The 72089-nt window shown below is 44.3% G+C and overlaps 1 protein-coding gene, 1 long non-coding RNA gene and 1 pseudogene across 2 annotated transcripts; 2 read left to right on the forward strand and 1 right to left on the reverse strand.

Annotated features, from left to right (window-relative positions):
- Nucleotides 1–6265: 6265 nt before the first annotated feature.
- On the reverse strand, nucleotides 6266–58231 carry GYPC (glycophorin C (Gerbich blood group)). The gene is made up of 3 exons (XM_075529393.1): nucleotides 57765–58231; nucleotides 8083–8133; nucleotides 6266–6889 (listed from the first exon to the last, which is right to left on the reverse strand). The coding sequence occupies exons 1-3, from the start codon at nucleotides 57799–57801 to the stop codon at nucleotides 6693–6695; spliced, it is 285 nt and encodes a 94-aa protein (XP_075385508.1). The 5' UTR covers nucleotides 57802–58231; the 3' UTR covers nucleotides 6266–6692.
- On the forward strand, nucleotides 23812–37095 carry LOC142424565 (uncharacterized). Its single transcript, XR_012779373.1, has 4 exons — nucleotides 23812–24049; nucleotides 24906–25074; nucleotides 27431–27628; nucleotides 30347–37095. It is a non-coding gene; the product is annotated as an uncharacterized LOC142424565 (long non-coding RNA).
- Nucleotides 58232–66431: 8200 nt separating the features above from the next.
- Nucleotides 66432–67142, forward strand: LOC142424048 (dnaJ homolog subfamily B member 6 pseudogene; annotated as a pseudogene).
- Nucleotides 67143–72089: the final 4947 nt, after the last annotated feature.

The following is a 72089-nucleotide window of genomic DNA, read 5'->3' on the forward strand; positions in this document are numbered from 1 at the left end:
ACTTAGAGTATGTTCTTAGTAATAGAAAATGAAATCACGGGGGCGCAAATGACTCTACCTCCCGGAACCTGCCAGCACCTGCAGGCAGGGGAGTGGAAATGGGCTCTGTATCTCATCCTTAGCTGTAATCTTTTCCATTGAATGCTCCAGAAGACAGACGTCTCCAATGGAACCTTTAAATGAACACAGTAATAAAATCATCTTTGAATGGACATGTTGGTGGGCCCTCGTGTTTACAATCCAAGTTGGAAAAAAAAAACCCAAAAACCCTGCCTGTTTGCATTTACATCGGAAGGCTGAGCACGGGGAAAGCACTATTGTGGTATTTTTTCTTTTCATTTTTTCAGATTCTGAGTCAGGACCAACATTATGTCTCTGAAGTTCTCTGCATAAGCTTCTCACGTGCTTATGCTTTTTAAAATATGAAACACTTTCTTTCTTTTCTAATTTATCAAAATGTTTCCCTTCTCAGGAAATATTGGTGTTGGTTGCCCAACAAAAGGTTATTAAATTGTACAAATGAAAAACATTACATTAAAAAATATTATGTATTTTTAACAACCATTAAAACAATAAGCCTTTCTGTTAAAAAAAAAAAGATAATGGAATTTTCCCATGGATTTTTTGAGGTCCTCATGTGTAGTCATCTCTGGGTTAATGAGAAAAATGTTTTCCTAAATTTTTTTCATTACTGAGGTTTCATATTGATAACTGCGGTGGTTACATAATGTCATGTCAGCTTGATAAATAAGTATAGGGGCGGAGTCTTATCTGTCAATCAGGTCACAGCCCGATGATGCCTCCTTGTGGCATGGCCTTCTACTGAGGATTCTGGGAACTTCCTGTCCACACGCTCTCTCTGCTTCACATTCCTGTTAAGAAGTCACACTCAGAGAACTGGAGGAGCCGTAGAAACCGGCACAGGTGCTGAGATGCTTCAACCAGCATTGGATCCACAGACTTTTCACCCACCAGCCTGTGATCATCCTGCATTTTGCATCAGTGCATGTGCTGTGTGAGTCTGAAGAGGACTTTATGAACTAGTATCAGACATATGGGCTAATATAGGACTTATGAACTTGATCAGGACTGGGCTGGGATGTTTTCTCAATATATAGTTGCTCTTTGATATAAAGCTCTCTCTTACACACATTTAAATGTCCCTGGATTTGTTTCTCTAGTCAACCCAGACTAACACAGTAACTATTAATTGATCATTATATTATATTAATTATTATTATATTGTATTAATTATTTGATTATATTTATGTATGTGTGTTTATAGTTTATTATATTATGTTAATTATAATAATTGTGATATTTTCATTAGAAAATTAAATATAAACTAAAGCTTGGTGTTATGGTAATACTGATCATGGGTTACAAACTTTCGGTAGCTATAAACTTTTATTTTCTGACTAAAGGGTAAAAAACTTTCGTTTTTTGATCTGATCAAAGAAATAATGTTCCTATGTCTATTTTAAGAGGACAATTCCAACTGGCCTTTGACATTGAGGGAATGTTTCTTTGAGCCCAGTATTAATTAGCAACTGGTGTGGTCTGGGTGCTTCCAGAAGAGGGACTGTAGGGGACTGGCGGATGGAGATGGCCTCCCGACATGGACATCTGGTTGGTGGGCTGCATCGTGGCAGAGCTGCTGCAGGAAGAGACCTTGTTCACTAGGAATGACTATATCCTTTACACGGTGGAAAGCAGTCAGGTGGTTTTTTTTAATGGAGGTGCCGACTTCCTTAATGATTTCTTCATATCTCTTCTGACTGTAGGTGGCTCAGTGAAATCCATTTTGTTAACACCAACAATTAGTTGTCTCACACCCAGTAAAGCAACCAGGGCAGTGGTTCTCTAATGCTGTGACCCTTTAATATATTTCCTCATGTTGCGGTGACCCCAACCATAAAATTATTTTCGTTGCTGCTTCATAACTGTCATTTTGCTACTGTTTTGAATCGGGCAACCCCTGTTAAAGGGTCCTTTGACCCCCCAAAGGGGTTGCAACCCACAGGGTGAGAACCGCTGAACTAGGGTATGCTTGTGGGTCTGCCCATTCTTGGAGATACCTGCTTCAAATTCACAAACACCAACTGAAACAATCAGGACAACACAGGCAGCCAGTGCTGTTTCTATAATCATGCTTTTGATAAAGTGACTATGTCTGGGAACATTGATAATGGTCGCTTGGTATTGCTGGCCTCCAATTTCCACACTCATACTCAGCTTTCAGCTTATACTGAAACCCAGGTATGATAGGAGTCCTTCCCCCACTCAGCGGCTTTTTTCTCAAATTTTTCAGTAATTCTTTTGTGGATCCCACCACATTTATAGATCATGTGACCAGTATTGGTGGCCTTGCAGTGATCAAAGTGTCCAATGATGATGACATTGATATAGGTCTTTTAATTTCCATTCTGGCTTAGATTTGTGTGATGCTTTACACCCACACCTGTATTCTGCTGGAAACCCCTTTGGAAAAGCAGTCCAGCTTTGATTCCAGACAATTCTGTTTATGTAACACACATTCACATGTTAAATTGGGACCATTAAAATGCCTTTTGTTCTACTGGTGGTACTGTGTACAGTTAAAATCCTTTGGTTCTTCAATCATGCTCATAAAATGCTTGGGTGAGGAAAGGAAAACAATTCAGTAGCTTCTCCTTTAAGGGAGCACAACTATGATAAAATTATGTGGATTTCCTGACAAAAGAAAGAGAAGAAATTTTCATAATAGTTACACAACAATTGCTTTGGACCCCTGATTCACTCCCCTTTCTCCTAGTGAGTTAATGAGATCTATTTCCCACCATAAAGATGTGTTGAAGGTATGTCGAAACGTTTTGCATAGTATCAACATGCAAGCCTCCACTGACAGCACATTAAGTGCACAGAAGGTGTAGTGGCTGGGAATTGAACGGGCATCCCTCATGGAAGATGAGAATTCTACCACCAAACCACCACTGCCCCAAGGCCACTAGCAGAACGCTTGTAAAAGTCCATCCTGTATATTCCTTTTGTATCCTGTCTAATGTTCTCATTGCCACCCCCTTGTGATGGAGAACGCTGATGCCTCCTACTGCCCATGGAATAAAGACAGAATTTATTCGCATGAGTATAAGACTCTACAAAAATCACGCAGAGACAGCCTCTGAGTTCGTCTGACTTTCTAAGTAGGAAGGGGAATCAAACTCCACATTAGCGCAAGGTCAATCCCAGTGAGACAGAGATCAGACGTACCTCCATCCTCCAACCAGTTCACCAGTTCTGACACCATATCCTTTACTTCTCCGCTGGGTTAGACACTTAATTGCAATGTCCACACCGAACTCACAGACCTTCCTCGTGATTACGGACCATATTAGGGAAGTTAACTAGGTAACGACACTGAACCAGAAATGGTCAAAACAGTTCTTCAGTCAGGACAGCTCAGCCTCTCGGCCACATGGCCCGTTGGCTCTGTCCTACTCCGGCAATGTAAAGTTAGGGCTGCCAATAGATGCCCAGAGGGCATTCCAGTCTACCATCACCCTCAGCCAGTGGGAGCTCAGCTCCCTCCTAATTAACTGCCTGGAAGCACACCACTCCGCACTTGAGTCTCCTGCCAGAAGGGGTTCAGGGTTATTTGCTGTGTGGGCTGGGAAGCCCACTACCCTCGCTGGTGCTCTGGCTCTTGGTTCTGCCGCAGCATCTTCTCGATTCTGCCATGTCTTTGTGGCATCACTTCTGTCTCTGGATTTAGGAAGTTCAATGTTCAGGGAGCTTGGTTGTCAAAGGGCATGGTCGATCCTTGCTCTTCTTTCTTGATGAGTGTGAGATCTCCCTTTCCCTTCTGATGTGACTTATTTTATAATCTTATTTGAGCAGGATAGCATAAAGCACTAATTCCCTCCTTAGAGGTTCAAGTTTTTACACTATTAACACTCACTCACAGCTGAGTCATATAATCCTGTCAGCATCTCTCCTTCCTGCTCTTATTCGGTTCTCTCATGAAAATGGCATTTGGTGGGAGTTACAAAGATGACAGCTGGAAGAACTATATCAAGTAATTCTCTGGACTACAGAATCTCAAAGATCCAGCCCTGATTAATTGATTTATCCTCTTCCTTCCAGCTCAGCCCAGCCCCCAGGTAGAACTGACCCCTCCTTCCTTGGTGCTCCGAATGGATCTGTATCACTACCCTCATAGTATCAACAACCCTTGGAGAAGGTTATGTATCTGCATGTTTATCTTGCTACTAAGTCATTCACTCCTCATGGAAGGGGCTGTTGAATCCCCATATTTATGTAGGTGGTTAGTACATCTTTGTGCATTGCATCTATACGTGTATATTCCCATGCACAGGCAATCTAGACTCAATATGTAGATTCAATGTCAGGACAAGAAAGAAGGCTCAAAGTAACCCAGTTTTGTGTTTCATAAGTATGCTCCAAGAAACATTAGTTGCACAAGTTTTAATGAGCATACTTTAAGGGAATGGGATTTTTAGGGTAAATTTGGCAAATACTACATGTCCCCTGCTTCTAGGAGTCATAACACACTAGAGTAATATAGGTCTTGATAAAACTTTCACTGGTTTATGTTTGCTTAATACATTAATTTCCACATTTACTTACATTTAGAACATCCTTTGTGTTTAACTATATTCTGCAATCCATGAATGCAGTGTTTTCTTCTATGAAAAAAAAAATCCAAGTTCACTGCCATCGAGTCAATTCTGACTCATAATAACCCAATAGGACAGAGTAGAACTGCCCCTGTGGATTTCTGAAACTGTAACACTTTACGGGAGTAGAAAGCCTCATTTTTTTCCTGCAGATCATGCTGGTGGTTTCGAACTGCTGACTTTGGGACTAGCAGCCCAACATGTAAGCACCACGTCACTAGGGCTTTTCTATAGATGAGAAAATTAAGGTCCATCAAGACTGGGTTACACAGAGCAAGGCCTAGCTTTGACCAGACTCCCTTCATCACCTAATATTCGATGAGGTCTCCCTCCTCCTCCTTGACTCAGTCTCCTCGTTCCCGTGTCTTTGAACTCTGCTGCCCCTCATATCCCTATAGAAAGTGCTGGGCACCTTTCTGACAAGCCTCAGGTGGAGAAGGTGTCGTTTCAAGAACCGTGGATCCAAAGGAACACTCCGGGCAGCCCAGTGTCTGGGTTCGGTCTTTGGTTTGGAGCTACTTGTCTTTGAATGATGCTGAGTTAGTAAGGCTTAGAAAGACTCACATGCAAGGGTCTGGGCAAGGAATCGACTTATGCCTATGTTAATCCATTTAAATATGGTTATTCCTCAAGAATGATGTAGAAATGGTGGTGATTAGTAACTTTCATTAAACAAGAGATAACTTTATATTCAGCACTAAGAATTGGCCCTGACACACAGTAAATACAGTACTTATGCAACTAATCTGTCCTTAGGTCAGCTTCTAATTTATGGTGACCCTGTGCGTGAAGCAGCAAAATGTTGTCCGGTCCTGTGTCACTTCCATAATCAGTTACATGTTGGACTATTTTGATTGACAGCGTTTTCATTGGCTGAATTAGGGGAGTAGAGCATCACCTCTTTCCTCTCTGGCTACTGTAAGCAATTAATGTGCTCAGTGGCTAATGAAAAGGTTGGAGGTTCAAGTTCACGCAAAAGGGCCTTGAAGGAAAGGTCTGGTTATCTACTGTGAAAAACAAGCAGTCATTGAAAACCGCTGGAACCCAGTCTTACTCGGACACTCGTGGGGCTGCCATGAATCGGAGGGGACTCAATAGCACCTGGTGGGTAGCTTTAGAGTTACCATATTATCAGATTCACTCTGAGATGAAGATAATGAGGACAGAAAGGCCAAGCACATTGCCCAAAACCTGTACAAAAAAAAAATTATAGCCGGAGGCAGGATTCAAACCCATGGAATCCATCCCGAGCAATCCCATTTTTAATAACTTATGGGTCTGTTTAAGTAAAATTGATAAAAATCAGAAAGAGTGAGATTTGCTCATAATTCGTTCTTTTATCCAATACCATTCATTTAAAAATCAACGCTTTTGCCACCTGGAGACTCTATTCTAAAGGTTCAGTAATCCTTACATTTCTTCCATGAAGTTGACAAAGGACATGACCCTGTGAGCTCCCAGCTGTCTTTTTTGCACAATACACTGTAAGTGGCGAAAGCAAGCTCTGGGTGGGACTCAGCTCCCATCCACAGACAATCTCCGGCCGGTGAATGACAGCGATGCCGTGTAACTCAGAAGACTTGGTTACATTTCAAATTTATTTCCAATGGTTAGCTGTTGCATCAACGGGAGGCAAAGACGGCTTTTCTCCCAAGCCCCTGCTGTTCCCCAAATGTTACGGGCAAACTTTTGAAGCCATTGACTCTAGTCAGTATGTAGGAAAACTCCCTTTCTCCCTCCCCCAGTCCCTTGGTTTAGCCACCCGACAAAGCCTTGCCTGTGACGGCAGCTTGAACTGCGTGGGGAGCGTGTGCCTGTAGACGCGCCTTCTCCCTGACGGAGCAGAGAAGGCCATGGAGTGCGCCCTGGGTCCCTCCGACGGGTTCAGGCCTTTCTCTCAGCTCTAGGACACAAGCCTATATTCTGAGGCGCGTGTCCCGGGAAGGTGGGATTCCATGGTCCGGGCCGGGCGGAGGTGGGTGGGTGGGCGCGGAGAGGTATCGTTTTTTGCGCCTCTCAGATAAAGTACTCCCTTTGGCTGCTGTCACTGACATCCTGGAGGGTGGGGTCACTCTGGAGAGCCGCGTCTGCGCTCTCGGCAAACTCCGTGCCCTTGGCTTCATTGGTGTGGTACGTGCCGTTATGCCGGTACATATACAAGAGCATGACGTGGACGAGGCACACCAGGACGAAGGCCACTGCAACGATCACACCTGTGGGCAGGAGAAAATGTATGGGTCTGTGTTGAGCTGACGGTCCAGGGCCCGGGGACACACAGACATTCTACCCAGAACAGACATACTCAGGTGATCAATTCTCAACACCAAACCATGAGGTGCAGTCCCTCCTCATTTGTACTTGTGCCTGATTTGCCCTCGACCTTCTCCCTGTCTCCTCAATGTCTCCTTCCTTCCTTCCTTCCTTCCTTCCTTCCTTCCTTCCTTCCTTCCTTCCTTCCTTCCTTCCTTCCTTCCTTCCTTCTCTCCTGGCTCACCACTCTCTATCTTCGCTCAGCACTTTCCATTCTGACGTGGGAATAGCATCCCAGGATGACTCCCTGCTCTAGACATACTGTCTATGGAGGAGGGGAGATGTGTGTCAGTAGAGAAGAGGCACACCTGACACAATACATTTCTGTGCGCATGCTGGAAGGACGGGCCCTGAAAGGATACAGGACTCTCAGGAAAACTCCAAGGATATCCTGGGACCTAGAATTTGCCAGGCTAACCCCACGAGCCACTTTAGGAATAGTAATATAAGTACATGGAGGCTACTAACTGTCTGTGGGGTAGCCTGGGTGAAGTGCAGTTTGTGTTTCTCATAAGCCTGAATACTGCTCCATCCTCCACCCAGATCCCCTTTTTTCCTTATGGAGTGAGGTTGGGTGAGGAGAGTCTACAAGGAGGAGAAGGAAAGACCGGGAAAGGCCTGAGGAGAAATGGGGTCCTGAACGATGTATAAACATAAAGGCTGAGGGGGTGATTCGGAAGGCTAGTTTTCTCTTTAATTATAGATGAGTCCTGGGCTCCAGTTTCCCTGAGCTAACAAGAAGAGTGAATCCCAAACTAGGAAGCCCAGACGTTCTTGAGACACTGTTCAGTGTCACACGTGTAAATAATAAGGAGCAAGGAATTCCAATCAAGGCCAGGAAGGGTAGGACAAGATTTGTCATGAGTCAAGGATGGAGGTAGGATGGCAAGGAGAGTGTGGGATGGAGAAGAGGGTGAAGTCCAAGAAGCCCCTGTCAGTCCCCTTCACCCACTTTCACCCTCTCACCTCAACAGACCATGCCTCTCCGTTGCTCCACGTTGCAACTGACCATTGAAGAGGGGAACACATTTCCCAAAGACCACCCCCAACCTAAGGAACCTTGCTCCTTCTCCTTCAGGGGCCAAGGATAACTCACCTGCGATGATGATAATGTCGGTCTCAGTGAAGGCTGCCTCGTGCTCTGACTCTGTGAACAGGACAAAATAGCTAAGGTGAGGGAGGGAGGCTTGTGCCTATGGTACTTCCATCTGACCTGCTGCCACTTGACCCTCCTCACACATCCCTATACCTGTACAAGGGACAGAGGCTGAAGCATGAGAGGCCCCGTGCACTGGCCTGGTGAGGGCAGACACAGTACAGGACACAGGCAGACCTCTGGGCTGGGACACACGGGCCTGCTTGGCCCCTAACCAAGACCAGGAGGATCTAGGAATCACAAAGGGAGATAGCACTTCAATGCGGGATGTTTCCCTGCTTTGTCTTATTCTGAGACCAAGTCCTATTTCTGGGGAAACCCAATATCTGGGGACACCCAATAACCAACCACTCGATGTGCACAAAGGAATGTACTGTAAATAATATCAGTTTCTCTGGGCTTCATTCCCTCCACACACACCCCCTAATAATGATAAAAACAGGCCCTTTGTGGAGTGTTCACTTATGCCATGTATTGACTTAGTAACTTTCACATTAATCCTATGAGATATATAGTTTTTGCCCATATCACAGGTAGGGAAACCGAGGCTTCAAGAGATGCCGTGCCCACAACCACACAGCTCATTAAATGGAGGGCCTTGCTCATCCCATCCCTCACCTTAAGCTGTGTGCCTTTCTCTTTTCCTGTATTGTTCCGTCTCCATTCTGCTCCTCCTAAGGTCCCACTACAAGACTTTGCACTGCCTCCTGTGGGAGAGACCCTATGACATCATTCAAGTTCCTGTGTGGTTTTCCCAACTGCGCTGGCCTGGTGAGTGGAAACTGCACCTTGACCTCCAACCACTCCAGGAGAGCAGTAAGCAGAGGTGGTTGGTCTTAGATCATGGCAGTATCAGTGCTAACATGGAAAGTTATGCTCCCACTACATGGCCTGGGCATCTTACTACAGGGCAGGCTGCTCCCTAATAATCCGTTTCCCTCAATGCTCTCTTACATGAGAAAGCTAATGATAATCTCTGATGCAGCTGCCAGATGATCTCTCTGAAATGAAACCAGCCAGAGGACAGTGGAGGGGAGAGAGCCAAGCTGGGAGCCCAGGGAAGAAGAGCAAGCTAGTGGGAATGGGAAGATGGGGGAGAGGACAAAATGAGCATCTATCAGGAGTTAAGGTAAAGGGAAAACAGGAACCAAGCAGAAAGGGCAGCAGAGAGGACTCAGGTTTCCAAAACATAATATCAGTCAGACCTGGAATAGGAGGAGGGGAAGCTGAGGTCATGTTCCGATTCTAAGACACAGTGTGTAAACAAGCACACTTATGGCACAGAATCCGCCCTAGAGTTGTTAGGTACTTCAATTTTGCTCCCACTAACGGCAACCCACAGTACAACAGAATTCAATATTGCCTGGTTGGTTTACTCAAGTTCCTTTTTATGACTACTGTGAGCCCTGGTAGTCTAGGGGTTATGAGTTGGGTTATGATCCACATGGTCAGCACTTCGAAACCACCAGTAGCACAGAGGAAGAAAAATGAGGCTTTCTACTCTCGTAAACAGTTACAGTCTCAGAAACCCACAGGGGGCTCTCTATGAGCCAGCATTGACTATAAGCAGTGATTGTAGTTTGAGTTTGATATTTCAGGTGCCTTCTAACATAAGGGGATCCTGTCCCAGCACTATGTTGGGAAAGTATTTTGATCTTTGAATTCTCAGTGGCAACTTTTCAGAAATCAATTACTAGACCTTTTAAGTCTGGATGCTCCTGTTTACCATGAGAGATGCTACAGGGATTTAAAGTACCTGTGTTATAGCACCCAGAATCACAGCAACACACAAACCACCATAATATGACAAAGTGTAAGATAGGGGCTAAAGCACCTAATAGGTATTCAGAAGTTATTGAAAGCATGATTTCTAAAATAAATGTGTGCGTGTGGATGTTCTAGTCCATAATTATCCACTGAGCCGCACTCCCTTACTTTCAGGTTTGTAAGAAAAGTTAGCACCCTCCGCAAGTCAGCACAGGTGATTACACACGTTTAGTTGCTCAGAATCATCCCTAGGTATTTTCCAGATGAACCCCAGTACTTCAGTTTGTCCAGTTGAGCTGTGCTTTGTTCTTCAGCAATTAGCGATAGATTCCTGTGATCAGATAGTCTTGTCAGCATCTGACATATTTTAACTCATTTGTGGTGCTGTGGTCTCAGCATTGAGTTGCTAATCATAAGTTTGTAAGTTCAAATCCATTAGCCACTGAGTTTCAGAAACCATACAGAGAAGTTCTACTATGTCCTAGGGGGTCACTATGAGTCAAAATTAACTTTATAGTTTTTGGTTTAGATCATGTGAAAGCCCGATTTGGTAGAAGTTATTACTGCACAGATTTGGAAGCTAAGTCCCAGAAAAGTGTAATCATTTTCCTGAGTGTTCAAACACTGCTAAAGTGCGTTCAAGTGCAGACAATCGGTTCCAGAGCACTGAGTCCTGCAAAGGCAATAAGCAGACAAGAGCCTAGGTGAGCTAGGTAAGTCCTAGATGAGAGACTTTAATTACTTTGGGTGAATTTTGTGGTTTGGGTTCTAGGAACATGTGTCCAAATATGTGTCTTGAAACATTAGAAGCAATCCTGGCCAGGTCAGTTGGCCTGGGGCAGCACCTGAGACCATTGATTGAGCTCCTTCTAGAGCGCATGCTCATGGAGGGGGTGTTGGGAAGCCAAGCCTGCTCTGTTCAAATTACCTCTCTTCACGCCCACCTCTCCCATATGCACCGAGTTGAATTTGCATAAGTCATACAATGATGCGATTGCTGCCAGAGTTCAGTCCATTCATCATCGTCAGATTTGCCACCCATGTCACAACAGTGCAGAGGAGGAAACTTGGGACAACTGGGAAAGGTGCACCAGTAGCATTATCATCCCCGGGAATAAGTTAAAAATACAAATGACCGGGTCCCCCGCGGCCCACTGAGTCAGAACCACTGAAGTGGACCAGCAATATGTGTGGTAAAAAGCTCTCCAGAAGAGTGATCTAACCCGAAAGACACGTGGATACAATTTGCATGGCTAATGGACCACACAAACTTCTATCTTCACAACTCCAAGGCCCAAAGAATTCGATGCTACCCAACTACCCCTATCAGTTCTGCCAAGGATCACATTAGAATGTCTTGGATAGAATGGGAGAAAATATGGAGCAGAAATGAAAATTTAAAAATAAACAAGGCTCACTGGTCAGATAGAGACTGACGAGACCCAGAAGACTATGACCATTAATCTTTAGGTCTGGAATTGAACTCACCTCTATGTTGGAATAATCAACCATTTAAGATTAAAAGGGCAGCATTTATCCACAGACTAAGTTCAGAGGGATAAATAAGAAGAGTGTTATAATGAAATGTGCAAATACCTGAAGTTAGAAAGCCAAAAAGGAAGCCTATGCCCAGCTTATCTCGAGCTGAAAGAACTAAGAAAACATTAAAGTTTTTAAGTTGAAGCATTGAAGGACTCTATGGAGAAAATCATGAATAATGCAGGAAGCATCAAAAATGATGGAAAGAATATACAGAAATGACATTCAGCCATTCCCTGAGGCGACGTATGATCAAGAACCAATGGTACTGAAGGAAGAATTCCAAGCTTCTCTGAAAGCAAAAAACAAGGCTCTAGGGATTGACAGAATACCAATCGTAAAGTTTCGGCAAGCTGGTGACACACCAGAAGCACTTCGTAGACTGTGCCAAGGCATTTTGAAGGCAGCTAGCTGGCCAACCAACTGGAAGTGGCCCATATATCTGTCCATTCCAAGGAAAGGTGACTTGACAGAATGTGGACATTATTTAACAATATCATTACTATCACATGCAAGTAAAATTTTGCTGAAAATAATTCAGTGATGCTTGAAACAGTACAACCGCAGGTACCTGCCAGAGACTAAAGTTGGATTCAGAAGAAAATGACGCTCAAGGGATGTAATTGCTGATGCCTATAAAATTTTTTCTGAAAGCAGAAAATACCAGAAAGATGACATCAGGAGAGACCAGTTCCTGGAAAAGGGGATCATTCTTGGTAACGTGAGCATAAAAGAGGAAGCTCTTCAGGGAGACGGACCGACAACAAGGGCCTCCAGCATAACAAAAATTGTGAGGGCGGAAGGGGACTGAGGAAGGTTTCCTTTGGTTGTGCTCACACGAGTCACAACCAGCTTGATGGCACCTGAGGGAAAAAAACGCAACACAATTGCTCCATGAGAAATAATCTGAAATGAAAACAGAAACCCATGTACCGAATGTTTCACAGGAGAAATAACATGAGCAGGAGAAGCAGCTCCATTTCTCATGTGAAGGAATGGGTTCCATAAATTGTGATCTGCATGTTAGATATGTTATTAAGCAGTGATTAAAAGGGTGCATGGAAAATTCTTAGTGGGATGAGGACATGTTTATAGGAAATGAACTACCAAAACCACTGCTGTCCAGTTGATTCTGCCTCGTATAGACCTACCATACAGTTTCCTGGGAAATTTTTATGGGAGCATACAGCCTCATCTTTTTCTCGCTTTGTAGCTGGTGGTTGGTGTTTGAACCACCAACCTAGTAGTTAGCAGATCAATGTTTACCTGGTAGCACCTCTCTGACTTTGGCGTGAAAGGCACAGAGTTCTATAAATATTAATGATATTAACATTATAAAATGGTCTTGAAAAAAAGAGTGAAATAGAACACACCTGTATTGTTGATGAATAGTTGATGAGTGGGGACCTATAGAAGGTATTGATTTATAATTTATAGATTTCTGTCCTTTCCAAACGTTCACAATGAAAACATCCTGCTCTTACAGCTAAGAGATCGGCGGATCTTCACAGCCGGTTGTTACTTCACAGAACATTCAAAATCTTGGCCTACAAGGTCTACAAACACCATTGACCCCAGACGCAGCCTGTGTTGTGTTGCTCCATCCAGATCTCTTCCGTGTCTCCACAAGCCAAGCTTGGGGCATAGTTTAGGCATGGAGCCACAACTGCCCCCTCTGAACGACCTTTCTGAGCTTTGTGTTCACACATGATTTTCCCAACCTGCCTGGTAAAGGTGCCAACTTGAAAACCACTGACAACATTTTTAACGATGGCATTGCTAGCATTGCTGTGACCGTGTGCTCATCTGTTTTTAGAATCCTAGCACTTCCAGTTGGCAATGACCTTTGTAGAACATCCTAGACAGCGCTGCTTTGTACTTCCATAGCCTCCCCGGTGCAAGGTCCTACCTACCCTGTGCCCACAGCTTTCCCAGGGCTGTCAGTCCAGCGCCTGCTCCCTCCTCATGGGCACATTTCCGTTTCAAGTGAAAAAATGCCAAATGTGCAAAAGAGCTGGTGGCCCTTACTCCTCTCACCCCCTCCACGGTGCAGGCGCCTGCGCAGAGGGATGCCGTCTATGGCTTGAGTCAAGCTTGGGCAAAGACCCTCCCTTCTGCAGGCAGGAGGAAAGCTCCGTTCTGAGGAGAATTGGGTACAGGCTGGGTGCCAAACAGCATAGACATCCTGAGAGATCCAGTAGCACTCGCTCCTTGGAATTGTCATCCTGTTCCACTCAGAGGCAGGATCTGGCTGAGCTGGCCTCTCAGAAAGGCCTAGACTTGAATACCTTCTCCAACTTCCTGGACCAGTGGAGAAGCCTTCTGGGCAGCATTCTTTGAGAGGAAGCCATAGCTGTCCCTATTTGTCAAGTTTGTTGCACTACCGTGGTTTGGGTGTTGCTGTGTAAATGCCGAAGTGCTTGCTGGCATTTCAAACACCAGCAAGGTCACACAGGGTGTACAAGTTTCAGTGGAGCTTCTACACAGAGGTAAAGAAAGGCCGGTAGATAAACATAAACAACAAGGATATTGAAACCCTATAGATTGGTACAGAATAAGGTCTTGTTATCTGGGAGATGCGCTCCCTAGCTGAGAAGGCAACTGTTGATTCAAGAGTGCTGGTAACTCTGAGGCTGGCAGAGGACCAGGAAATGATTCCTTCTATAATAGATGTAAGGAGCCTTCGTGGTGTAGTGGTTACATGTTGGGCTGCGATCTGCATAGTCACCAGTTCGAAACCACCAGCAGCACCTCAGGAGAAAAACTGGACTTTCTACTCCCATAAACAGTTACAGCCTCAGAAACCCACAGGGGGTCATGCTGAGTCAGAATTGAGTCGATGGCAGTGAATTTGGTTTGGTTTCGAACAATAACAACATCTTGTAAACAGCTAACTGACTCTCTCATCGGTGTACCCTGGTTGGGAACCCTCCTGGCTTTCTTTTCAGAGCCCCTCCTTCCCAGCCCCTCCACTCCACTGTGCTGCTAAGTCGGCATGCTGCAATTGTACCTGTTCTACCCTCTAGCTTGTTCTAAAGTAAGATTCGATCACATGTACCGAGAATGCCCATCACTTCCCCCACAAACCCATACGTGGTTCTTCCTGGAGGCAGTACAAACAGGTGTGCTGGATCCATCTGGTATAAACTATAGTTTCTCCGAGGGGCCCCAGGAGCCGGTCCTCATTTGGCACTGCAGGTGAGGGAGGCCAAAGGAAACTTTGAGAGGATCACACCACGTGTAGTGGCCCATGAATTCCCTTCGGTTCTGCTCTCCATTATGTCAGTCTTGCGTCCTCTCCAAAAGTTTACCAGGCAATAGCCTTGGGGCTGGCTGTGACTTCTTCTAGAACATATTTACTGTTCCTTTTTATTTTCCTGGGGTAGGGGGTGTTGTTATTTTGTTTTGTTTTAATTCATCATTTGATTGGGAGCTCTTACAGATATTATAACAATCCATAATCCAGTTAGATCAAGCATAATTTTACAATTGCTACCACCAGCAGTTTCAAGACATTTTCTTTCTTCTTGAACTCTTTAATATCAGTTCCCCTTTATGTCCCTCCCCACTCCCCACCAGGAACCTTTATTATTATTATTATTACAGATTTGCCATATCTCACCCCATACAGTAATTATTGCTACTGCAATTCTGTTATTCGTTCACCTCCAGTGAGGTTATACAGTCATCATTGCTACCAGCTCCCGCTTCCCCCCTTCCCCCTTCCCATTCCCTCAGGGAACATTGCTCCCATTACTGTTTCTGAAGGGTCATCTTTTGGGCTTTCATGCATCAAACACTCTGAATTATACAAATGAGCATATACAGGTCTAATAAGATTGATGAGGTAAAACAAACCATGATAGTAAGGGGAGGGAATATTAAAGAACTAAAGGATAGTTATGTGTTTCATCAGTCCTATACTGCTCCCTAAATTTATCGTCCCTTTCGTGTGACCCTTCTGTGAGGGACTGTCCAATTATCTCACAGGTGGTTTTGAGTCTCCACTTTGTCCACGCCCCTTCACATCAAGTTGGTTGCTTGTTTTTGAACTTCTGATACTTATTCCCATGGACACCTCATGATCACAAATACTGCTGTGCTTCTTCCAGGTGGGCTTGTTGCTTTGCTGCTGATTGGCCGCTTGTTTAACTTCACGCCATTAAGACCCCAGACACTCTATCTTTTAATAGTAGGGCCCATCAGCTTTCTTCACCACATTTGCTTATGCACCCATTTTGTCTTTGAGGATCGTGTCAGGCAGGAAGGTAAGTATCATACAGTGCCACATATTTAGAACAAAGTGTTCTTGTACTGAGTTAAGATTTAAGTAGACGCCCGAAGTCCATCTGCTTCCTTTTTGTATTTACATACATATACATACATAGACAAATACACCTAGCTTTATATATATTGTATATACTTGTGTATAAGCCAAGTTTGGGGCACACTTTTTATGCAATTTTGTGATAAAACTAGGTGCCTCCGCTGATATTCAGGTTGGCTTATACGTGAGTATCTACAGTATTTACATATATACATATCTATCTTTATACCTTTATATATAATTTTTACTTTCTTGTTCTTTCTCTTTTTTTCCTCCTGCGCCACCATCATGTTTACGCTTCATTCACCCCTCAGTAATTCTCTCGGATACATTTCAATAGATCCGACACAACCAGGAATGCTCCATCCTCCTCACTGTCAATTTTAAAACACTTGTTATTCCCTGTCCCTGTCATTATTGAGTCACCGCTCACCTCCGCCGACCTCCATTCCCCACCCACCTCAGAACTGTTGGTCCCTCCGCTGTCTCCTTGGGATTGCCTGTCCTATCTTATATAGATAGACACCAAAAGAAAAAGATTAAAACTCATAATAATAAAGACCATACAAATAGTTCCAAGCTTGCGACATGAAATCCCCTCCCTAGATGAGAGCGCTACGGAGGACAGCACTGAACATACAGTTTGGGGAGAAACGCTAGTCTGACCCACCCACAGGGGGGCAAACCATGAGGGAAGTGCAATGACCAGCAATGGGAGCAAAGGAATCCCGACTGTAGACTTCTGACTCACGGGGCAGCACTTGGCACCTCATCCAAACCCGTTAGGGGTTTTCACAAAGGGCCACATTGAAAGTCTAAAGGTGTAAGAAGGTGGCGGGGAGGGGTGGGGGACACACTAGACCGCTCCATCCTGACTGTGGGAAGTGCGCCTCTCTGGCACAAATGCTGAGCAATGAAAGGCTATCGGTGCTGTTGGACTGATGGTTCGCAGTTCTTTAGAACGTGAGCCCAGTTATTGCTCCGTTTCACTCACTTTGTCATTACCTTTCCGCATAAAAAGGAACATCCTACACTTTGTTCACACAAGCACACACACACAGGTGTACACACATACTCAGGCACTCATGCATACAGACATGTACTTGCACACATGCATGCACACCACTCACACACACAGGTGCACATACATCAGAATGCTCTTACATACATATTCACATGCACATGTACACATTCACACAGGTACACACACATGTGTGCATAGATGAGTGGCCCTGCCCCTCAGTTACAGGGGTGCCGCCTCCTCTGGCCTGAAACACAGGCTCCCGCAAACACAGGCCATCGCTTTGCCGACAGAATGTGAACTCCAGAGATGGCGGTTGTGGGCAGGTGCCCCCGAATCGGTTCTGACTCACAGTGACCGCAGGGACAACAGAAAGAAACCCTGCCCAGTCTTGTGCCGGTGTGCTTATGTCTGAGCCCATTGTTCTTGAAGTTCATATCTCTTCGATCCCAGCCCCTGACCAGACATATGGGTGAGTAAAATCCAGGAATCACTTGTGGAAAACGTCTGTAAGAAGCCTCCGTGCTTCGTTAGGGGATGTGAGGATCAAGAGAACACAGTGCTCACCCAGGAAACTACCCAGTGATCGTTCCCTAACCCTAAGATCTAGCACGAGACAAACAGAGTGGGGCTGAAGGCCTGGCCTCTCTCACAAGGAACATCAGAAATAACTGACGCCTTCTGACCTTGGACATCTGGGTGTCTTTGAAATATTACCTTAAGATAAATGTTACTCTGTTAAATTCTCACTACAAGAAAGCCCAGGCTGTACTTTACACCCCAACATCTGACACCAAACTAGGTGAATGAATGTATGATGTTGCATAAATTATCCTCCACATCTCCTGACTGAATTTGTTTATCATTTTATTATTTCCCCTGTAAACCTACCTCTCACATACTGGATAAATTGCCTCTTTATGATTTTCCATGTTAGTTATTAAATGATTACTCAACAGATGAGAACTAAGCTTTCAATTATGTTGATGGCTATTATTTATCAAGTTCCTGGTATGTACCAGCCTTTTGCAGAGGTCTCGGGACTCAAAGGTGAGTTTGTGACTATGTGCATCTGTGTGTCTTTGTGAGTTTGCATGTGACTGGATGTCTCATGTGTGCACATCTGTGTTCATCTGAGTGCCTTTCTCTGAGTCTCTCTGTGTGACTCTGTGTGTCTGTGTGTGTGTGTCGGTGTACTTGTGTGCGAATCTCTGTATATATCTGTTTGGGCACGATTACATGTGATCAACACATATAATTTGAGTACAGTCTACTGGCCTCTGTGTGCCCCAGTACCTCTGCAGCCCCGCTTGCTCTCCAGCTGCATAACACACGCTAGTCTTTACTACCTCTCTGGAGGGCTTCAATGATTTAAAAATCATTTAGTTGCATTTGCAGCCCAATTAGGTACCTAACTACGTGGCTAAATATCTTTGCATGAACTGCACGTGTAAATGATGATGATTTGGCTAGCCATGCTTTGGTAGGAGGATCTCAAAAAGGTTCATGAGTTGGTGAACCAAATCACTCAAAAACCAAACTCACGTCCATCGAGTCAGTTCTGACTCAGCGTGACCCTATAAGATCGAGGAGAACTTTTCCCTGTGAATTCATTTCCAAGATTGTAGCTCTTTACCAGAGTTGAAAGTCTCAATTTTTCCTCCTACAGCATGGACGGTGGTTTTAAACTGCTGACCTTGCGGTTAGCTGCCCGAAATGGATCCCACTCCATCACCAGTGTTCCTTAGTTGGTGACCAGGGTGCAGAAAATAGTTTATCCTCTTTCACTGCTGATAGGCGGTAGCACTGGGCCCTGTGTGAGAAGCTGCCCCTGAGGGAGAGGCAGCAGTTGGGACAAAGAACTCTGCTACATCAGAATTCCAATAAAAAGTCTCAGGTAAGGCCCTCACATGGAGGCAATACTTAAGCCCATCTACAGAGAGGCAGTTACGGTTCCCTCCATGACATGTTAAGGAGGTCAAAGGGGTCCAGGGAAAGCAGGACCAACCCAGTTTGTACACAAGAAGCCCAGAGGTGAAAGAGTAGAGGAGGGATTTTAGAGGAAAGTTGGAAGCCTGCCATTGTCCACCTCCTTTCCCAAAGTGCTACGTCTCGTCTCGAGCCAGTGAGGGGACACATGAGGCATATTTAGGAATTTGAGTTTGTTCTACAGGAAGGGACAGCCTGCTTATCATGATGGCATGCAGGGGCTCACTCTTCGCATGTATAACGGGAATGATTCGAGTACCAAATGAACAACAAATGAGACGGTGTTTAAAGAAGCTCAGCATAATGGTGACAGATACCTGCTTTATGTGCAATGGTGTTAGAAGGCTTTGTGTTGATTTTGACTCATCACAAATCCACAAAGCAGAGGAGGACTACCTCATAGTGTGTCGTAGGCTTTAATCTTTATGGGAGAATATTTTCAGGTTTTACTTCTGCAGAACTAATAGAGGAATTCAAACTACCAGCGTTTCTGTTAGCAGCTAAGCACTTCACCATTACACCTCCAGGGTGTCGTTTTCACCAGTGCTCTTGCTGCTTTTAAGTGCCTTCTAGTCTGTTCTAAGAGCAAGCCAATCTACAGCAAAGGAAACGTGTCCCTTTGTTTAAGTTCATGATTACAGCCACTATGTAATTCATCTCCTTGGTAATTTTTCTTGTGTATTGCTGACCCTCTACTTTACCAAGCATTATGTCCTTCCTGAGAAATGCTGTTGTTGCTAGAGACTGACTCATTATGACCCTACATACACCAGAGTAAAACACTGCCAGGCCTCTGCCGTCCCTACAATTGTTGTTAGGTTCCAGCCCCACCCCCACCCCCATGGCAGCCACTGTGTCTATCCATCTTATTGAGAGTCTTCCTCTTTTTCGCTGCCCTGCCACTTTATCAATCACAGTATCCTTTTTTCTGATAATGTTTCCAAAGTCTGTGACCAAAATCTTGCCTTCCTTGCTTCTAAGAATATTCTGGCTGTACGTCTTTCAAGATCAATCTGCTTGTTCTTTTAGCAGTACATGGTACTTTTAATATTCTTTGTCATGACCATCATTCAAATGCATTGATTCTTCTTTGGTCTTCCTTATTCAATGCCCAACGTTCACATGCATAGGCGATTAAAAATATCATAACTTGGTTCAAGTTCCCCTTAGTCCTCGAAGTAAAACGCTTGGTTTTGGAAACTTTAAAGAGGTCTTGTATAGCAGATTTATCCAATGCAATGCAACATTGATTGTGGATCCAAGGAAGACAAAATCATTCACAACTTCAATATTTTCTCCATTTATCATGATTTTACCCATTGGCTTTGTTGTTAAGAGTTTTGTTTTCTTTATATTAAGTTGCAATCCATCCTGAAGGCTGCAGCCCTTGATCTTCATGAGCAAATGCTTCAAGTCCTCCTCACTTTGGAAGTGAGGAAGGTTATGTCACCTGCATGTTGTAGGTCACTAATAAGCCTTCCTCCAAACTTGATGCTTCCTTCCTCTTCATATAGTTCAGCTTCTCTAATTATTTGTTCAGCATGCAGATTACATAAATATGGTGAGAGGACACAACCCTGATGCAAACTTTTCCTGATTTTAAACCATGCAGCATCACCTTGTTCTGTTCCCGCAACTGCTCCTTGGCCCATGTATAGGTTCCTCATGAGCACCACGGGAATTCCCATTGCTTTGATCCAAACTGTTGACTGCCTTAGCATAGTCAATAAAGCACACGTAAACCCCTTTCTGCTATTCTGCTTTCAACCAAGATACAACTGACATCAGCAATGATAGTCCATGTTCCACATCCTCTTTTGAATCTGCATGTGACAGGCAGCTCCCTCGCACTGCACTGCTGCAGCCGTTGTTGGATGATCTTCAGCAAAATTTTACTTGCATGTGATAGCAGTGATACTGTTCTTTAATTTCTGCTTTCTGTGGACCACTTTTCTTGAAATGGGTGCAAGTGTGGACCTCTTCCAGGCAGTTGTCCAGGTAGCTGTCTTCCAAATTTCCTGGCACGGGCTATTTAGTACCTCCAGTGCTTCGTCCACCCGTTGAAATGTTTGGATTGATGTTCTGGCAGTTTCTGGAGTCTTGTTTTTGGAGGGTGCCTTCAGTTCAGTGTGGACGTCTTCCTCCAGTTCCATTAGCTCTTGCTCATGTGCTACCTCTTGAAATGGTTGAATGTTGAATAGTTTTGTTGTTGTTATTGTTATTGTGTTGTTGTTTTTGTCACAGTGACTCTATGTGTTACTTTAAACTTTTCATTAATCCTTCCTACATATTTCAGTATTTTGTCCACAGAAATTTGGGGGCTTGAATTATTTTTTTCTTCAGTTCTTTCACTTTAAAATATGCTGAACATGTTGCACATTTAATTAAAATACTTTGTTTTTGTCTTCTCAAGCTGCCCTTTGGAATTTTCTGTTCAGCTCTTTTACTCTATCGTTTCTTCCTTTTGCCTTAGCCATGCACATATTGTGGTGGCTTGCATGCTGCTGTGGTGCTGAAAGCTATGGCACTGGTATTTCAAGTCCCAGCAGCATCGCTTAAAGTGAAAAGGTTTCAGCAGAGCTTCCATAGTAGATGGCACAGTAGTCTCATACAATATTTATTATTTCGTGATGTACTAACTTCATTCAGCCTAATGATCTCCAGGTTCATCCATGTCATGAAGTACATCATGGTTTCATCTCAGTTTTTTAGTGATGCACACATAGTATTTCATTGTGTGTATGTGCCAATGTTTCTTTACCAATTCTTCTACTGAGGGTCATTTGGCCTATTTCCAGTTTCTTGCTATTGTGTACAGTAGTGTGATAAACATTGGAAGGCATATGTGTGTTTATGATATGGCTCTTACTTCTTTAGGGTTTATACCCAGCAGAGGGATTGCTGGACTGCATAGAATGTTTATTCCTAGCTGCTTGAGATAGCACTATCTCACTTTCCACAATGGTACATATCAAAGATTACAGCTTTTATTATGTAATGCGCCTCAACATAAGGAGAACAAAAATCCACACATGACTAATAAGTACGATGATTAGTGAAAAGATTGAAGTTCTCAAAAATTTCATTTTACTTGCATCTATAATCAACACTTTATAAAAAGAGAAGTCGAGAAATTAAAGAAGCATTACTCTGGGAAAATCTGATTTAAAAAAACCTTTTATTTCATTTTTTAAATTAACAAATGTTTTAATATGCCTATGCCATTTTGAGAAGTTGTAGATTATTTCTAATTACAAATATTTATAAATTGTATATTTAATTACAAATAATTACAATAATAATTCAATGCCAAAAAGTTAATAGTAATAATCTTATCATCACAAAAATATGTAATTTAATTTGAAGCTCAACTTACAATTTCTTTCCTTTCTATCTTTTTATTTATTTTTAACTTTACTGTGAATTGGGTAAAGATCAGATTACTAGTTTTACATTCAACAATTCACACACATTTTGTTTCATCTCATTGGCTACAATCCCCTCAATGTAGTATCACTTATCCCACTTCCTACCTGTGTTTATTTTTATTCATTTCTCTTTCATAATCCTCTGAACTTTGTCTTTGGGTAAATGCTGCCCTTTTTATCTCAAATAGTTGATCACCATAAGGTGTGTGTACCCCAGTAGTAAGTTTATTCCCCTTATAAATCTACTTGGCTGCATCAGTGAGTTCCGGCATAGGAACAATTATGAAGATGGTACAGGACCATGCAGTGTTTTGTTCTGCTGTGCATTGGGGTCATTATGGGTCAATGCCAACTTGATGGCACTTCACCACCAACAACAACAACAACATAAACCTGCCAATTATTTGACTAAAAATTGAACTATGTGGTCAAATTCTGTTCCAGACTGAAGGGTGACTAAGAGGCATAGTCTTGGGGGTTCCACAAACTTCGACCCAACCAGTAAATCTGGTCGCTTTTTATGATTTAGGGTTTTGTTTTACATTTTCTTCAACTCTATTCAGGATCTCCTAAGATGATCCTATTCAGATCAATTGGCAGTAGATGTTTGCATGATCCATTAATTTCATGTGTCTTCATTTTCATCACTCTTCTTCCCTCGGGACAGGGAGAGACCAATAAATGCAACTTACAAACTTTAACCCCCCAGTTGCTACTTATCAAAGTCGGTTGTAGAACATTGCCTTGATGGGCATGTAATTCCAACTGACCTCAGTTGTACACCTCAGCCTCAGAGACTCATTCCCTCTAGGTGTTTGGTTATGTTTAAGAAGTTTTCATAACTTTCCCAGCATGTATGCTCCACCACATTCCTCAATATATTTTAGCAAAGGTAAACACAATTATCTTCTGTCAGAACAACAGCTATTTGTGAGTTTTCTCCCACTCTCTTCCTCACTCCTGCTCAGCCTGTGTGTGTACACCATCATTGCAAGGTTGTGTACGTGATAGTGTTTACCTTTGTTGTCTTTAACTCTTGCATTCCTCACAGCATCTTCACCTCCTACCCCCACCATTTTTGGCCTACTTCCCTCTTATTACAGATTGCCTTCCCCTACACGTGTCTGTCCTCCAGCCAATGGCTTACCTCCCTTTCCTCCCACTCTGGCTAACCCTCACAGGGGGCATCTTTGAGAATAGTGCTCTCACCCAGTATTTATTCTCCTGTGATCGAGTAGTTTCACGCGGCAGAATATCCTCCAAGTTTCCACATTATGATGTATTTCATAGATTCATTTGGGTTTTTCTTAATGATGGATACTATTCTATTTTGTGTACTTACAAACGTCACATATTCCTTCTTCCACTGGCAGGAATTTCGTTTGTTTGCATCTTTTTGTTATTGTGACTTGGGTTGCAATGAAAATGGTGTGCATATGTATCTATTCATGTTGTGGCAGGGCATGGGAGCAGAGATTTGGAATGAGCCTGAGCATTGGACTACATTTCCCAGGAGCCCTTGCTGTCCTCTCGCAGAATTTCCCAACACTGTTTCCTGAGACTATTTAAAAGGTTGTTTCCACGCGGGTGGGGAGCCAGAAGCATCACTGAGCCAGTTCTAGGAACGGATGCAGTGTTTCTCTCTCCCAGGAGCTTCTTAATAGAACATTTCTATGCGAAACCCCGTTCTGTGCCTCTCAGAGTGAATGTTTATTTTGGGAAGGCAGAACCTGAAGCCAGGAGGCAGCGCGGTCCGGGTCGCTGGGCTACAGCGTGCTTCCCACGGGCATCAGGCGACCCAGGCAGCCCTGCGCTGAGAGCCCAGTCAGCGGGGAGGTGAGCCAACCCTCTGGGAGAAAGTCCCCTCTCTCTTTGCTGTCAATCCTAGAAGATCTAAACGTTCCCTCAGCAGGTCGGTTACTGTGAAAAATCTCGGGAAGCTGAAGGGAAGTCGAGAATATAAAATTGGAGTGTTTTCAAATGAATGAATCGGCTGCATTCTCAGGTGTAGGAAAAACAGGCGTTGAGTGTAACCTGCCTAATTTCTACAAGCATGCATTTATATCCCCAAGATGGCGACCGCCAAGATGCCACAAGGCGCACCCGCCTAGAATAGTCTCCAGTGTGGAAACCAGATCCCTCCTTTATGGATAACCAACCGTCTAAAGGGTGCATTTGCTGCAATTGGTATAGCACGGCCCTTAAAACAAAATGTTGGTAAAATGTAAGTTTTACTTCTGCTGCAGGCAGAAGCAAGGGTGTTCCAAAATCCTCTAAAGACACCATAGTCTTTAGAACTATTTCTTCCAAGGTTCCTAATGGCTGTAGTGGGGGTCTCTACCATGCCTTTGCCACCTGTTACTATAATCCTTATCATCTTCTGCCCTAGTCATGCAGGTTATGCTTACTCTGGTGGGTGAGTGCAGAAAGCTCTAAATGACGCAAGTTACCAAGCATAAAATCTTGGGCACATCTTTCTCACCTAAAGAAGACCAAGTGCCTCACTTGGTGGCCAACCAGCTACAGACAGAACTTTGAAGTTAGGCACCCTCCTGATTCAGCCATCAGTTAGCCTCTTCTCTGGTGGGTTAACTCACCTGCAAGTACAACTTAACTATCTCCACACGTGCTACTTGTATCTTGTCCTCAAGCGTCACGTTGATTACCTGTCTAGTTATCTTTTTCCTTTCAGGGGGATGGACACTTGGATGAAGAACGCTTCTGTTGAACTGTCGAAAGCCAAGGCAAGTGCTGGTGATCTAATGCAGCGTTCAGTCTGTCACAGGCAACCCTGTTTTCATGGTCATTTGATTCTGCCTCCCACTTTAAACTTTTGCAAGATTTTACTTCATGTAATTAAGGTAAATTATGATCTTCCTTTTAGTAACCTGACTACCTCTAGTAGTCCCTTATTTTAAGCTCATTTAAAACCTAGTGAAATGATTACCTGTGTGGTACACCGTTGCCTAAACAATATCCTAACTGGCCCTTCAGGAAAATAGCTGTGGGAGTACTGCTCCGGGCCCTTCCTGGACACTTAATGAGTGATGCCAAGGAGGTGTAACAGAATTTGGAACTGCAGCATTGCATGTTGAAAAATGAATAAGAAGAAAACTCTTTTGTCCAACACTCGGTTTGGAGTTAGTCACTTTTAAGAATTTTAATCCCTAGCTACAGTTAAATTAAAACGGTCTTGGGGAAAGGATGGGGAAGAAATGGGGAGCTGATATCAGGGGCTCAAGTGGGAAGAGAATGCTTTGAAAATGATGATGGCGGCATATTTGTAAATGTGCTTGGCACATTGGAGGGATGTATGGATTGTGATAAGAGATGTGAGACCTCCCCAATAAAAGCATTTTTTTTTTATTAAAACAGTCTTAGAAATGTATCGGTCACCGTGGGCTGGCAGCACAGCAGTAGTGCTTGAACTCTGTTGCCAAAAGGTCCCAAACAACAAGGGCTTTGAGCTTATTGTTTCTTTCCCAGTCTGTGTGGTAAAACTTACTCCTTAGCACACATGGATAGATAACACAGGGAAGTTCGGAAGAACATCCACAGAATGAGACATTGGGCCACATAGGTGCACACTCCAACAGTGCTACCGACAACAGACTTATCTAAGTGGCTGCCATAGAGCGGTGCACAACAGGAAGTTCAGCTCCACATAGGAGAGTAGTCATTCTAGCTGCATCCCACTCAGTAGTATCTTTCCCTGCTGCCGCCCACGTAATAGAGGTAAAGAACAGGTTGGACCAAGGAGATGAACATGAGCCCTGGTCGACACTATGAACTTTCCTGGTGCAGACAGACAAGATGGGACCCAGTGGGACCCTGGCACTGAGAGCATAGAGAGCCTGGCATGGCCGCCACCTCATCCCGGCTGAGGCCCAGGTGAAGTCTCCGCGTGCTTTCTGCAGCCTCGGACCCAGAGGCTTGAATGTGTCAGTGTTAGAGGCTGAAAGGCATTTGTGCTGTACCCAGAGCCCTGCTCTGGTCCTGCGCCTCCACTCAACCCAAAGCCATCCCGGGACTCCAGCTACACACATGTTTCTAACCACTAAACAGCACAAGTAGCCAGAACAGAGCCTAGAAACAGCAGGAAGAAAGAGTGTGTTTATATAATGAGGGAGACACACAGACACGCACAAATTAGGAAGTGTGGCCTGAAAGTCTCCCCAGAATTAGAACATGTAGGAAAAAGGAGTTTTCTTTCTTAATCCTTTCGTGTCAGCCTATTCAACTAACCAACCCCTCCTGACTTTATAATAAAGCTTACACTTTGAAGCATGAAGTAGTGATTTGGATTCTGCATGCATACAATCCGTGCAATATCTTGGGACTGCATTTCCCAGAAGCCCTTGCTACCTCTAGCAGAATTTCCCAACAGTCTTTTTCCCTGGAATATTTAAAAGTATTTTTCCATGGGTGAGGAGAGAGAAGTACCAGTCAGTCAGTCATGGAAGCTGGTGTGGTGATTTTTCTCTCTCTCTCCAGGGAGATTATTTTTTTTTTTAACATTTTATTAGGGGCTCAAGCAACTATTATCACAATCCACACATATACATACATCAATTGTATAAAGCACATCTGTACATTCTTTGCCCTCATCATTTTCAAGGCATTTGCTCTCCACTTAAGCCCTTTGCATCAGGTCCTCTTTTTCTTGCCCCTCCCTCCCCGCTCCCCCCTCCCTCATAAGCCCTTGATAATTTATAGATTATTATTTTGTCATATCTTGCCCTATCCGGCTCCAGGGAGATTCTTAATAAAATTTGTCTATGTGAAAACCCTATTCTTTGCCACCCAGAGTAAAGATTTGGGGAAGGCAAGAACCAGAAGCTCTGGTAAAAAAGGTCATGCCTTTTCTCTTTCCCACTTTAGCTCCCCACCCTCTGGTTTTTGGTGGAATTTTTTAGGTGTTGAAGTTCCTCTATAGATAGATATATGTGGGCAAGCTCCCTGCATGGTCTTCACAGTCCCCTGTCCATATCCTGTGCTTTTTATTTCCCTGCTGCTTATTTATTAAATGCAAAGAGACTGAACACATACACATTTCCTCCTAGCATAGAAGTCTTGTCCCAGAAATTACCATCTAAATTATTGCTTTCTTTGTTGTTTTTAGGTGTCACTGGGTTAGTTTCTACTCATAGCAACCCTAAGTATGAGAGGAAAACTTACTGACCAAGTACCGTCCTCACAATCATTGTTCTGTTACAGTGATTTTGCAGCCACTATGCCAATCCCTCTTGTGGGAGGTCTTCATCTTTTTCCGTGACACCTTATTTTACCCAGCCTGATGTCCTTCCCCAGGGACTGGTCTCTCCTACTAGCACACCAAGAGTGAGAAGAAGCGTCACATTTTCACTTCCGCGGAGCATGCCGGCAGATTCGTGCGTTCTTAAGGAAGTCCGTGCTGTATGTAAGATTCATTGCCAACACTGTAAACCAAAGGCATCAATTGTTCTTCAGTTGTCCTTATTTATTATTCAGTTTTGCCTGCATGTGAGATGTATCTTAATTTTCACAGTGACATCCTTGCTTATTCTTTCTTTGAAATTACGTAGAAATTGGTTTTCTTTAACTCAAGTTAGTTTGTAATAGTTGAAAAGACAACTAACTAGAGACAACTGCTCCAACTGAAAATGAGAATCTTAAAATGGATGACATTTTACTCCTTGATTCACTTCCCACTTGCTAAGTGTAGATTATATCTTTGCTTTTTCACGGTTTAAAGAAGATTTTTGCAGCATATGGCCCCAGTGCAAGACCACAGAGCTTCCAAAAGTTCATGGGAGGATTCCATTGTCTTTTAATTCCATTTTCCACAAGCGCTTTGAAACCGCCTTCATCATTAAATGATTCAAAGTCCTCTTCTCAAACAAGGTTGTATCTTCTGCATATTGCTGATTACTGACGAATCTCCCTCCAATGCTGAAGTTTTTTTCCTTATAGTCAGTCCAGTGTGGAGACTAGTCAGAGAATGTCAGCAAAGTTACATGTGGTCGAATGATGATGGGGTCTGGTTAAAGTCGAAAGACTCACTTATGATAGCACAGAAAAGTTGCTTGTGCTTGTCACATGCGAGCTCTTGTAGTGCTGCTGATATAATAAACAGGATGTAGTTCTTCCAAAGCAAAAACTGGTTACTTGACAGTTAACAAAATAAAAATTCAAAAGAATATAAGGCTTTAAAGTGTGAACTGTTTTAAACGGCCTGGTTTACCCTGGCCTCTTCAACACATCTTACCCGGAAATTGGCAACCTAGTGGCATCTTAGGAGAAGGGACAAGGACCAAGATAACACATTACTTTTCAGACTGAAGTACTGGTTTCTTGATCAAAGCAAGAAGCCTTTCCTTAAACAAATATAGGAAACAAATGGAAATTGAAGCCACAGAAGAAATATCAGTCAGTATTCAAGTAAGAAGTATTTAAGAGGAAAGGATTAGGGAAGAACAGATAAATCATTTTGTCTTAATCAATATACATTTCAAATACTTATATTCTTTTTAATTATTTTATAATGAATGGAAATTTTATTTTAATACCTTCTAAGTACTTATTTTTGGTTTTAAGCATTTAAGAATTATGCTTTTAGGAAAAGGAAAGAAATAGGATGAATGTTCAATATAATACATTATCATGAGTTTATTTTCCTTGCCTTTGCCCTTCTTCTTCCATTACTACCACATTCAACATAATTTATCAAGCTCTGTTATTCATCTACTTGGATGACTAGTTCACACTAGAAGACCAAGACAAGATTAAGGAAACTTGGTCACTTGGGGCAAGGAGCACCCACTGCTGGTCAGCGATTGTAGACAAATAACTCTCTAGATATTTGTTTTGAACTCTCTAGAAATTTAAAGTTATCTAAGTACAGAAAAGACAGCCTACATTTTGCAGGAACACGTGGAAGTTAGAAAGAAAGAATCTGAAAAAAAGAAAGAATCTTTCTCAGACGATGAGACCAACAGGTATGGCGAGGAAGAGAGGTGGGAGAGGGAGGTTCAGGGAAGCAAACTTGACAAGGCCAAAAGGCATAAGTTTGAGAAGTTGACGTCCGAGAAGGAGTATGACTGATAATAAAGGGAAGAGAACATCAGTTACTGACTGACGCAGTGTGAATAATAATTTATTCTATATTTGGATATATCTACCTACTAAATTACTTCCACAATTAACATCACTTAAAGTGTGTTTAAAATAAAGGCATCTAAAATATTCAAATTCACATTAACATGGATTGTATTCATCGTGGGCGATATCCCATGAGTTGGGTGGAATGAATAGATTTCAAAGGGAGTCTGAGATAGTGTGACTGATGAGGCATGTTGTCATGCTTGATCTACCCAGAGAATTTGCAGTCAGAAACCGGCCTTGGACAGGGAGATGTGGACTTATTCACAGCAGGAGCCTTTGCTGCTGGCTCACGATGTACATTAGACTCACTTGGGAACTTAAAGGATACCAATGTCCAGTAGTTGACATAAAATACAGAATCCCCAATTACATTTCAATTACTGGTAAATGACAAATACATATATTTAGTATAAATACACCCCAAATCCTGCACGTCAGAACTACAGATTATTCAGGTCTTATTCTGAACTCTTTTGGGAGAAGAAACCCCAAAAGAGGTCTTTGGATCTTGGTCAAGGCTAGAGTCATAGTACAAATCAGCTTGGAAAAAAGTTTTAGTAATGGCTGGTTTCTTGTATGATCATCTCACCTGCCCCTATTATTATGTGATCCCCTCACAGGCTTTTTAGATAGCAACACAATGTGTTGAATTTTAAGTGGTTCAAACACATGCAATATGTCCCTCCCAGGGAGGTACCACCCCATTGCCACAGCAGGGCCAACACCTTTCTCGAACAGGCCCTGTCGTCTCTGGTCACCAAAAGCATGTTCTGTGTCTAAGAGTAAAGAAGGGTCCTGGTTTTGCAAGCAGTGCGTTCAACTGCCCCAAGTTCTCAGAGGCAGAACCTTGGGGAAAATGCAGCTGCTGAACTTGGGTCTAGACCAATATTATCAGCCCTAAGCCCACAGGAGTAGTGAAAAAATAACCTGCAACTACCTGATAAGTAGCTCAGCTCTACTCACATAACTCTGCTCCCTTTACTGTCCTAGGCTTATCGGGGTCAGGGCTAAGCCAAGCAGCCCTTCCATCAGCTTGAGTCAAGGGGAGAAAAGCAACTCAGATACAGCCAGCAAGAGGCCCACTGAGAGACAAATTCTGTGTCCTGCAGATGCAGACGGAGCTGCCATCGCCCCTCCCACTCAGAAGCAGAGTCCCAAGATCCCCACCAGGGAAGAATCATACTCCGGACTGAGTCAGAAATCCTGCCCACCAGGTCTGACTTTCTCATGTAGACCGAGTTCATCAAAGAGGCCAGGCCTGTAAAGGTGGGGCCCTGCAGTTCTCCTAATGATGGTGTGGGGGGGCGGGCAGTGCTCAGTGCTCTAAGGGCAGCCATTTGTCCCCAAAGAAGTTGCTTTATCGAGAAAAGGTCACTGCCTGCCTGTAGCGGAGCCTGTGAAACGAGAAACTGTGGAAACAACTCCCAGACTGTAGTCTTGGTTCTGTTTGCTATTGGTGTGGTCCTGGGAAAGGAACTTTAATGCTTCTCCAAAACCGTTTGCTCAGGAACACTCATTAGGCAAAGTTATCTGCAGACACCAGACAGTTCTTCTAAGAAAGCGCATGGTCCCAGTCTCCTCCCCAGGAGAATGTACATGGACAGTACAGCGCTCTCTCTCTCTCTCTCTCTCTCTCTCTCAGAATGCTCTCTTCACTCCCTTACCCTCCACTGCACCAGACCAGAAGGAGAACAGAGTGAGGAGGAAATATGAACATGCTTTGGTATGTACTAGCGATTCTACTGAAAACAGTGGCCGTTTCTAGACTTCCCACAAGACCTAAACTCAGCAGGACAGGGGGGTTAGATGCTATAATAGGTAGCAGACAAACAGTCCCAGTAGCTCTCCCTCATCTCACCAGGCTGACCGCATCTCCTTGTTCATCTGCCCATTACCACCATGCAAGCCGCAGGGCTATCCCTCCACCATGCCAGATCTGCTTCTACCGCAGGTCCCTTGCATTTGTGGGACTCTGCCCATTACATCTTCTCTAAGATAGTTGTGTGTTCAGCTCCCTTGCTGCCTTCAGGTTTTCCTCAAAGTCCCCTCTCCTTCTCAGGCCACATGATTTAAAATGTTACCCCTTCCTCGTCCCTTTACACCCCCCTTATTTTGTTTCCTAGATTAATTTTTCTCCCCAGCATTCAGCATCACCTGACGCAATGATACTCTACTCCTGCATCTCTCTCTCTCTCTTTTAAAAGTCTTCCTACTCCCCTTTGTAGTATTTCTGGTTTATTCACTGCCACGTTCCCAGAACCTACATGAGGGTGTACACACAGTGGCCCTCTATGGGGAATGGCAATACTCCCTAGGGTGGGGGCGGAGACAATGCCAAATGGATTTGGGACCCACCATTTTATAATGAGTCACCTGTGGGCACACTTCAACTCTGGTTTGCACCTCCAAGTCTGAGGAGTGGAGCTAACAACACATGAGGCGTTGAGAGGTTTCAATCGTCTGCTCACTCTCCCTATTTATTGTCAGTGATGAATCATGCGATTTTTCTACTGTGGGTTCTGGTGGCTGATGCCTGAACAACAGTTCATGAGGAAACCGAAAGTGACCCTTGTTGTTGTTGTTGTGCCGTTGAGTCACTTCTGACTCATTGCAACCCTATCTACAATAGAACAACCCTCACCCCCACCTCTGGTCTGTGCCATCCTCACAATTGTTCTTATGTTTGAGCCCATCAGTGTAGCTACTGTGTCAATCCATCTTGTCAAGAGCCTTCCTCTTTTGGGCTGCCCGTCTACAAGAATGATGGCCTTCTCCAGGGACTGGTTGCCATCCGTGCTTCTAAGGAACATCCTGGCTGTACTTCCTCCAAGATAGATTTGTTTGTTTTGCCAGTCCATTGTACTATCAATATTCTTCACTAGCAAGATAATTCAAACACATTGATTCTTCTTTGGTCTTTCTTATTCAATATCCAACTTTTAAATGCATATGATGTGATTGAAAATACCATCGCTGGGGTCAGGCACCCACTTTTCTGTTGTCCGTCCCCCAGAGAGGAGGTTATATGTAGATCCCTGTAATCAGTTCCCCCCTTTCCACCCCACCTTTCCTCCACCCTCCCGGTATCTGCACTCTCACCACTGATCTTGAAGGGGCTATCTGTCCTGGATTCCCTGTGTTTCCAATTCCTATTTGTACCAGTGTATATCCTCTGGTCTAGTTGGATTTGTAAGTAGAATTGGGATCATGATGGGTGGAGTGGGGGTAGAGAGGAAGCATTTAAGAACTAGAGGAAAGTTGTATGTTTCATCTTTGTTACCCTGCACCCTGACTGGCTCGTCTCCTCCCTGCGACCCTTCCATAAGGGGATGTTCAGTTTCCTGCACGTGGGCTTTGGGTCCCCAGTCTACACTCCCCCTCATTCACAATGTTATGATTTTTTGTTCTTTGATGCCTGATAACTGACCCCTTCGACACCTCATGATCACACAGGCTGGTGTGCTTCTTCCATGTGGGCGTTATTGCTTCTGAGCTAGATGGCCATTTGTTTACCTTCAAACCTTTAAAACCCCAGATGGTATATCTCTTGATAGCCAGGCACCATCAGCTTTCTTCACCACATTTGCTTATACATACATTTGTGTTCAGTGATTGTGTCGGGAAGGTGAGCATCATGTAATGTCAGTTTAATAGAACAAAGTATGCTTGCATTGAGGGAGTACTTGAGTAGAGGCCCAATGTCCTTGATTTTATTTACTGTAATTCTTTCTGCCTTAATGATGTATATAGTTATTTCTATAAATACCCTGAGTACTGCTTATACCATGCAATGAAAGATTTGATATGTTCTATTTTCACTCTCATATGTTTCAAGGAATGTTTTGATTGCATTCTGTATTTCTTCAATTACTCAATAGTTCTTAAGTAAAGTGTTGTCCATCAGACAAAGGTCTTATTACTAAAATATACAGTACTCTGCCAGCTTACAAAAAGAAAAAAACTAATTGCCCACTGAGGAGGTGGGCAAAGGACCTGAACAGAAGTTTCACAAAGGCAGAAATTGAATGGCCAATAAACATATGAGAAAATGTTCCCAATCATTAGCCATAAGAGAAATGCAAATTAAAACAACTATGAGATACCACCTAACACCCTCAAAGACAGATAAAATCAGATTCATAGAATCTAAGAAAGTAACAAGTGTTGGAGGGGCTGTGGTGAGATAGGAACTCTCGTTCACTGCTGGTGGACCTGTAGATATGTACAGCCACTATGGAAATTGATTTTGCAATATCTGAAACAGATGGAAATTGAGCTAACATACAACCCAGCAATCCCCCTGTTGGTCATATACCCAAAAAGGCAAAAAAAAAAAAAAAAAAAAACCACGGCCAGACATCTGTGCTCCAATGTTCATTGCAGCACAGTTCACAATTGAAAGGAGTTGAAAACAGCCTAAATTTCCATCAACAGACAAAAACCCGTGGTATATTCATGCAATGGAGTACAAATATCCCTAAAAAGCAGTGATGAACACATGAAGCATATCACCACATGGGAAGAACTGGAGAAAAGTATGCTAAGCAAAGTAAGCCAAACACAAAAGGGCAAGTACAACATGAGTCCACTGAGGTAAGTTTTAAAAAGTAAAAGGGGCATAGTGGAAAAGCTGCTACATACAAACATTCCTGGGGTGAGGTCCAGGTAGTATGGCGGAGGCCAGACCCAATCCAGGGATACATATGGCAGCCAACTAAATAGGAGGGTGAAAAAAAAATTTAAAGACATGGGAGGCAATAGAACAGGGCTATAATCTACCCAAGGGGAGGGTATGGTTTATATCTCCACAGGAGAGGAGAGAGGGACCAGACTTCAACCCAGTAGGCCAAGACGTGATTGCAACATACCGGCATGAAGCAGGGAACCAGTAGAGAGGTCTGTGGGGCCAGCGCCAAGCCCCAATCCCAACTATGTGGACAGCCCCCTCCCACACTCCCCTGAGAAGAATTCACTTCAGAGAATAGCACTGAAGCTACAGCTCAGGGAGAGGGGAGATCTGATCAGAGCACACAGAAGAAAACAAAGAGGGAAAGAGAGAGTGAAACACATCCTGGCCCACCAAGCCCAGAGGATGATATTCCTGCTCAGAGCAGCCAATGCACACACAGGACCATATGGCCGGCCCCACCACGAGACATGATATCCCTCATTGACCCATAGCACTACAAGAGACAACACTGGAGGCACAGTGGGGGAATTGTGCCCAATATGACCCCACCACAAGGTGTGCAAGAGAGCAGCAAGAGGAGCAAAGCAATTAAGTCCCCAGGGAATACAAAAGGTAGACTTTGGGTCCAGGGCATGCCACCCCCTCAGACAGGACCAGAAAATACTCCTAAAGGTCAACAAACAAACCTGGAACTATTCAGAGACTTTTCTTTTTTTCTTTTTGTCATTAGTTTTGTTCTTGTTTGGTTTTTTTGTTTTCTTTTGTTGCTTTGTTTAGCTCTGTCTGATTTTTGTACATATTATTGTCTCTGCATGTTTATCTAGATAAGATAGGTGATTTAAACAATCTATGTGGGATATAAAAAGACTGTTCCCCAGCTTGTCTCCCCCAAATATATATATTTGTCAGACTTAGGACATAGCTTGCAACTAAATGATTATCAAGTCATCTCCCTGAAGGAATCAGCCATCCAAAGCAAGCAGTCCCTACTGTCTGTCCCACCACAGGTGGGGCTCACTCCCTGCTGTTAGGGACAGTAGATTGCTTCCCCTGAAAGCTTAGACCAAATCAAGTCTCCAGCTTAAGGGCAATCAAGGTTAGGCTGCCATCACGAATCTTGTCACATGTATACCCTTAATCCCCCCTCTTCCTATAGCATGTACACCCCTATATCTTCCCCCTCCCATTACTGTAGTACCTATAGTACATTCCCTCCCTGTTACACATGTCTTTGCCTGTAATTAGGGGGTTTGCATGGTCCCAAAAGATATATAAGCCTTGGTTAGTAATAAACCTCTCTCCTGCCCTCTCTGCCCACGCTGTGTACGGACCTGGCTATTAAGATCATAGCCATCCAAGAGGTGAGCATGCTACCATGAAATGTGTCTGACTTCTTTATTTTATTCTCTCTCTCCCATCTCTCCTATTTCTCTATGACTTTATTATAATCTTTATGTAACTTAACCATACAATTGCACTTATCGAACCCATGATTCGTTGTGGGGTGCTGGCTTTACCCACAAATCCAGAGCAGAAAACAAGGAGACCAACAGTCCTGGGGGGACACAGGAGAGGGGGAAAGTGGGGGAAAGGAAGTGGTGTTAACAAATCCAGGGACAAGGGAATGACAAGTGATCTAAATTGATGGCAAGGAGGGAATAGAATGCCTTGTGTGGCTTGATCAAGGGCAATGTAACCAAGAGGTATTGCTGAATCCCAAATGAAAGCAGAATATGGTAGTGGGACAGGAGGAAAGTAAAAGGAAATAGAGGAAATAACTAGGAGGCAAAGGGCATTTATAGAGGTCTAAATACAGGCATGTACATATGTAAATATATTTATATATAACAATAGGGAAATAGATGTGTATATATTTATATGTTAAGTATTAAGGTAGCAGATGGACATTGGGCCTCTACTCAAGTACTCCCTCAATGCAAGAATACTTTGTTCTAGCAACTTGACATTCCATGTTCATGCCTAACATTCCATGCTCAGCTTCCCAGCACAATCGCTGAAGACATAATGGGTACATAAGCAAATGTGATGAAGAAAACTGATGGTGCCCAGCTATCAAAAGATATTCCATCTGGGATCTTAAAGGCTTGAAGATAAACAAGCAGCCATCTTCCTCAGAAGCAACAAAGTTCACATGGATGAAGTATACCAGCCTGTGTGATCATAAAGTGTCGATGGGATCAGGCATCAAAAAACCCAGAACAAAAAATCAAATCAATGTGAATGAGGAGGAGTGCAGAGTGGAGACCCAAAACCCATCTGTAGACAGTTAGACATCCCCTTACAGAAGGGTCACAAGGAAGAGGCAAGCCAGTCAGGGTGCAGTATAGCACCGATGGAAACATACAGCTTTCCTCTAGTTCTTTAATGCTTCCTCCCCACTACTATCATGACCCCAATTCTACCTCACAAATCTGGCTAAGCCAGTGCATGTACATGGGTACAGATAAGAGCTGGAAACAAAGGGAATCTAGGACAGATAAACTCCTCAGGACCAATATTGAGAATAGTAATACCAAGAGGGGAAGGTGGAGGGAAAAGGGGGTAACCTATCACAATGATCAACATATAACCCCTTCCCAGGGGGATGGACAACACAAAAGTGGGTGAAGGGAGACATCAGTCGGTGCAAGACATGATAAAATAATAATAATTTATAAATTATCAAGGGTTCATAAGGAGGGAGGGAAAAATGAGCTGATACCAAGGGCTCAAGTAGAAAGCAAATGTTTTGAGAATGATGATGGCAACATATGTACAAACGTGCTTGACACAATGGGTGGATGTATGGATTGTGATAAGAGCTGTATGAGCCCCCAATAAAGTGATTTTTTATAAAAGAAAAAGGAAAGTGTTGTTTAATTTCCATGTAATTTTTTTGGAGTTGATAATTCTATAATTGATTTAAATTTTTACAGCATTCTGATATGAAAATGTTTTTAAATTTTTGATGCTTGCTTTATGACCTAAAATATGATCTATTCTTGAATAACTACCATGGGTGCTACAGAAGAAAGTGAAATGAATTTTGTTGAGTGTTCTATACAATTTTAAGAAATTTATTAAGTCATTGTGCTTCATTTTAATCTGTTGATTTTCTTTCTAGTTGATCGATCTTTAGTTGAAAATGATGCACTGAAGTCTAGTATTATCGTATTATGATGTCTCTTCATTTCTATAAGAATTTGATTAATATATTTTGATAACCTTTCATTTGGTGTGTATATATTAATTATGTTTATGATTTCTTGTTCAAGTAAAACTTTCATAATTATATAACGATCTACTTTGTCTCATTATGTCATTAACTTTGATGTCTATTTTGTCTGATATTAATTTTGCTTCTCCAGCTTTCTTTGATTGCTGTTAGCTTGATTACTTTTTTCCATCCTTTGATTTTTTTTTTTTTTTTTTAAACATTTTATTAGGGGCTCATACAACACTTATCACAATCCATACATAGACATACATCAATTGTATAAAGCACATCTGTACATATTTTGCCCTAATCATTTTCTTTTTTTTTTTTTTCTTTTACATTTTATTAGGGACTCCAACAACTCTTACCACAATCCATACATATACATACATCAATTGTACAAGGCACACCCATACACTCCCTGTCCCAATCACTCTCAAGGCATTTGCTCTTCACCTAAGCCCCTTGCATCAGGTCCTCCTTTTTTTTCCCCCCCTCCCTCCCTTTTCCCCCCTCCCACATATGCCCTTGGTAATTTATACCTCGTTATTTTGTCATATCTTGCCCTATTCGGGGTCTCCCTTCCCCCCTTCTCTGCTGTCCCTCTCCCAGGGAAGAGGTCACATGTGGCTCCTTGTAATCAGTTTCCCCTTTCCAACCCACTCACCCTCCACTCTCCCAGCATCGTCCCTCACTCCCTTGGTCCTGGAGGTATCATCCACCCTGGATTCCCTGTATCTCCAACCCTCCTATGTACCAGTGTACAGCCTCTGTCCTATCCAGCCCTGCAAGGTAGAATTCGGATCATGGTAGTTGGGGGGAGGAAGCATCCAGGATCTGGGGGAAAGCTGTGTTCTTCATCGATACTACCTCACACCCTAATTAACCCATCTCCTCTCCTAAGCCCCTCTATGAGGGGATCTCCATTGGCTGACACTTGGGCCTTGGGTCTCCACTCTGCACTTCCCCCTTCATTTAATATAATATATATATACACATACATATATACATATACACATAAATACACATACATACACACACTTATATATATTTTTTTTGCATGATGCCTTATATCTGGTCCCTTGGGCACCTCGTGATCGCACTGGCCGGTGTGCTTCTTCCATGTGGGCTTATTTGTTTCTGAGCGAGATGGCCGCTTGTTCACCTTCAAGCCTTTAAGACCCCAGACACTATCTCTTTTGATAGCCGGGCACCATCAGCTTTCTTCACCACATTTGCTTATGCACCCATTTGTCTTCAGCGATCCTATCATGGAGGTGTGCAGTCAATGATATGATTTTTTGTTCATTGATGCCTGGTAACTGATCCCTTTGGGACCACTCGATCACACAGGCTGGTGTGTTCTTCCATGTGGACTTTGTTGCTTCTGAGCTAGATGGCCGCTTGTTTATCTTCAAGCCTTTAAGACCCCAGTCACTATCTCTTTTGATAGCCGGGCACCATCAGCTTTCTTCACCACATTTACTTGTTCACCCATGTAGGCTCCAGCTGTTGTGTCGGGAGAGTGAGCATCATAGAGTTCCAATTTAATAAAAGAAGGTATTCATGCATAGAGGGAGTGTTTGAGTAGAGGCCCAAGGTCCTTCCGCCACCTTAATACTTGATCTATAAATATAGACACAAAGATCTATTTCCCCAACCTCCTATATATATTTGCATGTACATGTCTTTGTCTAGACCTCCATGAATGCCCTTTGACTCCTAGCTCTTTCCTCCATCTCCCTTGACCTTCCTCCTGCCCTACTACCATGCTTCATTGCCACCTGGGCTAGAGTATACCTCTTCTCTAATCAACCTTACCCTTGATCATTTCCCACCAGGCCTGCCACTCCCCCTTCTCTACCCTTTGGGGTCCCATGTTTTTCCCTTGTCCCTGGGTTTGTTAACACCACTTCCTTACCCCCCCTACCCCCCACCCCAAGTCCCCCCGGAACTGTCGGTCCCGTTGTTTTTCCTCCCGATAGTTCATCCAGCCTGTCCTATTCAGACAGACCTGTGGAGTCACTAACATGCACGAAAACTAGACAGAGGAACACAAAGCAACAGTATATAACCGGACAACAAAACAACCAAAACAAACCACTGAAAAAGAACAGAACAAAACAATTCACAAGAGAAAAGCTTGTAGTTAGTTCAGGGATCTTTGCTGGCCCTTAGGAGCGTTTTCCAGTCCAGTCTGTTGGGGCACCACGCCCTGGCCCCAAAGTCCACTTTCAGCATTCCCTGGGGACCTTGCCACTCCATTCCCTTGCTGTTCCGCTGCACTCCCCCAGTGCATTGCCTCGGTGTGGTGGGATCAGGTCAGGTGCAATTCCCACACTGTGTCTCCGGTGCTGTCCCCTGTATTTTTAGTCTGTTTCTCTTTATATCTAAGGTGTATTTCTTGTAAGCAGCATATTAAAAACAATTTTTGTCCATTCTGTTAGTCTTTGTCTATTAACTGGTGAATTCAGTTTGAATGCATTCAGCATCGTTATTGATAAATATTATCTATCTGTAATATTTTGTTATATATTTCTATTGTGTTACTCATTTCAGTTTTCATGATGATTTTTAATGTTGTGTTCCTTTTGTTTCTTGGTTGTCTTCTTGATACTCTCTTTGCTTTTTTGTTTATTTTTCTCTTACTGTTTATCTTTTATGGTTTTCTTTATTTTAATGACTAATCTTTTTTTCCACCCCAACCCCACTTTCCATCACTTTTATGGTTGTCATCTTGTTTCTTTTGTTGAAGATTTAATTTGTTCTTTGTTGGTTGTTTCTGTTTGTTTGTTTTGTGGTTTCCTTTCCAATTACAAAACATTTTGTATTCTCTGAATGGTTGGATATCTTCTTCATTCTATTATTTATTGTCTACTCTGCTACTCTATGATCGCTTGGCCTTTATATACAATTATTATATTTTTCATGCTCCTCTCAATATTGTTTCCTTATCTTTAACATTGAAAAGTCTGAGTAATACAGATCAAGGTTATTCCTTTTATGGTCAATTGTGTTTGCAGTTTATGGACTTTCTGCAGCTATTTTATGTTCTGTTATAATGTCAGGAAAATTCTCTCTTAATATTTCATCAATTATTTCCTCAGTAGTATTATTTCTTCTCTCTGTTCCGGGACATTTACAAAGCATATTTTGTTCTTTTTTGTGTTGTCCCATGGAATTCTTAGATAATCTTCAGATTTTTGGTCCTTTTTATAGCCTAGTTTACTTGTATTCTGTTCTGGAGAGACTTCAAGATCACTGATTCTTGATTCCAATGCGTGTATCTTGCTGCTTGTCTTATGTTTCTTCTCTATCTCCATTGACTTTTTCCTCCAGTCACTTAGAGTAACTGGAAACCATTGCTGATATAACAAAGTTACTTGACCTTCTGCAAAGTGTCAACCACCTCCCCTTCGAAAGTGTCACTTATAGACTAGAAACCTTCCTCTAGAGCAGTGGGTCTCAACCTTCCTAAGGCCACAACCCTTCAATACAGCTCCTCATGTTGTGGTGACCCCGCCAACCATAAAATCACTTTTGTTGCTATTTCATAACTGTAATTTTGCTACTGTTATGAATCAAAATGTAAATATCTGATATGCAAGATATATTTTCATTGTTACAAATTGAACATAATTAAAGTATAGTGGATAATCAGAAAAAATATGTAATCATATATTTTTAAATATTTATGTGTTTTCTGATGGTCTTAGGCAACGCCTGTAAAAGGGTCACTAAACCCCCAGTGGGGACGCGACCCACAGGTTGAGAATCGCTGCCCTGGACAACATCCTTTCTCAGCTTCGAAGAGGACACACTTTGCTCCCAGAGCAGCGTGTATGGTATCTATGTTTAAAGTGTCCCTTCTTAACTTTTGAGAAGGACCTGCTTCATTTCTTTTGAAGTGACTCTATGCTTTAATAAAACTGTAGCTTCACTCTTTGTTGCTGCTGCTGGTTGTGTGTGTGTGTGTGTGTGTGTGTGTGTGTGTGTGTGTGTGTGTGTGTCTGTGTGTGTGCGTGTGTGCATGTGTCTTATCCCTGGGCCCTAACCACATGTGTTTGGAGCTTGCTACTTCTATGGGCAACAGCCTGGGTGCTGAACTCCACATCTGGAGGCTCCTTCGGGATGGAGGTAGAATCTACAGCGATAACAACTTCATCTGTTATTGATCTTTGTCATCTGGTTTATGAGTGAGTCCAGAGGTAAATCTTTGGGGAATTAAATTGTTTTCCCAGCACTTGTTCTTATATTTTGTTTTGAGGAAGCTTGCTCTCTCTATCTCTCTCTGACTCACTCTCTTCCACGCCTCCATTCTTCCTCCTCCTCCTCCTTTCTCTCTATATCTCTCTCTCTATCTCTCTCTCACACAATCACACACACACACACACAGCTAGATGGTTTATGAGGCCGAGGCTGGGTAGGGGGGGAAATCTTCCTCCCATCCAGAGAAAGGCGGCATTCCATGTATTGTTTATGAGGCTGGGCGGGAACAAGTCCTCTCCAGTTTGAAGCACAGGGCATTAAATTGGATTGTTTATGAATCCACATACCTGAGCTCCCCAGGAAAAGTTGGTGAGGTGTGTCCAGGGGTTGCATCAGTGTTTGCTAGTGACCTGTGTCCCTCTCCGATCAGGGAAGAGTGAATGCTGAGGCTCGTGTCATACACGTGGAGCTGCTTCCACCGGTAACATCCGGGGAAAGCTTCATCTCAACCAGCAGCTCACTCACTGATCTGTGACATGGGTTTCCTGAGAGGAGGACGCTACCATAAGAACAGTTATTTCCGATTGTTGCAGCCTTTGAGAGAGCTCACCTGGAGAAGCTTGAGAATCAACCATGTTGAGTGTTGCTAAGATTTTGAAAGAATTAGCCCATAGTTGGGCATGGAAACCACTTAAGACTGGTTGTTTTTCTGCTGCTGTGGCATGGCCTTACACCATCAGCTACAAAGTGTGTGATAACAAGGCCATGAGTTGTGGGAGATCCTGGTGAAGGGAACTCCCCATTGGTAAGTCTTTATTTGTCTGGTATATGTTTATCTAAATTTAACCCTTTTTGTTTAGAGTGTTATAAGAAGCTAAGAAATGTCATTTACTCCTGAGTGCAGGTTTTTCTCTATGCAGAGGGAACTGGTTGTGGGAGGGAGGTAAAAAGGTTGAAGAAATTACCTGGCCTGCACCCAGTAATTCCTGAGTGGGGGTCCAGGAGGGCCCCCACCTGAGAAGGTGGTGTAGCCCTCTCCAGATTGAGATAAGGAGGCTGCCAGAGGGATGTCCCTAAATACATTCAAAAGTTGTCATTGTAGAAGAGCCTCTGCTTCTATGACACTGATCTCTGAGGCTCATGGACACCTCTCTGTCCTGTGTCGTACGTACAAGAGATGGGACAGAATACATCACTGCTTGACCATAGCCCTTGGGATTGCCTGCTTGACTCTAAGAGTCCAGAGTTACCATCAGATAGCCCAAAGCAAAAGAAAATGATTTTTGTTTCTGGCCCTTACAGAAGCCTGGAAGTTCTGAGGCCTGACCAGCCAATAGATTGCTAAGGTACAACACCATCTTTCAATTAGTTTTTGGTTTTTTGTTGAAATGAGGGAAAAAAGAGTACCGTATATACTCGAGCATAAAGCAACCCAAATATCGGTAGGAGCACCTAATTTTACAACAAAAATTGGATTAAAAATGTGCTGAAAAACTCGGCTTATACATAGGTCTATGTGGTACCTTGTATGCAGGCCTTGCTGTTTCTCAGAGAACAGAGACCTGTGCAAAGTCTTCTCTACCAGCTCCAGATCAACCAGCCCAAGTTGAGTTCCCTGAGAAACCTTCACCTCTGGCATATCCACTGGAGCGAAGGGCTCCCCGTGATTATCAGGGAACAGCCAGCCTAACGTATTTCCAAGAGTAGGAGAAACCCTATATCCTGTACAGGAAGTGGGTGGGATAAAGGCAATATCGTGAGAGTACATGTTCCTTTTAGTCTGAGAGATTTGAAAACTTGCAAAGATCAAAGGTGCACATAGTGACTTTTTTATTTGACCTGGAAGAACCTCAAGGTCCTCCTGTCTTATTGCTACAGTACTGAGGAGGAATAACACATTATCGGGGCTCCTAGGCCCAGAGCTGATGGGATCACGGAACAGGATCCACAATGGAATTATCAGGAGCGTCCAGCAGGGGCGGGGAGAAAATCTAGGAGGGAATCTTGAGATTGCATGCAAACCTGCCTCATAGAAGGGATGAAAGACATTCAGATTAAACCTGAAAATTATTCAAAATTAGCTGAAGTAGTCACAAGGATGAGAGTCCGGTAGTTTTCAGAAGCAGCCTGGTAGAGGCAATGCAGAGATTTGCCAATACAGATTCAGAAACACTTGATGGGAAAGTTTTCCTCGATGCCCATTTTATTCATCAGTCTACTGCAGACGTTCACAGGAAACTTCAATGTAAAGCTGCTGGACACAGACTGACCTGAATCAGTTCCTAATGGCAGCAACCTTGATGTACAACAAACAACCGAGATTTAGAGGAGGCAAGGACAGAACATTGAACAGCAAAATTATTGGAGCTGCTACTGTGGTCAATGTCAGCTCTGTCTCCACAGCGTGAGGGACTCAGCCTGTCCCACACAGCCCTGATCCCGCGCTGTGTGATACGGCTGTGGGAAGCCAGGCCATGTCCAGTGTGAGTGCCAAGGAGGAGCCCCCCCCCCAGGCCCCGAAGCATGAGGGCAGGAGGGGATCCTCCTTCCGCCTGTTTCCAGTTCAGTGTGGGACTGCAGGGTGCTGAGCTAGTGCGTGTCCCGAGAAGTCTTGGTAGCACAGATCCTGATGACTGACGAAGCCTCTGCTCCCTCGCCCCTCTGGCAACACTGTTGACATCAAACTTGAGGAGCCGTGGGCATGTGTAAAGATTGACCGTGAGTCCAGCCACTTAGGGCTGGGCACAGGGGCTGTGTATTTGGTATGAAAATCCTTTGGTGGTCTTTTGACTCCCTCAAGCCCCCGTGTCATAGGCATTCATGAACTACCAACTAAGGGTTTTCTCCGTCTTCTGACCTGCACCTGGGAGGGGCACTTTATTCGCACATCAGTGTCTTATTGTTCCTGAATACCCCTATGCTTTGGGAAAAAAAGATTTTTCTTTTTAACTTAAATTCAAAGCTCTGATGACATGCCCACCTGTTTCTATAGGTCTTATAGGAATGACAGCCTCCTCTCATGCAGTCTCAAAGGCATCACCATTTGAGTTGACGTATAGCAGCAAGCCCATATAGGCACTAAGAGACCCACTGAGGTAAACTATCTTCTAGAACATAAACCTGGGAAAGGTGCAGCAAGGTTTACTAGACTCTGGTCAGACAGTAACCTGAAGACCACCGACACAGTTCAGACCCATATCTGAGAGAGCTAAGCGAGTGTGGTCACCTGCCCCACAGCAGGGCAAGTCCATGGAATTAAACTGTGAGTGCGTCTGTCTCCACTAGAACCTGGGCACGCTCCAGGCACGATGCCAATACTAAACGGAAAGGTACATCCTAGTATGGACCGACCACAGTGTAAAACTCCTCTTACAATAAAAAAATAATAACAAGCAAAAACCTGAGCAGAAAAACTGAATGGATTGAATCCTTGTCGCTGGAGGAGGCACCTGCCTCTCCCCTCCGCACCTCACCCCAAGCCCCCTACCCTTCACAAAGGGCTGCTTGAACCTTGGAACTGGGAGCATGTGAGCCACAACGAGCAGAAGGAATTCCCCCTAGAGACAATTGAGCACTTTGCTGATGCTTAGTTAACAGTGATAGGAGTTTTCACATTCAGTAATTGCTCAGCTGAAGTATAAAAGTTAGCCAGAGAAAAGAATTTAGATGGATACAGTAAGGTGCAGAAGGTCAGAGTAAGTCATAGATATTTAGGAAAAGTAGTGTAGAAAAAGTAGTTCATCTTCTAATAAAGAGTTTGGTTGTGCCAGAATACGAAAAATGATCAAGAAATTTGCAGGTAAACAGTAAGTTGTTTGGAACGAAGTTGATGAGAAATGAGAAGGGAGTGAGTTCATCGTAAGAAAAGGATGACAGTGTAAGAAATATGAAGTCTGTAAGAACTGATCCTCACTAACTACTGTAACTTGTCTTAAAACTGACCAAGAGGATGGAGGAAAGTAAATTAACCATATAGTTTTGGATAATTCATAAAAAGTCTTGAACTTGTTCTCTCAGAAACAGAGAGAAGCCAATCCATCTGGCCCTTAATGATGACATCTCTGGATTCTAGTGAGTGCAATTAGCAGAACGAATACACCATGACCTTCAACTACTTCAGGGGCCACTCAAGTGACCTCAGCCTCGTGTCATTCGCACCCCCTTCTCTTTTCTATACTTGGCGACTTGGAATGAGCTGCTGAAGTAATTTATTTATGTCTTCTCTACCACTCTTTCAGCTCATGGGCACCTGAAGAAAAGCACTTGTGATGCATCTGTCTCCACTCTTTCGCTTGGTGGAAACAGGCTGCATGAATCCATATAGTCTAGCTTCATTTCCTGAGATGCCCCGTACCCCTTCTCATGTCCTAGCTTTTGATAATGCTGCTACTAATTGGTGGCTTCTGCCTGTTTAACATCCTGGTAAAGTTTGTGTCTTCCAGGCTTCAACAGTTTCACAGAAAAATGATGGCTATGAGTAGATATCAGCCAACTTCGTTACAAGGCATCAATCAGACTGCAGTCACCTTCTGGTTCATTTCCCCAGCAGGCAAAGAGATAAAGAATAGGGTCAGGATGAGAGCAGACTCATAAGACCACGAGACTTCTTATCAGCTGAAGTAGCCAGATCAGTCTTTGCTCGCTGCCCCAAATGAATTTGGAGTTCTGCTCTCTTCAGGAGGGTGGCAGAGAGAGAACAGGGGCCCCTACCCTGCCTGCGATGAGTTCTGCTCCCTTCAGGAGGATGGCAGAGAGAGAGCAGGGGCTCCTACCCTGCCTGCTACGAGAATGAACCCAGGACCCTGTGAAACAAGTGAGGAGGAAAAGACCCGGAGGGACCCGACTTGGCAAACGCCAAGCCCGAGTGCAATTCCTGACGCCGTACTATCCTGGAAGATAATTCTCACACGCTGGCCCAGAGCTGCAGCCCAGCCAGATTGGAAAGAAATGGTGCATGAGACCCAAGGAGAAAGGGAACGACTGATTACGACGTTGCTTGGCCATCTGCAGGGTGGCAACTCCCTGCCCCCGGAAAGTTCCATTTAAAAACTAGCAGTGTTCCCTTAGACAAAGTCCCTTCGAAACCCAGAAGGGGTGCCCGTTTCACTCCCGGAACAAACGTATTGATGGTGAAGGTGTCCCTTCTGCACTCTGAAGGGGCACAGGCTTCATTTCTGTTGAAGTGACTCCACGCTGTAATGAAACTGGGGCTGAACTCTGCCGCCGCCCGTGTCTGTGTTGGGGGAGTGCCTGCGTGCGTGCGAGTGCTGCTTATCTCGGACCCCAACAAACCACACAGGCTTGGCGCCCACTAGTTCCTCCCCCGGGTGACAGCCCTGTCACCCAACTTCACAATGAGATCACTAGCTTCGGTTTTATCGCCAAACCATATTTTCAAACTACTGTTCCTTCCTCTTTGTTTCCAACTTTTGCATTTCAATCATCAGTAATGATCAATGCATTGTGGTTGTGTAGTTGATCAACTTCAGACTGAAGACATTAGTAGAATTTTTCAATTTGCAATATTAGCTCTAGTGGCTGATATATACATTTGAATAATTGTATTGACTGAATTTCCTTGTACATGGTTAGATATCCCATCACAGACAGCATTGTATTTCAAGATAGACCTTGAAATGTCTTTTCTGAAGATGAATGTAATGCCTTTCTGCTTGTTTGTGTCAATCCTGGTCATCAGAAAATCGCGTGGTTCACTATGCCGGGATTGACCCAATCAAGAGGAATGGGATTAATCACCATTCACTAACAGCTAGAATATCGATCTTTATGCATTCCATTTAATTTTTTACAACTGATGATTTTCCTGGAGTCATATGTTCTACATTCCAAGTTCCAATTATTGACAGATGTTTGCAGTTGTTTCTTCTCATTTCCGATCAGGGCCTAACAGCAAATGAAGGAAGGCTTCACTCCATCCACACCACTATGTTTAACTCGACTGACAAGGCAGCTCTCCCTCAGTCTTACTTTGAGGGCCTTCTGACCTGAAGGGCTCATTTTCTGGTCCCAAATCTGACAACATGCTGCTCCTATTCATGGCATCTTCAGTATCTCCCAATGGTTCCATGAAGGTTTCAGTGGTTTTCTTCAGAAGGTGCCAACCTGTTCCTTCTTCGCTCTCTGTTCGGAGTCTGGAAGCTTCACTGAAACCCTTTCGCTTTGGGTCCAGCATCGCTGCAATGCACAAGCCACTCCAGTGTGACAAACTGACAGACAAGTGGTGGTAAAGTCATAATAGTAGTAATGTATAGGTTGTAGTGGGTGTGTGTGTGTGTGTGTGTCTGTGTGTATGTGTGTGCGTGTTTTAGCTGCAGACAAAGCTGTAGATCATGGAAGAGTCTATGGTAGGGGCTGTTCCCCACAATATTCCCTCCCAGTGCCCTGGTGCTGACCTGGTGAGGCACCGTCCACTGCTTTCTGAGCCCTGGCAGGGCAAGCACAGGGCAGCCCTTCCCTGCAAGCCCAGCTTTTTCTACTCCCTACCCAGTGCCCCTCCCTGGCTCCGAAGCGTCACAACTCATTCCACTGTTAACATGGCATTAGCAGTTGGGGACGTGCCAGCTGGGGGAAGGAGGGACAAAGTTGCTCCAGGAGAGTTTAGTCCCAAGAAAAGGGACTAAAGCCTGACCTCCTGGCTGCATGGAGTGGAGTAGAGGGCAAGGCACAAGGAAACAAGCCTTTCCCCCAGATGGTCGACTGCAGAACTCAGAGGAAGCTCTGAAGCTAGAGAGCATCAGTGGGGTAGAGGGTGGCCTTGGGACCTCAGTGGCCAGGCTATTACCAGGAGCTCATGCCATCCCTATCCATGTGCCATCTACAGGGTTCAATGAGGCAGCATGCACACTAAGTCAAATAGAAAGGGTGCTCCCCACGCATTCTTAATCAGCTTCCTGTCTCCCTTTGTCCCCACTTGAACACTTGGGCTTTCTGGTTTGGGGTTTTGATGCATATTTATCCCTTTTTGTGACCTAACCTAGAATGATTATTACAACACTTTAGCCTTTTCTGGCCTCCCTCAGCCCTTACGTGCTGATATGGTTATGATAATGTCCCATTGGTCATTGTCTGCCCACATCTCCCTCTGATCCTTTGTTCGATTGAGTGGTACTTGGCTATCCTATGAGTGCCTTTAAGTCATCTGCTGCCCTCAAGAAAATCTTCCTACTTCCTCACACTTGATGTTCATACCCGTAACTTCTGTATGAATAAACAGAATCAAAGATAATTTTTAAGATGATGAACAGTCTCGTTTCATGACTTAAAAACCCAGGGGAAAAGAGAGAGAGAGAGGACAGGCACAAAAGAGCAGGAGTGGGCGTCATGGGGATATGCCAAACATGGTAATCTCCCCAGGGCAGAAATTCAGGGCAAATACCACAGTCGCTCAGCCACTGCCTATTCTTGGAAGCTCTGTTGGCTCGCACTCCAGGCGGGGAGGGAGGAGACGTGCAGAGGGGGAACCTGACCCTGGAGGGAACAGGCAGAGTGACTGGGAGGATTAGCTAAACTGATTGAGCCTGTAAGCAGCACACTCACTTTCCATGAAAATGGGTGTACTGCCTTATGGGGAACCATTCCTACATTAAAATGTTTTCAACTCTATTTTACTACTGTGTTAGCATAAAGGCAGGTGTAATATTTAACTTTAAGCATTCAATTTCATCTTTTTATTTTAGAAGCCCACTCTCGTGGGCTCCAGGCCCTGTGGCTAGCAGGGATGTCAGCCCTGGCTGCACCCCTTTGGACAGCATTTGATACGACAGGAAGGGGAGGCACTCTGGCTCTCTGGAAGCTACAGAGCCTCTCTAGTTTCAGTGTCATCACATGCACAACAGAGATAAAAATACCTCCCCTTGGGCCGTGGAGGGCAAAGCGAGATAACCAATGCTAAATGAAACCTGCATTTCTCTGCATCAAGTCAGAAACACACGACCAGGAGAGAGGTGGCTTGGGATAACTTATGGACTTGGTGACAAAGAAAATGAGAGATTGTGAAATAAAACAAAGGCCCGCTCAGTATTGCCAACAACAGCTGAAATGAATTTTACTAAGCAGGATTTGAAGGGAGGCAATTCAACTGGCACGTCAGGCCAGGCCTTACTGCCCTTGCAAGGCTCGAAGGGGGAAGGACAGGTGCAGAGAAGAGCAGGGAGGAAAAGTCACTGGGGAAAGATGACATTGGACTAGAGGAAGTGGGGCACAGGGCCGATGATGAAAGGTGAGCACATCGGAGCATGAGAGGACGGAGGGCACTTCCACACAAATCAAGGTGCTGCTGGAACTCCAGGAGAGAGGCCAGTGGATGGGGAGGGTGGAGCACAGTTCACCAGGATCTACCTGTCCCCTGGGAGAATATGCAAGTGAATCCCACAACAGGGCCAACACTCTCTGTTTAGCTCATGCTTCATGGGTTCACACCAGTGTGTTCATTCATCATTCATTAATTCATTCCAATGCTTGTTTTTAAAGAGCTTGCTTCCCCGAGTGCAGCCATGACAACACAAGCGCCAAGTCCTTGCTGTGAGGGGACTGGTCCCCAAGAAGGCAGAAGAGCGACACTGACTCTCCCAGGATAACATGAAGGTGGGGGAGAAATGATACTCAGAGGTTCGGTGATCACAAACCTGTGTTCAAGGTCAAGGGCAGACCATGCACCTGTGTTCTCTGGGGTGTTCTCCCTGAGCGCTTGCTAACTCCAATGAAGCACAAAAGAGCCCACGAGTCCACAGCAGAGATCACAGCTCAGAAAGGAGCAGCTCAGCCAAGCTACTGATGGGGAATTCTGCTTCCATGAGGGCCTAGCCTAACTTCTTACAGAGCCCCTGGCAGACAGTGGAGAGCAGACTCCAGCGTGTCCTGTCTAGTGGCAAGTAGGCAGAGGCAAGACTAGCACTCCGCTGGGACAAATGGGTACCTCATGCTGGAGAAGGGCAGACTACAGCTGTCTGTGACCTTCACCTGCAGAATAGGGATAAATTGTCGTCCTCTGAATGTGGGGTCCCTGGAGATAACTGGGGAGTCGGCTCAGTCGCACCCGAGTTTCCATCCCTCGAGGAAGAAATCTCTGGTGTGTGTACATTTGAGAGCATGCTGCAAAGCACATGATGTCGATCGTGAGAGAAGGGATGCCTTGATTCCGAGAAGCAGAAATGGGAGCGAATCGTGAAATGTGATGGAGAGTCCTTGGTGAGAGGCAAAAGAAGTGGGATCTCACTAAGCAATAAGGTAAGGCACCAGGCTTATTTGGAGTAAGGTATGACTTCAAAATCTCTATCCCTATTTCACTGTCTGCCTTGAGCCTTGGATGATCCACCCTCTGTCCACCCGAGTGGCTTCTCCAGACCGTAACCCATGGTCATAAGGGGTCTCTGAGAGCTAGGAGACCATGGAATAGCAATGTGGGGCTCTGAGCGGTTTGCTCTCACTTGGGAGGAACCCCAGCTGCATGAGGGGAGCCAGCTCTGTCACTGCCTGAGATGGGCTGAGACTGTCCCCACTAACATTTGTTCTGGCTGCTGTTACTGCTGTTCAGTGTCATCCAGTCGGTTCCAATTCATAGTGACCCTCTGGACCACAGGACAAGACACTCCCCGGCCCTGCACCACCTTGTCCAAGACCCTCCTTTTCTCAAATGCTCCTTCCCTTTACCAAGCATGGTGCTCTTTTCCCAGGGACTGGTCTCTCCTGACAATATATTCAAGGGACATGAGACAAAGTCTTGCGATCCTTGTCTCTAAGGAGCATTCAGACTGCATTGTTTCCAAGACGGACGCTTATTCTTTTGGCAATCCATGGTGCTTTCAATATTCTTAGCCAGAACCATCATTTTTTTCTGGTAGAATGTAAAAATTGAAAGTCATAATAACGAACGGCCGGAGTCAACATTCGCTCAGAGGTTTGGATTGCATAACAATCTGAAGCGTGCTGCAGACAAGCTTGGAGAGGGAGGGCGGCACGGGGGCAGGGGAGAGACACAAGAGTAAGAGAGAGAAAGAGGAGAAAGGGAAACGAGAAAGAAGAGAAGAGAGAAAAGCAGTGAATGGAGAGAAGCAAAAAAGGAAAACTAGTGTGAAAAAGGACAGGCAGGGGAGGGAGGGAGAAGAGGGGTGAGAGGGAAGGAGAAAGAAGAAGGAAAAGGGAGAAGAAATAGGGAGCGAGAAGACAGATCGGAGAGAGGAGAATAAATTAAAATGACTGCTGGGATGAGAAGAGGGTGATGAGAAGCTTTCATGTATATTTTAAAATAGTTTTGTTTGGGTTTGACATTCACTTCACTTAAACTTATTATTTACTAACTATGCATGTTCGGACTGAGAACTATTAAGTTTACATTTTAAAGCACTTTTTTTAATAGTTGGCATGTAATACATCATTCCATATTTCAATCACGTCAAGTACAATTGTACAATTGCTACCATCGTTTCCAACCATTCTTTTTCTACATGGACTCCTTGACATGGTCTCCCTTTTACCCACACACACAGCCTCCACCACGGTACCACTCCCCACAAACCCCTATCCTATTCACTGCCTCTATAGTTTCAGTAATCCCGGGATCCATTGACAGAAAGGTGGAAACTCATACAACACGGCTTCAACAGGGTGACCTCCATGACATAGAGCACCTTTGTTGCTCACAAACTGGCCACAGCCTGGCTTTTCCCTCAGGACCTGGAGGTCTTATGTGACTTATCAGCCCTGATTCACATAAGAAAATACCTCTCATGCTAGGCTGTTAGGGGCGACCCATGGACGCTTTTTTCGATGGGTATAGCACATAGTAGGTACTAATACTGTCGTACTCGTAATTATCAGTTAAATATTAGTTTGTGATACTATTGAGCACGATCAGCAGTGATTCGGTGGTAGAAGCCTCCCCTTCCACGTAGGAGCTCTGGGTTTGGTTCCCCGACTCAAGCATAGCCAAGATTCGTCGGTGGAAGGTTCCGTGTTGCTATGACATGGAGCTTTCAGACAAAGACAGATATGGGAAAAAGGCCTAATGATCTGTTGGACACAGGTCACCAGGAGCTGAAGTGAACTTTGTGGCAATTAGCAAGATATCTATATCTATGTATATATTTTAGTACGCATTTGTTAGGCCCTTTGTATCTCACTCAATTGTTGGAAGGTGTTTTGGGCTGGTCATGGATGTCCTCCTATAGCTCATCCAAACAGGCAAACAGACTTTACTTGTTCAATCTTCCATCACTGGTGAGGGGGATTCCTCCCAGGTATTTTGTATTAATTCATCTGTCCTTATTGAACACATAATATGCTTCTGACCCCACAATCCTGTTTCCCAGGGTGCTTTGCAAAGTCATAGAGCTAAATACCCAAGTGGGTATTGATCACCCTGGGGAGACACAGCAGCTGACTCTGTTGACACCATGGGACTGTGCTGCCACAAAATCCGGAGGGATTGAGCCCTGACTAAAACAGCATTTTAATGGTGTCTAATGCAATCTGTTGCAACCATCCATTTCCTCACGGAGCTCTGACCCCTTTAATCCACAGGCAAAACTCTGGGGCTCTGCCACACTCTTCTCACAATAACTATGGCCTTCAAACCGTGCAGGAGCCGGGTAAGCCCAGCTGGCAGCACAGGCCAGATTGGTCTCCTTAGCTCTGAAAGCTGTCGTTTCCACCAGCAGCTCTGCAGACTGAGACAGGAGTAGACACACCTGCCAGCACAAGGCTGAGAAAGACGTTCCCAGGGCTCTTCCGCAGCAGAGACGCCTACATAGACCCACCTGAAAGCCATCAGAATGGTCCACAAGTGAGGTGTGGTGCGCTCTAGTCAGATCTGGAAGGAGAGTGTCTGCACGCAATGGTCAGTGCTAAGAATAGGAATCCTGGAGGGCCTTTGGTGGTGGAGACATGGAGGAGATGGGATGGGCAAGAGAGTCTCAGAGCTAACAGAGAACGCTCCAGGCCAACTTCCTCAGTTGGAAAGATTATACTGGCTAACACATTTTGGTGCCTCAAATGTTCAACTTGTTTTGGGTATCTTTGACCTGCTGGTTCAGAAAATGGCAGTGGTCTAGTTTTTGAGATACAAAGCACATGCTATATACCCCTCGTCACTCTGCTCTCCCATAGAGAAATCAGAATCTGCTAATGTAGTGGTAGCTAGCCTGAGAGAGAGGACATGTGTGTTGGATTGATTTAAAGTAGTTTGTACTGTACTAAATATTTAGTTCCAGACTTACTTCACCTGGTGTCCTTTGCTTCAAAGATAAATTTGAACAATTCAGAGTACATGAACTTGAATTCCCCCCAAGTATCACTTCCCCTTTATTAGGAACTGTATACCAGGCAGTTCCAATTTGTTATCATTTTAAAAAAGGCCAGATAAGGGGGAGCAAAGAGGGAGGGGAAAAAATAAGGAGCTGATACCAAAGGCTTAAGTGGAAATCAAATGTTTTGAGAATGATGAGGGCAATGCATGTACAAATGTGCTTGACACAATGGATGGATGGATGGATTGTGATAAGTTGTATGAGCCCCCAATAAAATTATTTAAAAGAATAACTAAATAAATAAAAGAGTGCAGGGGTGGAGTCTAGCCTGTCAATAGGAATAGAGCCGGTGGGGCCTCTGTGTGGGCGTGGCCTTCTCCTGAGGATTCTGGGAACTCCTGCATTTCCTCCTTGGAGATGGGAGCCACTTTCTCTGCTCACACCCTGGGAGATACAGCAGCTGACAAGACATATGGAACTATGCTAGTGCCTGAGCTGGAGAAGTCACATGGAGAGCCCTGCTAGTGCTGAGATGCTCACAACACCACTGGATCCATAAGACTTCCCACCCACTGGCCTATGAGCTTCCTGAATTCCTGCATCATTGCATGTTTTTTGTGAATCTGAAGAGGATTTTATAGATTGGTATCAGACATATGAGCTAATATCAGATTTATGGACTTGATCTGGACTGGGCTGGGATGTTTTCTCCATATACCATTGCTTGCTTATATAAACCTCTTTCTTATACACATACACACAAAGTGCCATATAGAAGAATTACTGTACAATAAGTTCAAGATAAAGATGAGGCTTTCAATTCCTGTAAACAGTTAAATCTCAGAACCCCACAGGAGCAGTTCTACCCTGTCCTGCAGGGTCACTAGGAGTTGGTATTAACTCACTAGTAGTGAGTTTGAGTTTGTACAATTAATAAGGAGCCCTGATGGCATCGTGAGGTATGTGTTTGACTGTTAACTACAAGGTCAGTTATTCAAGCCCACCAGCTGCTCTGTAAGAGAAAATTGAGACTTTTTACTTCCATAAAAATTTTTACCCTCCAAAAAATTGTATCACTGTGAATGAGGGGGAGTGAGGAGTGGGGACCCAAAGCCCATCTGTAGGCAATTGGACATCCCATTACAGAATGGTTACAAGAGGAGACGAGCCAGTTAGGGTGCAGTATAGCAACGATGAAACATACAACTTTCCTCTAGTTCTTTAATGTGCCCCTCCCACCCCACTATCAGGATCCCCATTCTACCTTACAAATCAGACTAGACCCGAGTATGTACACTAGTACAGATAGGAACTAGGAATCCAGGACAGATGAAACCTTCAGGATCAGTGGTGAGAGTGGCAATACCAGGTAGGTGGAGGGAAGGTGACAGGGAGAACCAATCACAAGGATCTACATATAATCCCCTCCCTGGGGGATGGATAACAGAAAAGTGGGTGAAGGGAGACGTCATTGTAAGACATGAAAAAAATAATAAATTATCATAGATTCATGGGGTGGGCAAGCAGGGAGGGGGAGAATGAGGAGCTGATACCAAGGGCTCAAGTAGAAAGCAAATGCTTTGAGAATGATGATGGCAACAAATGTACAAATGTGCTTGACATAATGGATGGATGGATGGATGGATGGATGGATGGATGGATGGATGGATGGTGATAAGAGGTGTATGAGCCCCCCCAATAAAATGATTTAAGAAAAAAAGATTTTCGCCCTCAGAAATCCACAGGAGACATTCCACTCTGTATTAGAGTGTTGCTATGAGTCATAATCGACTGAGTAGTAGTGAGTTTAGTACAATAAATAAAATTCAAACGTTCTGAAACCCAAAATGTGTCTGTCAGAGTTCAAACTCCATTCCTAAGATTAAAATGTTCCATTCTTGTTATAAGGTGGCACAACATCTCCACCTGTGCACAGAAAGTCTTATAAAAAAATGTTAGAATTTTTCTTATAAAGAAACTTGGAGTCAACATCACATCTCAAACATTTAACATGAATTAAAATATTTTGTCATTTTAATCAGAAAGTGTTCTGAATGTTTACCACATATTTTGAAGAAGAAAAATCAGATCTTCAAAATATTTATGAAAATTGCAATCAGGTCAACATTTTTGATACTCTAAATTGCTTATACCTTCCATATATGCAACTTTTCAATTTTCTTTTTTACCTTCAACTTTCTCAAGCTGTGTTCTGCTTTGCAGTATCCAACTTGAGGTCTTTGAATATAGTGCACAGCCTCCCATACCCAAAAGAAAAGCCTACTGCCATCTGATTTATTCTAACTCATAGTGAACCTACAAGACATCGAAGAACTGCCTCTTTGGGTTTCCAAATCCTTTGAATCTTTTAAAAGCTGCCGAGTGACTGGTGAGTAGGAACTATTGATTGACAGTTCAATGTGTAGCCAAGTAGCCAGCGTGGGTCAATAGGCAGCTTCTCTTGGAAGTGCCTTTACACCTTTGGAAGTCTCTTTATACTCTTTGAAGTCCCTTTATAATTGTTTTTTTCAAATATTTCTTACCGTTTTTGTCTTATCCTATAATTTGTGGCTCTGAATTCTTCTCACATTTAAAAGTAGGATGATAAATTAATCATTTGTATAAATTAATAGCTGAAAATCTAGTGGAACACCACATCTAAGAAACCAGAGCTGATGCAGTCTATCCAATGCAGTTTTCTGAATCGGTGCCCCAAATAACCCCAGTAAAGGGTCTAACAACCAAGACATCCAGGGGAAAGTGATTTGTTGTTGTGGGGCTCCGTTATAGAGACTTCTGTCCCATGGTCGGGCTGTACTCATGCACACACACATACACATGCACACTCAGCCATTACTTAGTGCTCATGAGTTTAGCAATCCTTAATCTCATGTAAAAGAACCTGACTGCTATTGAGCTAGCAGGATGCGCCGGTCTCTATGTTGCAATATTTTCTAAAGATTTAATCTCACAATCCAAAGAGGAAAATCTAATTATGCAGATGAGAAAGCTAGTGCTAAAAAAGTTGGATGCTGGCTAATAAACTGCACAGATGGTCCCAATGCAGGGCGGCCCTTGTTCCCTGTGCACTGTCGATGTTCAGCACACGGGTCCGTAGAAACCCATCTAGACGGACGCCAGGCCGGCACACACCTGCTTACGAAGGTAAGGCCTCCTGGCCTCCTGGATATGAGAGACTTGTGGAAGGTGGTGTTTCTGATACTAGCATATCACAGCACTATTCTGTTCATGGCTTTAAGCCAATCGTACCGTAAGCTCACGATTGCTCTGCTCTGACTGAGTTTAGTAGTTGAAATAAGCCAGGGAAAGAGGCAGGGATAAGAGAAATAGACATGCAGGCTTTTCAACAACAAATTCAAGCTGTTTTTTCTTTTCTTTTCTGCCTTTTCCCTTCGGGGGCGCAGAAGCAGGGAGAGGTTGGGGTTGGGGCCCAGCAATGTTTGGGACACCCTCATAAAGAATCTGTTCATGTCAAAAAGAAGAAGAATCTCGTCGTGTGATAAAAGAAGGAATTCAGGCAGTAAAGGATCCCCATCCCTGAAGGTCAGGTCCATTCGATCCCTTCTGGGCCTCAGAACCCCCAGCCACTGGCGTGGGATGAGCTTGTCGGGGTTTTTTGCTGGGAGTGGAGCCGACTCCCCATCAGCCTGCCTCCCTCTTGTCGGAGAGAACCGCGCCAGCCTTTCCCCAGCTCAGCTCAGCCTTGCGGCCCGCCCTGCTCCGAGGCGCGGGTTTTATTTTGCAAGGAGGGAAAGCGGTTGGGTCTCAGGTACTGAGCAGCGCGATGCAAGAACACACCGAGCCAGAGGCCTGGGGCAGAGGCGGGGGCTGCGGGGCGGCTCGGTGGCGGCTGCGTTCCGGGGCGCTGGAGTCCTGCTCGGGCCGCCAGGACCCGCCGCCCCCTCCCCGGGCCCCCAACTTCTTTGCTGGAGCGCGGCGCCACACACCCCCCTCGGCCCCATCCCCAGCTCCCGCCAGCCCCAGATCCTCGTGGGTCACAGGACTTACCGCTGGTGCCCAGCGAGGTGCCATTGGGGCCACTCATAGCCACAGGTCTGGCCACAGGCACAGGCAGAGGACAGGGCGGAGTGGGCGCCCAGGACTGGCTGTCCTGCTCCTGACCCTCCGCTCCCAGAGAGGAAGCTGCACATCTATCACCCTCCTTCAGCACAGGCCAATGGGAGGGGCTCTACGCGGGAGATAAGCAGTTTATTTACGTCTTCTCTGCGGCGTTGAAAAACACACACAAGCACCCACTGCTTCACTCTTTCCTGCCAGGAATCACATTTTTTCTCACTCCTTCTCTCTTTCCCTCTGCAACTTCCCGATACAGAAGTTGTAGATGAAATTTCCCATCAGGTTGGAGGCAGGAGCCCCCACCCCTCCCAAGTATCATATGATGGCCTCACCAAGCACTGCCCAGGGACCGGGACCAAAGAGGAGCCCCTGTGTTTGCAGCTCGGCAGGCGATCTATCATGTGAGCCTCTGAGCGGCAGAGAACTTGGAATGGTCCCGTCTAGCTCGTCCCTGGGGCACTGTCTGGGAAAGATTATTAGACAAAAGGGAGTAAACAGGAAAAGGGCCATGTGATTTATGTTCTTCATGTGGAAGCCTTTGCCTGACACTTCCAGCCACAGTGGGGTTGGTGTGTGAATTCACTTTAATAAAGCAATTGAAAACCTAATCATGGAATTATTGCTGCCATTAAAACGTGGGTGAGTTAAATAAAACCTGTGGAAACAACCCACAAATAAAGCTCTCTCCCACGCTGCCGTCTCAAGGAAGTAAGGAAGGCGAGGAGCTTGGACTAGCCACTCATTTCAAAGCCCCGGCCTTGGAGAACACTCAGTACCTCTTATGACTGCTTCTTCCACTGTGGGGCCTCTACCACCTCCTCCAATGAGAGTGGCCGCAGGCAATCCCGGGGCTCCGTTTCAGGTGTGTGCCCACTGTCTGTGCTTTTAAGCACATCATCATGTAGAGCACAACATGAGGACACCCCCAGGAGGACCATGATACAAAAGACTTGCCAGCTCTACCTGGGCTGGGCAAACTTCTGCTTGTAAACTCCATGTGGGTATGTTAGGGACCAGGGGTGTCTACTGGGCATGCGCCAATTCAGGCCCGACCCAGGTGGGTGGTGGTACACCTGGGTGGGCCTGAACTAGGCCAGGTGGGCTTAATTCAGCCAAGGGCTCAACCAGTAGTGTCGACCACGCCTCCCGGCTCAAGGCCCTAAAGGCTGGAACTTTGACACCACCGCCCTTTTTCCCAGCTGCTTCTCCGCCTTCCCCTTGGCCTTGCTGGGTCTCTCTCTGGCCTCAGGCTGCCACGTGTGGGTGTGCAGCCCAGGGGGTGCCTGTGTTCAGTGACTGTATAGCCTGAAACTTCTTCTGTCTTTTATAAAAACCCACTTGGATCACAAACCAGCTTCAGAGTGAATTCTTTCTTATGCGAAGCCAAGAACCGAGGTATTTCCCACCCCAGACATCTAACAGGTATGTGAAACAGGAAGTGTTAGACATCTAACAGGTATGTGAAACAGGAAGTGTACACAATTCTCTTGAAGCATCCAGCCTTACTTATGGATCTTGCATGAAGTCTCCATGCTCAATGCACAGCTGATGCATTGAACTACTCGCAGAATGGGTTTGGCATCTTGCTTTGCCATACCTCCATGCTTTGTCATGCATGTGCTCATGGTGGATAATAAGACCATTCTAAGGAGCTGTTCTACTTTGTAATACATAGGGCCACTCACTGTTAATCGGAATCAACTCAAAGGCCCTAAGTTTGGTGTGCTTTAGTTTGGGTGTATAGTCATTGTGTTAGTCTGGGTAGACCAGAGAACAAATCCACAGAAACTCCTATGTATATAAGAGAGAGTTTTATATAAAGGGTTAAGTGTACATTAAAAAAGCATCCCAACCCAATGCTGTCCAAGCCCTTAAGTCCAACATGAGCCCATATGTCGAACTCCGATCTGCAAAGCCCTCCTCAATCCCACAAAACACACACAATGATGCCGCCTGCAGGAGGAAAGTCAAATCAGTGAACATGTAAGCATCTCAGCGCTGGCAGGGGTCTCCACATGGCTGCTCCAGCACCCAGGGCTGCATCAGGGTAGGTCCATGTGGCTTCTCCTCAGGGATGTTTCACAGGAAGTGAGCCTTGTCAGCTAAATCTGGGAACTGGCTAAGGCAGTTTCACCCTGGTCTGACCACCACAAAGCAAGAGACCTGAAAGCTAGAAAGGCGAGGCTTACCGAGCCATTTGTCTCTCTGCCCTTCTATTAATCCCACATGTGTTTATCAGCCAGATTGACACAATTAACTCTACTTATCTCAGTCATAGTGGAAGGAACCCCAGTGGCACAACGGGTTAAGCACAGGGCGACTAAGTGCAAGGTCAGTGGTCCAATTCATTTTGCAAGAGAAAGAGAAAATTCTGCTCCTATGAAGACACACCATCTTAGAAACTCTGAAGAGTAGTTCCACAGAGTTGCTATGAGTTGTAATCAACTGATGGGATACACCAGTCCAGAATGAAATCTTACCACCCAGCACAGTTCAAAACTAATGCAATAAAGGACCAAAAACTGGACCTGTGAGCCACAGGAGGGCCTGAAAACATTCCTTTGAAAAGCTACATGAGTATACCCTGTACAATTATTGTGTTCTTGTTGTTTTGCACGGTGGCTACATCAGCTCAATTCCCTTTTATTGCCTCGCTCCAATCAACAGTTAATCTGTCGGCTAACACCCCTGACAGCAGGTCCCGCTGGGTATGTTTAGATGCTCAAGGCTGGCCTGAGGACGCATGGCTGACCTCCTTGCAGCATTGGGCACAGACAGGATTCCTGTGTTACTCACTCTCTTCTGGACATCGGAATATGTGCGCATGTAAGACAAAGGAGGGCCTCACCCATCACACTGGTTCATGTTTGGAAAATGATGATGGCAACAAAAATGTAAAAATGTGCTCGACACAATGGATAGATGGGTGGATTGTGATAAGAGCTGTATGAGCCCCCAATAAAATGATTTAAATAAATATATATAAAAGAGAGAGAAACTTTAAATAATGGGGAAAAATAAGACAACTAGTTAATAGACAAAACAAACTCACTACCATGAGTCAATGCTTGTTGCTTTTACAAGGACCCTCTGTGGGTTTCTAAGCCTGGACCTGTTTAGGAGAGTAGAAATCCCAGTCTTTCTCCCACAGAGCTGCTGGTGGTTTTGAACTGCTGACCATGTGGCTCGTGGCCCAAGTCATAACCACTACACTGTCAGGTCTCCATGTGTATGTATATATATATGTGTATACACACACACATAGATATATACAAATATATGAAAATGTAACAGCCCCCTCTCCTGAAGTAAAAATTCCTTCTATACTTAATTGGTAGAGATGTCCTAGCTAAGTGCCATTTAGAAAGTAGAAGCCTTCCCCTAGAAAATGTCCCTTATCTTCTGGTGAAGGGGGACATGCTTCACTCCCAGAGCAAAGTATATCTTAACTATGCTTACGATTTCCCTTCTCAACTCGCTGGAGCAGCGGTTCTCAACCTGTGGGTCGCGACCCCTTTGGGGGTCGAGCAACCATTTTACATGGGTCACCCGATTCATAGCAGTAGCAAAATGACACTTATGAAGTAGCAATAAAAATAATTTGTGGTTGGGGGAGTCACCACAACATGAACTGTATTAAAGGGTGGCAACATTAGGAAGGTTGAGAACCATTGCTCTAGAGGGACCCATTTCATTTCTTTTGAAGTGACTCTGCTTCAATGAAACTGTGGCTTAACTCTTTGTTGCTGCTGCTCCTGCTGCTGGGTGTGTGTGTGTGTGTGTGTGTGTGTGTGTGTGTGTGTGTGAGAGAGAGAGAGAGAGAGAGAGAGAGAGAGAGAGAGAGACAGGCTTATCTCTGAACCCCAACAAGCCACAATGCTCTGGAATTTCCTAGCTCCATTGGGGACAGCAGCCCAGGAATCAAACTTCACATCTAGGACACTGTCCAATAACAGCATCACCTGTCATTCATGTCATTGTCGGGTTTGTGACGGACTCCAGAGGCAACCATTGGGGAATTGAGTTGCTCTCCCAGCACTTGTTAGGATATTTTGTTTTGAGAATACTCTCTCTCTTTCTTTCTCTAACTCTCTTCCACTCTCCCTTCTCCCCTTCTTCACTTTCTTCTCTGTCTCTCTCAACTAGATGGTTGATGAGACCCACGGAGAGAGAGAAATCTCCCTCCAATCCAAAGAAAGGCAGCATTCCCTGTATTGTTTATTCAGCCATGAGAGGGCGAGTCCTTCTCCAATTCGAAGAATGTGACACTAAACTTGATTGTTTATGATTCCACACACCCGTTGTCAAAAATAGTGGAGGCAAGTCCAGGGGTAGAAACAGTTGGCAGCTGTTGGCCTGAGCCCCTCTCCCATCAGGGGAGAGCAACTTCTGAGACACGTAATACAGGTGAAGCGGGCTCTGTGGGTAAAATCCTGGGAAAACTTCATACCAAAACACAGCACACATACTACCCATGACATGGATGTCCTGAGAGGAGATGAGAGATCTTGACCTTTTCTTGTTTCTACTCGAGCTTAAACTTCTCTCCCGGATGTCTCACTGCATGTTCATTGATTTCTATCTGCAAGATACCCTACAGGACCTATCAGGGAGTCACTGAGGCACTGGGAAGGGGGTGCTGATGGCTCTGTCCATTTAGCAGTAAGTTAGTTCATCAGAAACACTGCCAGGAATTAGACTCACTAGCCCAAAACAATGTATTTTCTATTGTTTCAGCCTGCAAGAAAGCTCACTCACTGAGTTTTGATACTCTGTAAATGTTGAATTCCAACTAAGAAATGGAAAGAATTCACCTGTATGGAGTTGGCCATGAAAACTGAATAAGTTTCTGTAACTCAGGATATGGCCCTCCGTCCGTCAACTACAGTGCACATGATCATGGGCCACAATTATGGGATCCTGGGGAAGAGAACTCCTTATCAGGGACCTGTCAATGAGCTTCATGAGCTCACTGTAACAAACTTATTGAGCTTGTTGAGGGGTGGAGGACTTTCATCTAGATTTAACTTTTTCCACTGAAGAGTGTTTTGAAGAAGCTAAGAAATGCCATTTTCATCCAACCTCGTACTGAAATCTTTTGGTGGCCTTTGACTTCTTCCTATCTCCTTGTTTTTGAAATTAACATGCTGCCAACTAAGGGGTTTCTTACCTCACCTGTGCCCTGCACCTGGGAGCCTTTATTCTCACCTCAGTTTTAATTGTTCCCGAAGCCCGTTGCACTATAGGAAGAGCTTGCTTTATGCAAATGAAGAGCTCGGATGACTTTCACACCTGTTCCTATAGCTCTTATGAGAATTAGAGCCTCCCTCATTCGGTCTCAAAAGTATCACATTTGGGTTTATATATAGCAAGCCCATTTTCCGTATAAGAATTCAGAGAGCCAATTGAGGTGAGCTATTTTCTAAACCATATTGTAAACCTGGGAAAGTGCCGCAAGTCTTACTAGGCTAGAAAGTATCCCAAGATCGCTGAAGCAGTTCAGACCAATACAGGAGGGTCCTAAACAAGTGTTGTTATTTACCCCCACAGCCGTGAGAGTCCACAGAATTCAACTGTGAGTGCATCTGTCCCAAGTAAAGCTGGTGTATGCTCTGGACAACGTCAGTACTAAGCAGAAAGGTACTTTCTAGTGTGAACCTACCTAAAGCTTAAGACTCCTTTTTAAAAAGCAAAAAATCTCATGTAGACCCCACCGTGGCACACCAAACCTTGGGGGCTATGTAACCATGTGAAGAAATACAAGAAAAGGTTGGGCTACAGGGCCAGCCCCAAGTATGCACTACAGAAGACAACACTAAACCTACAGGCTGGGGAGGGGGGCTGGCATGCCATGCCCACATGGAAGCAAACAAAGAAGGAAAAAGAAAAAGGAGAAATATAGACCCAGTCTAGACCCCAGATCAGCACACCAAGTCTGGAGAACAATGTCCCTGCATGGAGCTGCTAAGGCACAGAGAGGACTGACTGCAGGGCCGACAACAGCTCAAGACATGCTGTCCCCTCCCTGGAGCACACTGAGACAGACGACAATACTGGGGACATGTGGCGGGGCGTAGTCCAATCTGAAGCCCCCCACCCGCCCCCCACACACACAGCAGGGAGAGCCAAGAAGGGAACAGAACAGAACTGCAATGGGAACAAAGGAAAGGCACAAAGCCCCTGAAGAGTCCCCAAAAATAGGCTGCAGGCTAGGAGGGAAGTGCCCGTAATTCCCCCAGGACCACTAGGGAGATAGTCATATAGGTCAGCGGACAGACCTGGAATTAAATATGGCTTTTTTTGTGTGTTTTTGTTTTTCTTTTTTCAACCTTTGTTTTCTTTTTGTTTGATCTCTGTTATTGTTGGGTTGCCTACTTATATAAGACAGGCATGGGAAGTGAGCTCAAGGAGAAAGCAATGGATCAATGGTCCTGGAGGGACTAGGGGGAGAAGAAGACGGGGGAAGGGAGTGGTGAGCAAGCAACATCATAGACAGGGGAACTTGTAGGGAATTAAAAGTAACACAGGAGGGCGCAGAGATCCTGGGAGTGTTGGAGCAACAGCAATCTAGATGAGAGGAATTACTAAGAGGTGCAAGTGGGGCGAATGTGATGGTGGGGCAGGAGGAAGGTAAAAGGAAACAGAGGAACAATCTAGGAAGCAAAGTTATGGATAGAGGTATAAGCATAGGTGTGTTACATATGTAAATACATTGATACATAAAAATAGAGGTATTGGCCCATGTACATATACTTATATGGCAATACACTGAGGTTGTGGATGGACTTCAAGCCTCTGCTCATGCCCTCCCTCAATGCAAAAACACTTTATTCTAGCAACCTGGCATCCTGTGATGCTCACCCTCCCAACACAATCGCTGAAGACAAAATGGGTGCAGAAGCAAATGTGGTGGGGAAGAGTGGGTAGTGCCTGTCTATCAAAAGATATAGCATCTAGGGTCTTAAAGGCATGAAGTTAAACAAATGACCATCTAGCAGAGAAGCAACAAAGCCCACATGAAAGAAGTACACTAACCTGTGTGATCATGAGGTGTCACTGGGACTAGGTGACAGGCATCAGAAAACCCAAAACAAACAAACAAACCATATTGTTGAGAATGAGGAGGGTCTGAGCAGAAACCCAAAGTCCATCTGTAGACAATGGGACATCCCCTCACAGAAGGATCATGGGAAGGAATGAGTCAACCAGGGTGCAGGAAAGCACCAATGAAACACACAATAGTCCTCTGGTTCCTTGAGGCTTTCTCATCCCCCACTATCATGATCCCAGTCCTGCCTTTCACTGCGGGCTAGACTGAAGCAAGTGCACAGGTACAGAGAAGACGTAAGAGCTCACGACACACAGAATCCAGAGTAGCGATACCAGGAGGGCAGAGGGAAGGTGGGGGAGGCGAGGAGAGGAAGGGGGAACACATAACCACACACACTCACCCTGGAGGGGGACAAACAACAGAAACCGTGGGGGAAGGGAGACAGTAGTCAGTGTAAGATATGAAAATAATAATAATTTATAATTTATCTAGGGGCCACGGGGGAGGAACTGACACCAAGGGCTCAATAGAAAGTACATATCTAGAAAACAATGGTGGCAACCTATGTACAAATGTGCTTGACACAATTGATGTATGGATTGTGACAAGAGCTGTAAGAGACCTCAAAAAATGGGGGGGTTTTTTTAAAGCAGAAAAACTGAATGGATGTCATATTTAACCCCTGTAGCAGGAGGAGGCACCTGCCTCTCCCCCGGCCCCTCCTTCACAAACAGCTGTTTTAACCTTGGAACTTGGTGCTTCGGAGGCAGAGAAAAGCAGTAAGAAGGAATTATCTCTAGAATGAGCTTAACTCTGCTGCCACTTAGTTAAAAGTGATAAACTTTCTAATTCAGTGATTGCTTAGCTTATAATGTAAAAATTAGCAAGAGAAAAGAATTTAGATGGTTGCAGCAAGTTGCAGAAAGTCAGAGTAAGTTGCACATAGGCAAAAAAAAAGTTATATGGAAAGTAAGTAGTTCTGTCTTATAGGATGTCTGATTATGCCAGAAGGTGAAAGATGATCAACGAAACTGGAAAGTATACAGTAATTTGTTTGGAGAGAAACTGATGAGAAAGGAGAAGTGAATGCGTTCATTACATAAAAATGAGTACAGGATAGGAATGTGAGAGTCTGTTAAATTGGGCCTCACTGAACAGCATGGCTTGTGTTTTCTTAAAATTGACTGAAAGGAATGGAGGAAAGTAAATTAACCATACAGTTTCAGATGATTCATAAAAAGCCTTGAAGTTCTCTCAGAAACAGAGGGGAGCCAATCCCTCTGGACCTTAAAGATGACATCTCTGAATTCTAGTTAATACATTTAGCAGAAAGGATAAACACCAAGAACTTCAGGAGCTTACTGCTCCTATACCAGAATTGTATCTTTCAGGCTTTAGCAGATCCGTATAAAAATGATGGTGCTGGGTAAATTGATACCACCTCCACCACTACCAGCAGGGCCAGACCCCAGCTGCCCCACTGCCCGGCCCCTCCTCCTCCCTGCTGCTGGCTGCCCACCGCAGGACGTGGTCCAACAACCTGTTAAAACTATGAAGTTCTAGGTGTACAGAGGCATGCTTCACCCAAGGATATTAAAAAATATTTTTTAAAATGAGGTGGCATCCTGATAAAAATCCTGAGAATAAGAAGGAAACAGAGATGAAGTTCAAACAAGTAGCTGAGGCATATGAGGTGTTATCAGATGCTAAAAAATGGTGCATCTAATGACAAGTATGGCAGAGAAGGAGTAAAAGCTGGAGGTGGAGGTGGAGGTGGAGGTCATGTTGATAGTCCATTTGAGTTTGGCTTCACATTCTGTAATCCAGATGATGGCCTCAGGGAATTTTTTTGGTGGAAAAGATTCATTTTCATTTGACTTCTTTGACCTATTTGAGGGTTTTTTTGGGGGGGGATCTTAAAGGCCTGCAAGGAAGCCAAACTCAAGGCACAGGATCCTTTTTCTCTGCCTTCAGTGGGTTTCCATCGTTTGCAGGTGGATTTCCTGCTTCTGATATAGGATCTACTTCCCTTAGTTCACTGCATCTTGGGAGCCGCTCTTCATTTGCTTCCACACCATATGGTGGGAGTGACATGGGCAGATTCAAATCCACATCAACTTCAGCTACAGTAACGAATGGCAGAAAAATCACAACAACGAGAATTGTTGAGAATGGAAAGAGTAGACGTTGAAGATGTCCTGGTAGAGTCCTTGACAATAAATGATCAGGAGCAGCTGCTACACTTGGATAATAAGTAATTCAACGAATGCATTAACAGAAATGGTGAATGCTTCAAAGCACCATTTGAAGATTCACAGGAACTTTTTTTGAAGATCTCAAATGAACTCTACTTTCAACATAACTGTACCTAACCTAAAGTTTTTGACAACAGCTCATCTGAGCACCTATTTGTCATAGACCTTTGAGTTATGGTTGGGACCACCTTGCTAGGGTCATTTTTGTTCTTTAAAATGGTTGTAAATTTATTTATGCACTTTGGTTGGTGGGTTTTTTTCTTTCATTAAACTTAATCCAAGGCAAACCATGATTCTGTAATAGAGCTAGGAGAAAGCTGTATGCTAACACCACATGGCCCTTGCTCTTTGCCATTTTGTTTGCAACGTGAGCCAAGGCCTTTCGGTGCTGGGAAGTTACCATTGCCAGCTTGACTCTCTGACAAAAATAATATTTCTTTTTCTACAGTAACTATTGAGTAATGAAAGATAATGCTTTGATGTAATACATTTCTGGTTTAATGTAAATTAAGGATGTTTTCCAGTTGTTCGTGTGTGGAAAACAGAACAGCAAGAGAGTGTGTATGGATGAAGCCTTTTTTCTCATATATTATTAAGAAGATTGGCAGGTGGGTTTCTGGGATGGAGTGAAGAATCCCAATCACATTCTCATAATTAATATTGTTCCCCACTACATCCTCCCACACTAGTGCTGCCTTAGAGTTACCTCTTATAAGCATATGGCTGATTGCTATCCAGCCAGCAATAGCTCCTATAGCTTTCACTACAAGAGCAGACATGTGCTATTGCTCTCTAGGCTCTGAAGACAGCCAGCCCCCCTTACCAGCCCCTGACACTGGTATTAGGTTACTCCTCTAGTATACTCAGAGATCTTTAGGGTAGGGTACATCCCACTTTGTTACATATGTGGTTACCTGTAATTAGGGGGTCTTGCACGCCCCTAGAATATGTAAGCCTCTGTTGGAAATATATTCTCTCTCTCTGCACGGACCTGGCTCCTGAAGTCATGACCTCGGAGGTGAAGCTTGCATGCTTTGTCTTGTCTGCTGTCTCTTTAATTTACCCCTTCAGTACACAACCACCCCTCGGACCCATTCGGTTGTGGGGGCTGGTACCCCACATTCATGAATACTGGCAACTTAGCAAGTTTTGAAAATTCTTTAAATATGTAATGTTAAGTTAAATCTAAAATAAAGCTGGTAAAATAGATCTTTGTCATTTGCTTTAAAAATAATAAATGCTAATGTGTTTGGTGCATTCGTTTCCCCAAACCTGATGATTATGAGTGGATCCCCGTCAATTCCTTTACAAGGCATCAATCATGCTGCAGCCACCTTCCTCAAAGAAGACCTGTCCACTGCTTGAAGGTTCATTTTCCCGGCAGGTAAACAGATAAAGAATAGGGTCAGGAAGAGAGCAGACTCATGGGCCAACAATGCCCCCTAGCAGCTTGAATTAGTCATCTCGGTTTTCTTCCACTTCCCGAAAAGGATTTGGGCTACTGTTCTCTTTAGCAGGAGGAATGACAGGGACAGAACTAAGGCTTCCACCCTGCCTGCTAGGGAATGAACAGAGGATCCTGTGACAACAAGTTGTGGACAAAGACTCCGTAAGGACTGGCTGGTAAACACCTTAGCTTTGAGGCCAGGCCTTAGTGGAAATCCTGACCCAGGACCGTACTTAGGGACAACTCTGAGCCATTGGCCCAGAGCCACAGTCCAGATAGATTTGAAAGAAATGATGCATGAGGCACAAAGACAAACTGAGTAAGTGTTTAGAAAGTTGGGGCCCATCTGCAAAGCTGCAGCTCTTTGAAAGTGCCGCTTCCAAACAGGAAGCTTTTGCCTAGACCGCGTCCCCTCTCCACTGGTGAGGGGTGACCTGCTTCACTCTCAGAGCAACGTGTATTTCATCTATGTTTAAGTTGTCCCTTCTCAACTTGATAGGGAGACCTGCGGCTTTGTATGTGTGTGTGTAGGGGGGGGAGGAGTCCTTATCTCTGGACCCTAACAAACCACATGGGTAACAGCCCAGGCGTGAACCTCACATACAGGACCCTGTGATAACAGGCTGAGTAAACGCCTTAACCTCGAAGCCAGGCCCTGGTGAACATCATGACACCAGACTGTACTGGAAGATAATCCTGGGACAGTCTCTAACATGCGGATCCTGAGCTGCAGCCGAGATAAATTTGGAAGAAAGATGCACTAGACCCAAGGATGAACAGAGCAACTAATTAGAAAGTTGCTTGACCACCTGCAGAGTGGAAACTCCTTCCCCTTTGAAAGTGTCATTTATTAAACCAGAAGTGTCCCCTAGATAAGGGCCCTTCTCCACTCCAGAGGGGGGCCCTGCTATCTCAACTGTGCTTAAAGTGTCCTTCCTACCTCAGGAGAAGGACCCACTTCATTTCTTTTGAAGCGATCCTATGCTTTAATAGAACCGTGGCTTTTCTCTTTGCTCCTGCGTGGCTCTGCATGCCTGCATGCAAGAGGGGCGGAGCTTATCTCTGCGCCCTCACAGACCATACATGTCTGATTACCCAGTGCACAACAAACTGGGCATTCAACTTCACAGCTTGAGTTTGCCACTGGTTTCCTCTCCTCCCTTTGTGAATCTGTACCTAAGCTAGCAGACTGCGTTTGTTAAGTGCTACGGGGATTGGGTTCTTGCCTTAACTAAGAGAAATATTTACTCTGGTGAGACACAAAAACAACAATGGAGAATTTCATTAGTAGCTCTTCAGGGGGAGAGGCCATAACCAGTAAGTCAGGATATTGGCTGCTTCCCCCAGCACATGTGCTTGGAAACATTTTAAGGATCCCCAAAGGGCATGAGAGATTCTAAAAGCATCCATATTCGCATACTTTGTCCTCACTCGATGATGCCAAGTACAAGGGGGGCTGGGGCATGTAGTCCCGAGGGAAAAAATGTACCCCAGGAGATGGCGCCAATCCATGGTCTCTGTGGCAATATCTGTGTGAAGATTTCGTGATTTCAGCTGCTCTGAACCCTCACCCACAAGGGAACTGCTCTCATCTGTTCTGGTCACGCTGTACATTTGTTAAATAAATGCTTTCATTGGGTCATAATCCAAATATCAACGAGTTCAACAGTTCAGTCATATCAAGAGTTGGACAATCATTACCACAATCAGTTTTAGAACAGTTCCTTCTTTCTCGTTCTCTTTGTTATTTGCTCCCCATTTGCCCCCATCTGCCCCTGCCATAGCCCCAGCTACTGTCTACATGTTCACGCATTCTGATTGTTGTACACAGAAAACCATTCAAAACAAGGAGTCGATAAAGCTAAGAACAACAATAAAATAAAATAGAGGAAACCCTCAATTGAAAAAGAAACAGAAGTTATTAAAAACTAGGACAACTTTAAAATGGATCCAAAGGGAGATCAAATGATAATGTTAAATTTCACCTTAGTTCTATCTGTTGCTATCCACTTTCTGATTCATTCTGTCTGGTAGCAAGGCTGTACGTATCCCTGGTTCATGATCAGAGGGATTCACCAGAGGTTTCCTACAGCTGTATTCCCCCTTCACATTTTTGGCTAGAACTTTTTAATGTGTCAAAAAGGGGGTCAAATCAAATGTAACCGTTTAATCATTCAAACTAGAGGTTACGTTTCATCTACTATACTCGACTCTACAACACTTTCTGTTAACTATGGTCAGAGGGAGATCACCAGAAACTTAATCTATGTGTGGATCCTGCAAATGGATTTGGGGCTCCCGCTGTCATCCATAGCTTCGTGCAAACCAGTTCACCATTTAAGCTCTGATACTATTCCCTCCTTTAGATTTGGATTATATTGTTTACAATCCTTAGATCACACGGGTAGTTTGCTTCTTCCATGGGGACCTAGTTGATCCCTCACTTAGAAGACTACCTGTTTAAAGGCAATCCTTTAAGACCGCAGATATTATTCTTTCTGATAGCTGGGTATAATCTAGTTTCTTTACCACATTTAATCTGTAGCACCTGTATCTTCAGTGATCTCTTCATAAGGGCACGTATCAAGCAGGGCTAGGTCATTAGAATTCTTCGTTCTTAGATTGGGGTTGGGATTGAGTATGAACCCAAAATCTATGCATATATCTATAGTTTACATATGCCTGTGGCTCCCCTTAGAGAATGTTAGAAAACATAATCAATCATCTCCCTGCAACAAAAGGTCATTCTATTGAGTGTCATTAATTTAGCCAATGGGAACAGGTTTAAAACACAGTTGAGAAAAGGAAATTATAAAAGTGTAGGATGGCTACAAACCACAATACAGAACTACTGACTTACACATTAAATCCTTAAGTGACTGGACACTGTTTATACAAACAATGAGGGTTGGCGATAAGGTAGAACTTTCAATAGTATTTGTTGACAATGGCAGAGGCGGCCCACCAGATTAATACACATGTTAATAAAGTAAGAAGGGCATTGAATTGGTAAGTATATGGTAGACTGCCAGTCCTATACCCTTGGTATAGCTATCTTCTGCTCCTTCTCACACCACATGGTTTCAGCCTTAAGTCCAAGGGCTATCAGTATGTGTGAGGTAAAGTCCAGTTCAGTTAATGGGGTTTCCACATTGAGTCCTTCTGGTGTGGCTTACGAAAGATGTTGTATGCCTGTCAAACACAGGGACTAATGTCTCAGTGGTCTATAACACATGGCCTGGGCACCAGGAGCAGCATAGAAAATATATTGAAAGTGCCCAATTGGGAACATTGTACCACGCATATTGTCCCCTTGAGCTCCATATAAGTGTTGCTGAGCACTGTTTCCCATTGGAAGATTGGTCCTCCCATTTTTCTACCAATAGAAATGCACTTGTCTTCTCCGTGATGGGCATGCTCCCCTTCTTCCATTTTGATAAGAGTTTCCCTTCTGGATCAATTATCACTGTGGTAGGAGGGGCCGTTGGTTTGGGGTGGCCTTA

This window comes from Tenrec ecaudatus, chromosome 13, assembly GCF_050624435.1.
Source record: "Tenrec ecaudatus isolate mTenEca1 chromosome 13, mTenEca1.hap1, whole genome shotgun sequence".
In the NCBI taxonomy this organism is placed as follows: domain Eukaryota; kingdom Metazoa; phylum Chordata; class Mammalia; order Afrosoricida; family Tenrecidae; genus Tenrec; species Tenrec ecaudatus.

Excerpts from the sequence above, each read along its gene's own strand:
- GYPC (XM_075529393.1), bottom strand. The coding sequence starts at position 57,801 with ATGAGTGGCCCCAATGGCACCTCGCTGGGCACCAGCG. Across the intron at positions 8,134-57,764 it reads CACCTCGCTGGGCACCAGCG|AGTCAGAGCACGAGGCAGCC; the intron begins GTAAGTCCTGTG and ends TCCTGTTCACAG. Across the intron at positions 6,890-8,082 it reads CGACATTATCATCATCGCAG|GTGTGATCGTTGCAGTGGCC; the intron begins GTGAGTTATCCT and ends TCCTGCCCACAG.